At 41.2% G+C, this 72089-nt stretch overlaps 1 protein-coding gene and 1 pseudogene across 1 annotated transcript; one reads left to right on the top strand and one right to left on the bottom strand.

Moving 5' to 3' along the window:
• Positions 1-39693: 39693 nt before the first annotated feature.
• On the top strand, positions 39694-71799 carry LOC148357482 (short transient receptor potential channel 4-like). Its single transcript, XM_088345180.1, is given in 11 exon segments — positions 39694-39796; positions 41012-41400; positions 43316-43834; positions 48647-48983; positions 52337-52476; positions 56020-56333; positions 59140-59335; positions 63193-63387; positions 68247-68288; positions 71294-71383; positions 71458-71799. Coding segments are annotated over 10 exon segments (2553 nt in total). The 5' UTR covers positions 39694-39796; positions 41012-41022.
• LOC148357483 (U2 spliceosomal RNA) lies at positions 49467-49635 on the bottom strand (annotated as a pseudogene).
• Positions 71800-72089: the final 290 nt, after the last annotated feature.

The following is a 72089-nucleotide window of genomic DNA, read 5'->3' as shown; positions in this document are numbered from 1 at the left end:
CAAAGAGTTATTGCTTATTTCAGATTAATGCTACTCTATTTGTTATTTCTAGTTGCCAATAATGGAGTAGAATTCTTATGCTACTGTTTGTGTCCTATTCTAACAAAAGGGGAATATGTGGTATTGTGTAATACACTCCCCTTCCTGCGGTGTCGCTGTATACTAATGTGCAGCCTTGAACTTGTGTTTGATCTCCCGATGAAGAGTGGAGTAAACAGTCTATGAGTCGAATGGTCCGTGTCTGTCTTACAATCTATTACAATCCTACTACATACACAACAATCACTCTCCTCAGATCACCCAAAACCTTGCTTCCTTGATTCACTCTGTGCAATACCTCGCACTCCATTCTACCGACTGCAGTCACATCACAACCCAAGTACCTAAAGCTTTCAACTTCTTCCAGCACCTGTCCATGCAAAAGTAGCAAATACATTATTCGAAAAGTAGCAAAGACATTATTTGAATGATCATCTCAAATACAGTACACATTGCGGTGCCCATAAGATCCTAAATAAGAAATGTGTTTTTGTTTGGAGTTCAAGCTGCACCATGCATGCACAAAAGTGTTCATTGTAGTTCTGTTTACAGGTGTAAAAGCGATTTTTTTCAAAGCAATCATTTTTTTTTAGATTTTGTTCAGTCTGTCTTCACTAGGTTACTAAAATACCAAATGCTATTCTTGCTAGTACAAACACTCGGACTCTCCTGTATCTTTAAAGACTCAATTAGGCAGAAAGTTTGGATTGAGTTAAGACTAAAAAAACGTGTCCCAAATATTCAGCAAATTCCTATGGTAGTCGTCACCTCTTTAGATGGTCAGGTGATAGATGGGGTCATCAGGTGAATCTATCAGTGCCAGTGGTGTTTACTCTCTAAGCATGACATGAAAAGCATCTAAATGGGCTCGTAGGTTCCACTTGCTGGTTGAGGTCAAATTCTACACCGTGCCAGAGGGGACGAAGCTAAACAAGGCCTGCGCCGAGTGTTTATCAACGCCGGCAGCTGCAAATGTTGCTTTGCCCTCTTTGCCCGCATAACTAAGCTAAAAGAACCTATTTTTAAATATGCTCCTAGGTCAGACATGGAGAACTTCGGGGCCATGCACAGCATCCAGCCGGCTGAACAAAAATAGTAAAATGGATGTTAGAATGTACAATTATTATTTATCATTTTTCTGTAATGACAACGATTCCCTGATGGAGGGCACACTTTAGGCACATTAGACTTTTTTAGAAGAACTGTAATCTCTCGCTGTGTCGCAGTTTTCGGTACTTCGCAGATTTCCCTTATGCATTGTGTTGTTCTGCATTCTGATTCTCTTAACAGTCACCCCGCTCTCAAGTCTCAATCCGTCTAAAATTTCACGTCAAGTCATGTGTATTCGTATGGTCCTTACTTCATGACAGACCTACATTATGTGCATGCAAAGTATTTTAAATTTAGAGTATTTAGAAGGCATTTCGTCAACAAAACACTCCAGAAATTGGCATTTTCATGATGCCATGATGCAAACCAAAGCGGACAGATTTTTCAAAACACCATCATGATTGTGCTTGCAAATCCTGCCAATGCGCTATTTTTTAATTTCCTTTAGCCCCCTCATTTTAACCCACGTGCTTAAACACCAAAGTGAATACGAAACCTTTGGCAGTGAATTTCTATAGCGCGTATTTTTCAAGAGTTGCGTCCCAAAAAGGACAGAGGAAATCAAAACCTGCGAAGTAGAAACCTCTATTTATGTACTCATCAAATATTATAATTTCACTTTGACAATCAAAGAATGAATCACGTTTTCAGCTTCAAGCATTTTTTAACAAATAAAGGTAATGTTCTGTGTAAAAAAAAACTTATAATTTCTGTCCTGTCAAATTTTAAAAATAATGTTTCTGCTATATTTTTCGATTGATTCGGGACAATGTCCACTTTTTGACCTGAGATGCTATTTTGTTGTCATCATGTCGACATTATTGGAAAACAAAAATGTGGTGTAAAAATACTTTTACCTTCCTTTAGCATCTTGACAACTCCAACTTTGTTGGATAGAAAGCACCTTCCTCTGTAGACATCAACACCAATGTATTCATCTTCAGCGCAAACAGCGCTGGGAGAGGAGGAGTGCGTGCCACGTATCTATAGCTCCACCCAAAGTTTGTCGATGGCTTTTCAAGTCAAGTCAAGTTAAGTCACATTTATTTGTATAGCCCTTAATCACAAAAATGTCTCAAAGGACTGCGCAGAATTACAATTACACCATCGCCTGATCTTAAACCAACAAGCTGGCAAGGAAAAACAAGAAACCTCAGCGTGAGGAAAAAAAGAAACCTTGAGAAGGGGCCTCACAAGTGTTAATCCCTGTTCCAAGATGTCCAGGTTGAAATAGATTTAGCATTGAGTAACAGTACAAAAACATAGTGAACATCAATAAAAGAGAACAATAGGTAACATGTTGAAATTTGTCAGGAAAGTGCATGACTGCAACGACGCGTCAAGCCTGTAAAATAGTCTAAAAAGTCCATAACAGCAATTACACAGCTTCCCATATCTGCCGGTTGGTTGATGCAGGCATTGACATGCTTCAGGTCCAGACTCTGGTCCACTGACTCATCTCAAACCGTCCTCCCTCATATCACCACCAGACAGGCAGTTGAAAAAAGACAGGAAAAGAAAAATATGAGATGGGCCTCAATCATAAGCTATTCAATAGAAGTGTGTCTTAAGTCTAGGTTTAAAAGCTTCCACTGAGGTTGCATATCTTATCCTCTGAGGCAGAGCATCCAACAGCACGGGGGCCCGGATGGAGAACGCTCTCGAGCCTGCAAACTTCTTCTTGGCTCTCGGAGTCACAAGTAGACCGGCATTTTTAGAGCGGAGTCTCCGTGCAGGAACATAGGTGGAAACCAAATCTGAGTGATAAAACATTTGATGCAAACATTTGTATGTCAGTAAGAGAATCTTAAAGTCAAATCTTAAGTGGACTGGGAGCCAATGTAAGTTGGCCAATACAGGAGTAATATGCTCAAACCTTTTTGTCTTATTTAAGAGTCTCGCTGTCGCATTATGAACCAGCTGCAGACTTTTGATGCTATACATCGGGAGACCAGAAAACAATAAATTACAGTAATTAAGCCGAGAAGTAATTAACGCAAGAATTAGAACCTCTGCATCTGATTGGGACAGCATCGAACGAATTCTCGCAATATTACCAAGGTAGAAGAAAGCTATTCTAGTAATGTTTTTCACTTGTAACTGAAACGACAGATTAGGATCAAATATAACACCTACATTTTTTACCAAGTCACTATGAGTGATATATATTTAGGTTCAGGGCAGTGATTGAAAACAACTCACGACAATGAGCTGGACCAACAATCAACATTTCAGTTTGTTCTGGGTTAAGGTGCAAAAAATTAAGTGACAGCTGTCTTTGAATCTCAGTAAGACAGGCCTTCAGATTTCTACAACTTAACTCTTCAGTTGTCTCCAGTAGCAGACACAGTTGAGTTGTCACGACCGGAACAAGCGGTAGACCCAAATGCATACCGTTTCACACAATGCTTTATTAAGTCGGGCAGCCGGGAGAACGGAGCGTGGTCGGAGATCGGAATAAGTCGGGTAGCCGAGGAGACAGTATCAAAAGCAGCACTGAGATCCAACAGCAGTAACAGTGAGGAGGCACCGGAATCTATTGCTAAAGGATGATCATTGGTTACTTTAGCTAGGGCTGTCTCAGTACAGTGATTTGTTCTAAATGCTGACTGAACAGTTTCAAAGAGATTATTTTCCAACCTAAAGCCATTTAGCTGCTGTGCAACAACCTTTTCAAGTAATTTTGCAAAAAAATGGCAGATTTGACACTGGCCTATAATTCCCTAGGCTTTCCGGGTCAAGGTTAGGTCGCTTAAGCGTGGGTTTAATGACAGCAGACTTGAAGGCTACCGGAAAAATACCAGAGGATAGTGATATATTAATAATATTTAAAACTGAAGGTCCTAAGATCCTAAACAGATCTTTCGCCAGTAAAGGCAGAAATGGATCAAGCAGGCAAGTAGTTTGATTGGCCTTACTGACCATCTGTCTAAGACTTTCAAGGGACAAATCATTGAAACTGGACAACGTTTCTGAACGGCCACCGACACGGTCCTGACCCAAAACCTCCGTATCTTTAAAGTCGGACGAGGTTGCAGAGCATTCAATTAAAATTTTTCTTCCGGATGAGTTGAATCTTTTTAATAAAAAATACCACATAGTCATTAGGTGTGACTAAGCGAGTGAGTTGTCTGTCCCCGTTAGGGTGGTCCTTATTTTTCGACTTTTAAAATTTCATGCTCTGACCCCTTGAATATGTTCCAATATATACAAAACGTAATTAGGCAAAGTTTCATCAAAATCAAAGGATATTTAGAGGTCGCTCAAGGCCTCTGAAATTTTGGTATGAAAAATAAGGATTTTTGGCACATTATATCAGACCTAGTGTACAAAGTTACTGGCACAATAAATAATTGTTCAATAATAAAACTGCATAAATACATGTCAACGAAATACTTATCTGACCACACCAGTAAATAATTTTGACTGTCTTTCGGATTTCAAGGAGAACAATTGTCACAAAATGGATTGGGATTATTGTGGCATTCGTTTTGACTGACTTTCTATTATCGATTAGTATCACAGTGCCTTAGTGGTTTCAGATATTCACCACATCGAGTTCTGATTGTCAAACGTGTCACAAAAATCAAGATGGCTTCATCGAAGAGATCAAAAAAATATCTTCTGCCTCATGAAGAGGATATAACAGGGTGTAAACTACCTTTGATTCAACAAGTTTTGGGTTATTTTTTGTATCAACACATCGAATGCAAAGAGACTATCAGAGTTGCAGCAACAGCCACTGTAGAGAAATTGACATCTTTCTGGCTCAGAGCACGGATTCCTGTACGTCACACACAAGACATGGTGAAAAAAGTTGAGAAACTATTTGCTGAGTGGCAGGGACTGAAAAAGAATTGAACTCGTGAAACAGAGACACAGAGAAAAAAGGAGAATGCGTTCAAAGCCAACTTCAACAACCTGTTTGATGTGGCACATGCTGAAGCCTTGACTCTAATTAAGATGGAGGAAGACCGCGAGTTTCTTTTGGCACAGAGAGAAGATGGACGACGTGGCTCGATGACATCGGTAGACAAGGTCCTTGAGAAAAAAGAAAAAGCCACACAGAAGAGTCAATATAAAGAGGAAACCAGAAAGCGTAGATCCGATCAAGAAATTGAGGCGATGAGTCAATCAGTGACATTGGAGGGCAGCAGTGAAACTTCAGATGAGGAGGAGTCTGGCAACTTTTCTCCAGACAGCGTTGCCTGCAGTAGCTCAACTTCCGATACCAACCAATCTAAAAGAGGCAGAAAGCAAATCATCTCCCCAGAGCTGTCGTCTAGTCTGGATCGAACCGGTATTTCCGATAGGAAAGCAATGCTTCTTGTCAGTGAGAGAGCAAAGAGTTTGGGACATGATCTCTCAGAATTCTCTTTAAATCGAAGCTCAATTCGGCGACAGCGGCATGAACACAGAAAAACACAGGCCACAGCTATTAAGCATGCCTTTGATCCAAAAGCTCAACTGGTTGTTCACTGGGATGGTAAACTTCTTCGTGATTTGACTGGCTCCGAGAAGGTAGATCGGCTACCAGTTTTAGTGTCTGGACCTGGAATTTCACAACTCTTGGCTGTACCGAAACTTGGATCTGGCACGGGACAGGAACAGGCTCGTGCTGTGACAGACACCTTAAATCAGTGGGGTATATCTGATCAGGTGAAGGGTATGTGCTTTGACACAACCAGTTCCAACACCGGTCGCCAATCCGGAGCTTGCGTGCTTTTGGAGCAGATGCTTGGCCGTGACCTGACGCACTTGGGATGCCGTCACCATGTCATGGAGCTTATTGCAGGTTGTGCATTTTGGACGTGCATGGGATCGTCTTCTAGTCCAGAAATCCAAATCTTCAAGCGATTTAAAACGCAATGGAGCTTCATCAACTCCAGTGACTTTCAGAATGCAAACAGTGATGAGTACACCAGACAGAACATCGCAAATGTTAGAGACAGCCTCAACGGTTTCATTTCTGAAACCCTTCAAGCGAACCAACCAAGAGACGACTACCGGGAGTTGCTCGAGCTTGTCCTTGTCTATCTCGGAGGCATACCTGAGCGAGAAGTGAAGTTTATGGCACCAGGGGCGATGCATCAGGCGAGATGGATGGCCAAGGTCATATATTCATTCAAGGTGTGGATGTTTCGACACCAGTTCCGACTGACTGCCGTGAGGAAAAAGGTCTTCGTGACGTGTGTCTTTTCTATGCTAGGATATATGTTAAGGCTTGGTTCCTGTGTCCTGTGGCAGCCAGTGCTCCTCGCCATGATCTCGCTTTTCTAAAGGACCTGGTGAACTATGGGAACATCAACAAAGCCATCTCTCAAGCGACAAGCAAAAAGTTTGCAACTCATCTCTGGTATCTTTCTGAAGTCCTTGTTGGCTTGTCCCTTTTTGATCCCGACGTATCGCATGAAACGAAAACTGACATCTCGAGTGCCATGAAGTCAACCCCAGGAGCGGAAGAACCAGAAGTTAAAGGCCAGGTGGATCTGAAGTGCGTCAATGACAAGAAACTCGCAGATTTTGCAACCACTAATACCATCAAGCTGCTGCAGCTTCTCGAGATCTCCACCAGCTTCTTGGATGCAGAACCGACCACATGGAATGGCCGCATTGATTATAGAGAGGCATGTGACAAGGTGAAAGCATTGTCTGTCATCAATGACCACGCAGAGCGAGGCGTCGCACTGATTCAAAACTTCAATGGTCGTCTCACCCACAATGAAGAACAATTACAGTACCTGTTACTGGTGGTTGCAGAACATCGCAAAAGGTTCCCGAATACTCAAAAACAGACCATCGTGAAACAGAAATGAACACTTTGTGAACATACACAACATTTGATGATAGGCTATGTTACAATGATAAACTTAATGATTCGTTGAGGTAATTGCTGAACTGAGAGCAAACGCATTGTTTTTCCAAAGACAATCGGCCTGTTTTATGTGAACTCTGAACTGGTGATTTGGAAATTATTATTCGACTATTACTCGGTAGACTGTTTGGTGTTGGCTTGGTTCTATTTTCACTTATCATATTGTTTTTGTACTGTATGCACATCAAACTGTAAGATTTGTTTTCACACTGTTTTGCATAATGCACATGATCTGTGTTGGTGAAGTTGCAAATTTAGTTCATTTTATTGACGCCCAAATTTGGATGTTATTTGGAAATGCCGATCACGCACAGTGAATGAAACCTCGAAAGGGTGGTGGCTGTTGAGGTCAAAATAAATACAATAATGTTATATTTACTTGTAACTTTTCTTGTGTTACAATTATAAGATTTCCGTTTTTTCTCGAAAATTGCCAAAATTTTACCATTTTGGGAAATTTCAAAGTCGTTGAGCTACCTCTAAATATTATCCAAATTGTTCAAAATTGCACACAGTGTGTTTTTATCGATATAAGAACATATGCGGGGGGTCAGAGCCCAATATTTCCCCCCACCACCACCCTAGTCCCCGTGTGCCCTGCGATTGGCCGGCAACCAGTTCAGGGTGTCCCCTGCCCACTTCCCGATGATTGCTGGGATGGGCTCCAGCACCCCCGCGACCCTACTGAGGATAAGGGGTGCAGTTGATGAGATGAGATGAGACCAAAAGCCATTAGCAGAATAAGTAGAACTATATGGGTTAAGTTGCTGTCCAGAAAGTTTCGCCATTGTGTCGAACTAAAATTTCGGATTATTTTTATGTACATGTTCATCATAAATTGTCTCAGCAATTAACGTAGATTATTAAATATTCTTCCATATAAAGATTTATTTGGAGATTTACAGCCAAAACAGGGTCTATCAGTGTGACACAGCAACTGTAAACTGTAGTTAAAATTGTCTCCTATAATTATATAATAAGTGAAGCCTTTCAGCACACAGTAACGTCTTGCCTTCGCACGAGTTACCATTGGGTCCGTGTGTAACAATGTAGATAGATAGATAGATAGATAGATAGATAGATACTTTATTCATCCCCTAAGGGAAATTCACATTTCCAGCAGCATCCCTGAGCTGAGAACAGTACAATAATAAAGCCAAAAGAATACAATATACAAATACCCAGTGTGACGTGCAAATGCCCACTGTAGCGTGTTATATAGAGTAACTAAATAGTGCTACACAGAATACATATTGCAGTAAGATTCGGTAATATCCAATGTAGGTGGTGTGGTTTAATGTGGGCCTTTACTCTGCCGGGTGGAGTTAAAGAGCCTCATGGCATGAGGAAGAAAAGATCTCTTCAGTCTGTCCGTAGTACAAGACAGTGACAGCAGTCTGTCGCTGAAACTGCTCTTCTGTCTGGAGATAATGCTGTGTAGTGGATGCGATGGATTGTCCATGATTGACCTCAGCTTTTTCAGTGCTCGTCTCTCAGCTACTGTTGTTAGGCTGTCCAGCTCTTTGCCCACAACAGAGCTCGCTTTCCTAGCCAGTTTATTGAGACGAGAGGCATCCTTCTTCTTGACGCTGCCTCCCCAACACGCTGCCGCATAGAAGAGGGCGCTTGCCACTACTGTCTCATAGAATATTTTCAGGAGCTTTTTGCAGATGTTGAAGGAGGCCAGCCTTCTGAGGAAGTAAAGTCGGCTTTGCCCTTTCCTACATAGAGCTTCTGTGTTGGCAGTCCAGTCCAGTTTGTTGTCCAGCTGCACACCCAGGTATTTGTAGGTCTGGACAAATTCTACACATTCTCCCTTGATGGTTACAGGAACCGGGTGAGTTCTGGTTCTCCTGAAGTCCACCACCATCTCTCTGGTCTTGGTGGTGTTTAGGTGCAGGTGGTTTGCGTCGCTCCATCGGACAAAGTCCTGAATCAATTTCCTGTACTCCTCCTCCTGCCCGTTTCTGATACATCCCACGATCGCAGTGTCGTCGGCAAACTTTTGCACATGGCAGGACTCAGAGTTGTACTTAAAGTCCGATGTATATAGAGTGAATAGGAACAGAGAGAGAACGGTCCCCTGCGAAGATCCTGTGCTGCTACATGTTTGCGTTAGTCCTTTTATATCTGTGATCCATATGTACTCATGAAAAGAGCCATATATGGCTCGCAAGGACTAGGTTCCTGACCCCAGGTCTAGACGCTAGAATAGGCAATACCAACTGATGACGACCAAAACAGACAAACAAAAAAGGTATTGCTCTAAGTATTTTTCTTACCCTGCGCTAAAGAAGTAATGTGAACTTATGCTAAATCACTGCCCAATTTGAGAATTTAAATACAGGGCGCGTGCACCTTTTTCATCGCCAAATCCAAGCACTTTATAAGGACTTTCCAAAGCCAATTGCCCAAATACTCCAGTCCAGTTAAAAGAAGAAAAAAGATGCGATGTGAATCATGTATTTTGCAGGGCCATAAATGTCTGTGATTCACTTCAGTTGCAGCAAGCTCTTTCCATTACAGTTTACCACTGGCTAACACTACCTTAATTTGCTTCATGGCGCATAAGATATATCCATCATTGATACACAAATTATAGAGCCCTGTTTAGGTACACCTGTCCCGTAGGGGGCGATGACCCTTCATAGGACAACTCCTTACAATCTAATGCCAGCTAGAGTTAAGAAGAAATGCAATGGCAAACGAAAGCCACCAGAGAGCAATGTTGCCGTAATTTATTAAGCAGACTTTTTAGGACACATGGCAATTTCAAGGATTAAAAGAACTTCACCCAAAATTCAAGCACGCTAGGATTTCATCCGTACAAACCCTGTAAATATGAGTAAAGTGAGGCTGGATACTTTTTAAATTGTTTTCCCCGGGCGATGTTCCTTAATTTATTTCTCTTAATTTCCTTCGCAAAAAAAGTTGTAAAAATTGTTAAGGACATCTAGGGATTCGTTGACATAAGAACTTGATATATCAGAATCAATATATAGGCACAGAAAAATAATGTACAACAGAGCTATTCCTCATTCATTTTTTAGAGCTGCTCAACTCCTCTTTGGTCATTCCCTCGGTGGCGCCCCCCGACGTCATGATGAAGGCAATTTCAGTTCATCAACTCTGTGTCAGGTGCAATTCTTTTCCGCCGCTTCATGCCCGAAACAATGGAACCGTGGACTCGGAGCTCGGTCCGAACCCAGGCAATTTGCTGCAGCCGGGCGGATCAGCCTCTGCCAATTTTCATTCATCTCGGGATGGCGCCCTACTCAACAGGCAGCGCAACCCAGTCAGATTTCATCATATTATTTACCTTGTCGGGGTGCTTCGATTCTCATAGCTACAAACGCACCGTCATATCTGTTCCATTAAGGATGGCAGAAGCAATCATACGGCAATGGCAAACAGGTCAAATGAGTTCTGTTTACATCAGATACATAATAAATTGGCAGCCGACCTGGAAATATGAGTCAAAAATTATACAGGAATACAGATGAATATCTGTGTTTACAGCTGAAATATGACCTAAATTTAGAATTACATTTGATTGAAAAACATTGGATTTTAATTAATAAAAAGAAAAAAAAACATTCAATAAAATCAACTTGGAAAATAGGAACATACAATTGCATACAGTATATACCCTCTCGCTTTGTTTTCGTTGCTATTATCATTTTACTTCTCTCTTTAGCATCACTGCAATTCTTGGGGATCAAAGCTTAGTTTACAAGAGATACAGAAGGGTTTGATAAAAGAATACAGCATTCTTGGAGTGAGTTTAGCCAAAAGCATACAGGCATCTTCATGATCCAAACCAATAGAAAGCCAACATCTGATATTATGTCGGCCAATAGCAGACAGGCATCTTAGACATACCTTGTCATACACACAAACACTCCAATGTTCTAATTTTGTATGTTGGAGAAGCTGTGGTAAAGAGGGCCCGTAAAAACTTTGTGTTCTACATCCTTGTGTAAAAATATTGTTAGCAAGGGACGCTGTAATGCGGGGGTCTACGTTATGTCATGGAAAAATCTTTACATTTTGTTTTACAAAGAACTTTTGTACTGTCAAATTATGATTCAAAAAATATCCACTTTTCAGCATAACATGTGGATTTTATGGGAAACAGAATTTACCTTACGGTTCTGTCTTACGGAAAACTGTCACGGTTGCCATGGCGCCCAATTGGTCCCCGCCGTGTGGCGCCAGGTTCTGTAACAGACCAGGACAGGAAACAGGAATGAGAACCCAATCGCATAACGTTACTAACAGTTTATTGGGGAGAGGAGGAATGCGCGCACATTCGATCCGGAGATCGATGGTCATGGAAGTAGATTTAAATCAGAAAGAGGGAATGGTCAAAATCAAACAGATCGGGCCAAAAATAAAACAGGATCAAAACACAGGCAAAAACGGAGAATCACTTGGCATATCACCACAGAGTCTGGCAGGAGTTTCACAGACGCTCTAACACCAGGCAACTCACAATACAGTGTTTAAGTAGTCCGGCAGCAATCTGTCAACGCCTTTCAGCTGGTGTCAATGGGCGGAGCCAATCGGGCGCCGTGGCAACCATGACAGAACCTGTCGCCACACGGCGGGGACCAATTGGGCGCCATGGCAACCGTGACAAAAACATGTATTTTTCCATTGTCAAACATTTTTGAATAAGCGCAAGGGAGCTACTAGGGACCGCCAAAGACCAACATGTGGCTCCAGAGCAAGTTTAGTGGATGAGAAGTCCAACTTTGTTGGCGATAAAAAAGCAATTTCTTCTGTTATTCTATCAGAATGTAGAACACAATGCACAATGAAAATCTACAAGGTTGAGAAACTACAATAAGTAAACAGCAAGATAGCAAGGGATTACAGAATACCATCAAGCTATGTTTCAGTTTTTAATCATATTCTTGCTTCACTGTTTAGCAATTCTGCAAGTTTTGCGTCTCATATCTTAAAAAAAAAAGAGATTCTGAACTGTAGAAAAGCGAGAGAAAGGCAACGTGGGGGACAGAGTTTATATCATAGCATATTGGCATCCTTTTGACGCAAACCAATAGAAGAGCAGTATCTTATATGACGTAGGCCAATAGCACAGGCATCTTATAGACGTAACTTCGCCAAGCTTGAATTTTATAAGTTTTTCTGCACGCGAAATAATTTGTTGATGATGTCGCATGATGGGGAAAATGCTGTAATGAGGGACCGAAAAAACTTACTTCTATCTATTTACACTGGTCATATCCCTTGAGAGGGGTGACCGACAGCAAAGACAAACACATACACAAAAACAAAGTAAAATAAAAAAGGGAAAAGTAAAAAAGTTTTATTGGACCATGGCCAACCCAAATGCCCAAACACCCAAACAGGTCAAGCACCTCGGCACACAAGTTGGTCATGCTTTCGTCCCTCCAGATGAAACGGGACACAAGAAAGCGGCCATGTCACTCGGGTAAGGGTGACACAACACACTCTATTGTTCAACAGCAGGGCCTGAGAGCTTTCACTGGTTTACCCCTTCCGCATCATACAGGTGCCCTGCCCATAGCTAGGACACATCTGAACATCCCACTATCCAACACATCCAACACCTTCCACTCATTCCTATCACCAACAAGAGCTCTAACTTCCACTATATTTAGACCTCTTTCCTGCAGTGCACTCATAACACCATCCATCCACGTCAATCGCGGCCTTCCTCCATTTACTTCTGCTCTGTAGATCCTCTTCAACATTCGCTTCTCATCCATCCTCTCCATGTGTCCAAACCAACCGAATACTTTCTTATCCACACGCTTGCTCAGTTCCACTACTCTCCAGTTCCGTCTCTCACAATTTCATTTCTCAATCCTTCCAATCTTGTCACTCCTAACATACTCCTTAAACACTTAATTTCAAAAACATTTCATTTCCCTCTCAAATCTGCGTTCAGGCTCCAAGTCTCAGCACCATACAACACAGTTGGCACAATCACACTCTTATACAGTCCCCTCTTAACATCCATACTCAAACTCTTGTTGCTCATCACTCTCCTCAGAGCACCTAAAACTTTGCTTCCTTGATTCACTCCGTGCAATACCTTGCTCTCCATTACCCCAATTGCAGCCTCATCACTGCCCAAGTACTGAAAGCTTTCAACTTGAATGAATGAATGAAAACGCCATTTCGAACATTTTGAACATTAAAATAAAAACAGAACAAAATAATAACTCAACAACAAAATAATGTTACATAATATGTTTGAAAGGGGGTAATAAGAAGCAGATGCTTATTTTCCCTACCGCTTCATCTTCCCTATTAAATACACCAGTGATAATAACAACAATAGTAATAATATTAATAATAACAGTTGTGATATAACAATAGCAACAATAACAACAAATTTAACCATAGTTATAGACGCACTATTTCCAATCTCTCGTATCAAGTCAAGTCAAGTCAAGTCATTTTTATTTGTATAGCCCTAAATCACAAAGAGTCTCAAAGGGCAACTCATACCTCATTTTCTTCATCTCTGTATTCCGCCAGTAATGTTTTTTTGTATTTAAATTTGAACAAGTGAATAGTTGGACATTGTTTAAACTCGTCTTGTAAATTGTTCCAAAGTTTGACTCCACACACAGCCACACACTTACTTTTCCTGGTTGTTCTCACCATTGGGATTATGAATTTACTACAGCCCCCATTTTTACTTCTAAATCTTGATTTGCCTTGCGATTACCAAAGAATATGACTTTGGTTTTATTTAAATTTAAAGATAATTTATTTATATCCATCCATACTTTTAGGTTAATTAATTCACGATTAATGCAGGTTACCAAATCAACATAGATATCATTTGAATAGAAAATGTTAGTGTCGTCTGCAAATATGACTATTTTTAATAGTTTTGAAACATTAAAAATATCGTTAATATATAAATTAAATAACTTTGAACCCAGGATAGAACCCTTTGGTACTCCACAACAGATGTCCAAGTATTCAGATGACAACTCTCCCATTTTTATATTTGGCTTCCTCCCTGTCAAATAACTTTTATTCTATTGCAAAGCCATGCCCCTGATGCTATATCTTTCCATTTTTTTTAATAGTATATTATAATTAATGGTATCTAATGCTTTTTTTAAGTCAATAAATACCCCAACTGCTCTTTTTTTATGCTATGGGTTATTTCTTCTACTGCATCAATAATAGCCATTGTTGCTGATCTGTTTGCTCTAAAACCATATTGACTTTCATTAATCAATTTGTGTTATCTACAAATTGTTCTACTCTATTATTGTAAAGTTTCTCTAATATTTTAGAGAACTGAGGAAGCAGAGATACCGGTCTATAGTTTGTAAAAATGTGTTTGTTTCCATTTTTGTATATTGGTATAACTTCTGCTATTTTCATTTGATTTGGAAAATTGCCTGTTAGAAATGATGATTACATATGTAGGTCAATGGTTTCACGATGCTATTTATAATTTGCTTAACTAGTACCATATCGATGTCAAAACAATCCATAGACGTTTTGTTTTTACAGTTGTTAACCACGTCTAAGATTTCTGATTCCGTAACCCCAGATAAAAACATGGTCTTGGAGTTCATTTTTATCAGTGACTCAAATTGCTTACTACTGCACTCTGGGATATTTGCAGCTAGCTCTGGTCCAACATTTACAAAATAACTATTGAAATTCTCCACAACTTGATTTAAATTATAATTTTCACTGTTGTTATCAATAAAATAGTTTGGATATGCATTACGTACATTCTTTCCTTTTATTATACTATTTAATATATCCCAAATACCTTTAATATTACTTTTGTTATTGTGTAAGAAATTGGTATAGTTTAATTTCTTGCTCGCTCTTATTATTCCTGTCAATTTGTTTTTTTCCGTTTTATATCGGGATTCGGCTTCCTCAGTTCTTAGTTTAATAAATTTTCTATATAAGGTGTTTTTTTTCTCACAAGCATTATATAAACCATTAGTTATCCATGGATACTTTACAGATTTATTCTTAATATTAGTTTGTCTCATTGGACAGTTTTTGTTATACTTGTTTGTGAATATTTCTAAAAATATGTCAAACGCCTCATCTCATCTCATTAGCCGTACCGCTTATCCTCATTAGGGTCGCGGGGGGGGGGCTGGAGCCCATCCCAGCCATCTCAGGGCAGTGGGCAGGGGACACCCTGAACTGGTTGCCAGCCAATTGCAGGGCACACGGGGACAGACAACTCACTTGCTCATTCACACCTAGGGACCTAGGGACAATTTGGACCGGCCAATTCACCTGAAATGTATGTTTTTGGAATCTGGGAGGAAACCGGAGTGCCCGGAGGAAACCCACGCAAGCACGGAGAGAACATACAATCAATGTTAGCGCTTGTGCGGCACAGTTCATGTCATGGAAACCTGTCGTGGGTTCAAATCCAGCTCCAGACTTCCTGTGCGGAGTTTGTATGTTCTCCCCGTGCTTGCGTGGGTTTCCTCCGGGCACTCCGGTTTCCTCCCACAATCCAAAAACATGCATTTCAGGTGAATTGGCCGGTCCAAATTGTCACTAGGTGTGAATGAGCGAATGAGTTGTCTGTCCCTGTGTGCCCTACGATTGGCTGGCAACCAGTTCAGGGTGTCCCCTGCCCACTGCCCGGAGATGGCTGGAATGGGCTCCAGCCCCGACCCTAATGAGGATAAGCGGTACGGCTGATGAGATGATGAGATGTCAAACGCACGATCCACATCATCTGTACTATATATAGCATTCTAGTTATGATTAACTAAGTCCTCATAGAGTGATATAATAGTCTCTTCAGTTGTAACTCGTTTGTAAACATATTTCATTGTTGATTCTTGTCTAGTAACCTTTTCATCATACACTGTAAATACTGGTAGGTGATCAGAAATGTCACAAACCAGTAATCTGCTGACATGTGTAAATTCAATATTATTTGTAACTATATTGTCAATGAGTCTTGCACTGTGTGAAGTAATTCTACTAAGCCTTAATATAGTTAGGTACAAACTCATTCAGTACATTATAATAATATAGTCATCAATGTTTTTATGTTTGTTTGGATTCATTAGATCTATATTGAAATCTCCACAGATGAATAGAGTTTTGTTGCCGATTGTTGAATATGTTTTTTCAGCCCAGTTTGTGAAGGTTTCAACATTTGAGCCCGGTGATCTATGTACACAACTGACTATAATATTTCTCAGTTTTTCATTTACAATTTCTATTGTAAGACATTCAAGTAAATCATCGATGACAAATTACATGTTTTGTATTATCTTAGATTTAAATCCTCCTCCTATTTTGTTTGTTCTATTTACATAGTTCAAATTATAGTCATTTAATTCAAAATCAACTCCCTTTTCCTCATTGAACCACGTTTCAGAAACTGCAATCTCACTAAACGTGTTCTCAAAGTGCTGTAAGCATTCTGTGACGTCTTCAAAATTTGTGTACATGCTTCTACTGTTGAAGTGAATTGTTGAGAATTTTCTTTCAGATTTAACAAAAGTATTATAATCATTTCCAGTACAATATTTGCAATTGTCCGAAATAGTTGATAGAAATTTGTGGTCAGGATCGAATTTATCTGATTTTGAGTTTGAGAGTCAGTGTGATCAATAATGCTCAGTTCCGGTAGATCATGGCCTAATATATTATCATAGATTTTTTTTTATTGTGATCTGTAATAAAAGTGACCATGTTGTCCGTCCAGGATGCCATTGTATCATTTGAATCCATCATTGTCTGAGATTGTCCAGTGTCATTATATATATTTACCGCTCCATCCAGGTCTTCAGGTAAATCTGTCCAGCTCCTGCATTTCTCGAATCCAAAGGATTTTTGCTTCTTCTGGAGTGCAGTTTAACTTGATTTATACCTTGTATCTTTTTTGTTTTCAGATGGCGCCACACGGGCGGGGCCAATTGGGCACCATGGCAACTGTGACATTTTCAAAAAAGTCAGCAGTGCAAATCAAGATCAAACATTTATCCAATTTGAAATTTATAATGTATTTGAGAGCTTGCAATTCACTAAGAGCATTATCATTGTGCTAGTTAAAATGGTAAAACAGTATTGATCCGATTCGAGTACTTGCCCAGTATCGATAAATCAATGTTTGCATCGATCCACCCACCCTTAACAAATAACTACTGCTCTACAAATTAGACTCCGCTTTTCTTTACTTGAAGTGACAGTCTGTGATATTTCATGCCTCCTAGTGGTACAAAAAAGGCTTTCAGTAAAACAAAAAAACAAAAAAAAAACACATTGCTTTGAATACTAGGCAAAAATACATAAACTATCATAACAATGGAAACTCTTATAAAACATCAAAGGTGGAGAAATTTGTATTTCTTTTACATAGTGGATTTTTGTCTGGGATCTTGCTGCTATGCCGTGCTTTGTCGCACTGGTTTTCATTTGCATTAGACATCACTGTCCTCTTGCGGTCAAATATTACTCAATGGGGCTTAAAGTTTAAATAATGATTAAAATCACCAACGTTATGAGCAAGATGTCTTACTTTATTGGATATAACTTTTTTTTTTTTTAGCAATGCAATCTTAACCAGCTTCATCTTCCCTTAGGGCCCGGTCACACAGCCTTTCACGGGCGTATCGAGGCTGAATCGCGGCCAGAAATTTCTGCCCGTGAACCAGACGCTGTTGGACGCTTTGAGATCGCGATACAGACGAGATACAGCCGTGCTTTACACGCGGCAAGAAATTCACACGCGGTTGGCCGCGCAAAAAAGTTTTGCGCTGCTCAAAACTTTAGACCACGGGTAACCGCGGGCGGCACACGTGGCACACAGGAGTTAAAGACGCGGTACGAACGTACTGGGACGTGCTAGGACGTGCTACGGCCGCGGCCAAGACGTGGTTACACGCGGGTAGGACGCGAAATTTTAGCGGGTAATCGCGGGTGGAGCACGGTCATAGCACGTTTGTTCTGCGCCTGTATCGCGGTGTTATCACGTGAATTAGCGTGTGTAACGCGTGTGACGGTCAAACGCCTTTCTCCGCGTATATACAGCGCGATTTGCCGAGCACGCGTCAGTTGTGCTCGAGACGTCAAGGGGTGAACAAGATAATAAAATAAAAATGAAAAACTATTACAATAATAACATATTAGAATAGAATAGAATAGAATATACCTTTATTGTCATTGTTACAAATGGGCTAACATATTGTGACAACGAAATTGGGCATGACACTCCAGTTTTACACATTCATAGTGAGGTATGAGCAAGAAGATAAAGGAACAGAGAAGATAATGTTATAAGACAAGGGGGATAAGGCTATAGTTATAATTTACATGGTATTTACACAAGAAATGTCGGCATGTGGGATGTTACATACAGGGTTGTCGTGATAACGTTGGTATCGTAACGGTTGTGCAATATTGCATTTGGTGCAAAGTCATCATAGTGCAAAAATAGTCAGCATATGCATTGGTGCAAACATAGACATCATAGTGCAGAAACAGAAAATGGTCAGACATTGTGCAATTTGAGCATTAAACTTCTTCGGTGCCATAGCTTGAAATCTTGATCTACACGGGACTGTGTCTTGAGCGGTTATGATTTCTACAGCCCGGCTCGGCAGCTTTTATACCCGTGGTCCACACGCAGAAAGGACGTGGAACTGACGCGATGAGGAAGCGGAACAGTCGCCGGCGTCTGTTTTGCGGGCATACCACGGATAAACAGCGGGTTAGCCAATTTTGCGCATTTTCTACCGCGGGCAACCACGGGCAAAAAAAAATCGCAACATTTTACCCGCGATACAGACGCAAACGGCTGTGTGACCGGGCCCTTAAGGGACAATGTGTAATATTTTGTGCCTCTTAGTGGTACAAAAAACTTCAATTCAGTAATAACATAAATTAAAAAAAAAAGAATGCTTTAACCATTAGGCAAAATACATGAACTTTCAAACCAACCAGCTCAGTGGTTTAATTTTTGTATTTTTTATTTTTTTTAAGTGAAACTAAGTCTTCGTGCATGAATAAACCATTCCAACGGTCAAACTGAATTTCTGTTTTGGTAAAACTCCCTATATCTAAACAAGCACATTTGGTTATGTTTTAAACATTCTTGTGACAAATTGTGTTTCCCGCATAAAATCAAAACTATTGTTTTTTTTTATTTTTTTTATGTCAAAATGTTGTCATGCAGAGGCGATTTTAGCTTCAGAGCTTTGGGGTTGCTGAGCACCCAGAGTGTCTGGTTGAATTTGTTTTTTTTATTACACTTAAACGTACGTAGTGCAATAGTTGACCACTAGAGGCACTGCTTTGTCTAATGCAAACAAAAAAAAACAGTGGCAATTGAACACAGCAGAGCAGCAAGATGGTATACAAACAAGTATGAAATCCGCGATGTAAACAAAATAGAAATCCCTCGACCCATGAATATTTCTAAAAATTGGTATGATACTTTATGTATTTTTGATTAATTTGTAATCCCTTTTTATTGAATGTAGGTTTTTTGTACCTTCAGGTGGCACTAAATATTACACACTATCCCTTTTAAGTAATTGGGATCATTCAACCCTGTTAAGGATTTTCACTTCCCATTTGTGAACATCTCATTAGACTTTGTGGTCGCAGAAACACTATTGCTACGTCATGCCTAGTTTTTACTAATTAATTTCTAATAGAGTACACACACATACACCTTGCTGACCGAACACATAGCCAATACACATACAGCAATTAAGCTATGTTTATCACTGTTGCATTCCATTCAATGCAGCTGTAAGGGGGACTGATATCTGTTGATGTTAACAAAGTCATGGTATTAGTTGTTCAACATAACCACTGTAAACATACTCGTACCGTAATACACCAGAGCTTCCACAGACTTCACTGCTATACCGCAAGTGACACTAGCTGAGCGAAAGAGGGGTGGGGAGAAAGGCGAGAGCTAGGAATCAAATGGAGCTTACCATTTCAAGGCAGAGAATGTTGCCTTTTTCACATAGTTTTTTTTTCATTCGACCTCTAAAAAAATCTTATTTAGCGTTTTTCATCATATTTAAGCCAATTTTGTCCTTTATTAAGGAAAATAGACTTTTAAAAATGCTCTTATTTTTTAGGTGCTTGGGTTGAATTAGGGGTGCCTGAGCATCCCCAGAAACGAGATGTTACGCCCATGTTGTCATGTATGATAAATGTGATGTCAGGGTAGAAAGATATTTAGCCTGAGTTAAATGTAGCTAGAAAAAATAAATATAAAACATCCATGTTGCATCAAGAAGTCTAAATGTAGTGGAAGCTAGTGCTCTTGTTAGTGATAGGAATGAGTGAAGAGGTGTGGTGAAAGGATAGTGGGATGTTTGGACGCGTTGTAAGGGATGGGCTGGGCACCTGTATGATGCGGGTAAACCAGTGAAAGCTGTCGGGCCCTGGTGATGAACAGAAGAGTGTGTTGTGTCACCCTGACCAGAGTGACATGGTCGCTTTCTTGTGTCTTGTTTCATCCGGAGGGACGAAAACATGACAAACTTGAGTGCCGAGGTGCTTAACTTCTTTGGGTGTTTGGGCATTTGGCTTGGCCATGGTCAATTTTTTTGGGTGTTTTTTGCTACTTTTTCCTTTTTTCTTTTCTTTGTTTTTGTATATGTGTTTGTCTTGCTGTCGGTCACCCCTCTTGAGGGATATGACCAAGGTAGATAGTAGATAGATGTTGCATCAACATGCCAGTCAAGCGGCTAGGAGGCCTGGCAGTGCTAATTAGCTCATATCCAGCTAACGATGTTTGAATTTCTGCTTATTGCCTCATCAAGGCTCTTGTAGAACAACCTAGAGGGCTTGCACAACTGCACCTTGAGTCCGCTTTTGGTGCATGCGTTTGATCCAAATACAAAGTACAGTTTTACAGTTAACCCCAGGGACACAAGATGAGTGCGTTCTTAGGTCGGGATCGTGAATTTGCTGTACAGCAGGGAATATAAATCTATATCTATAATTAGCTAATAGGGCTGCACTCTTTTGGAAAAAAAACAAATTGTGATTTTTTTTCAGACATAAATTGTTATTTCGATGTGATTTTCGATTTTAAAAGAAAAGTACATTTTTTTCCCGGAGAGCACATAAACATAGAGACGTGCAAACGTAACTTGAGATGACATACTTAGAGACTGAGAGTATACGACTGTAACAAAATATAAATTATAGATGTACAAACAAAAAACAGAATTGCAGTTGAATTAATGGTCTTAATTGTCATTATACAAAAGTACAACAAAATTGGAGGGCTATTCCTTTCAGTGTAAGAAAACAAATAAGAGAGCGTCTGTCAAGTGATCCCGAAACGGATTGCACAATTTAACAGATGTAAATGCTTAGTGCCTTTTTTGATCTCATCAAAGTCAAGCGTATTTTTCCTTCTATTTTATGTTTCTAGTCACATCAAAGCTACTGAATCTGCCAAATATATCACTTACTCTAAAATGATGAGTTTCTTATGTTAAACAAGACAAATACAATTCCCCAAAAATTAAGAGAGTGAATTCTGAAGAGCAAATTCGGAATACAATGGTCCCTGTAAAATATCCCCTTCAGGTAATTGTAAAAAACTATGGTAAAATCTGCATACAATATAAATATTTTCCCCTTTATTATTTTATTTTGGATTAAAATAAAATTTAAATGATTCTACCCAGTTTATATTGACATTATTCCAACTTCCTCCATCTATTTATAATTAGTAATTATGGATAATTTGTCACAGAGGATGAATTTAACATTATAATTTAAAAAAAATTCCTCATATTTGTAAACATTTTGTCATTAGCATGACCCTAATGCAGGGTTGGGTAGGGTTACTTTAACTTGATTACTTTCAATTACTTTTGGATTACTCCAATACCAAATATGCTAATAAAAGACAAAAGAAACTAAATATGAATAAAATTATGACTCACCACACGTGGCAAGCTTTCTCTCCTGGCTTTGATCTCTTTGATCTCCGGCAAAACTAACAAAAATGCGACAGAAACAAAATGAAAATAAATCCAAACAGCTTGCCAACATGATTTTTGCCGTTCCATGTATTCCGTTACTCCCTAAGCCTGCACAAAATCTAGTTATTTTATTCATATTTAGTTTCTTTTGTCTTTTACTAGCATATTTGGTATTGGAGTAATCCAAAAGTAATTGAAAGTAATCAAGTTAAAGTAACCCTACCCAACCCTGCCCTAATGTCACCTTAAGTCCAGACGCAAAGCTTTTAATGTCTTTTATGTCCCAGTTTTGATGTAACGGACTGTAACGTGTAGTTTTCCAAGGTCCATGCCAGGAACTTTCGTATCTGTCTGTAACTCATTTGTACACAAGAAGGTTAGTTGCATGTAAAGATGTGCCTCATTGTCCATGTGATCACCACCTAAGAATCCATTGATTGAATGTTGCTTACCCCATCACTGGAATCTTTCGGCCAGGTCGTAAAATGTGTCCATTTAAAACATTACTTAATTGTCTTGTCATTTTTTCATTGACTGTGCCCCCATCACAGCGAGTTGATTTTGTTTACATGTGCCGCCTTTTAATAGTTTCAGCTATCTTTTACAGAGAGACCATTCTCTTTCAAGAATGCTTCCTTGTAATTTTAGGCACAAATGAAAAATAAATGAAATGAAATGATCTGCATTTATGTAGCGCTTTTCAAATCAATGAAGACTTCCCAAAACACTTTACAATGTGCTTCACACTTACCCATTCACACGACAATAGCGGCCGTGCAGCCATGCAAGGCGCCAACCTGTTATTGGGGGCATTAGCGATTCAGTGTCTTGCCCAAGGACACTTCGACATACAGCACGGAGGAGCCGGGAACCTTGATCCTTGATCCCAAGACGAGCGCTCTACCTCCTGAGCTAATGCCGCCCCGGCATTAGTCAACTACAAACTACTTAATTACCGAGGCTTTTCTAAGAGCCCAAAATTTTGCGCTAAATAAATGATCCCCTTGGTAAGAGTTCATTAAGCTTCATCAATGTTATTCTAATTTCCTCTCCAGCCAAAACTTTTTGTGTTATGATAATTTTGAATTTCGTCTTTCCTTTGAAAATGCTCTCTCCATAAACTAGGCTAATCAATCTTATCTTTAAGCAAGACATAAACCAAACATTTGTCAATTGTTTAGCGCTTACTCATGAAATTACAGTAGGATGTTCTCCACGGTGTGATGTCATTACACACGCATCGCTTTTTTTTTCGATGGCTGCAGTGTTGTGTTGAATGGAGCCATGTTCTTGTTCGCGCGTGTTGAGAAGACTGCACACACTAATTGCCTTGACAGTAAGTTCCTCCTGTATCTATTGACTTATGTTTACATAATATATCGAGCAAATGTCCAATCACAGAAATTTAACAAAATTATATTTAAAAGAGCACAAAATTTGGAATTTTGTTATAAAAAATAATAAACTAAAAAACATATTTAAGAAACTCCTCCTATACTATTCAATCTGTCTCCGATTTATATTAATGCGTTAAAAGAATCATTTATGCGCACACAAAGAGAGACCTGCACACAGACAAGACAGCACATACACACACAAACGAACTCAGGCCTCAAACAAGCATACAAGCTTTCTCCAATCATTCACTTAAAAGCATATTTTTTTAGAATTTTCAGGAAAATGTCGCAAATCCACTTAACTGTCCTCCCTGCATCTCCGTTTTTGATTTGATCGATTTTCTTTGATTTCTTTTATTTGATTAAAAGATATTGGTTTAATTTCAATCAACAACATCCGAACTATATTTTAGCAGGAATGCACGGCGCATTTTCGTCAAAATTCTCTGCATAGCTCCCAAACCTGTCAAAGACACTATAATCCCTCTGTCCAATGCACATGCGTCCGAACGTGTTTAGGTAAGAGCTCTTTTCCTCTTCAAAAAGACTAATATTTGACCGGTTTTACTGATCTCTGATCCGGGGGCATCAAAGGTGGAGATTCAATTCTCGAACGCCCGAAAGAGTACTCCAGCAAACCTATTCAGGCAAGGCGCCCCAACCAAATGGAACACCTTTTCTAAATAAGATCACTTTTGCACAAAACCCCAACTGTTCTCTCCAGCCAGAAATATTTAGTGAGCCAATTAAATGCACATAATAATAGAAAACACTTACCTTGACTTAATTAGAGCCAAAAGAAAGTAATTGTAGAGGATAATTAATTCTCAACTATTTAAAATTTGGGCCTGTATTTCCTCGGCTGTCCATCTTGGCTGTTCTCCGATGCAGACGTCAAAGATGCAAACCAAATGAAGGCAAATGGACAATTCCGGTGTTTCGTCGCGTGTTCTTTTCCTGGACCAGACCGAGTATTCGGACTTTGAAAAATAATGCTTGAGAGAAGCAATGCAGTTGAGGACATTTATTACAAAGTTTCAAAAAAAATATAAAAAATCCATCCTTCCATCCAGCCATCCATTGTCTTCCGCTTATCCTGGGTCTTGTCGCGGGGGCAGCAGCATTAACAGGGAAGCCTGGACGTCCCTATCCCACCTCCTCCAGCTCATCCGACGGTATCCCAAGGCATTCCCAGGCCAGCCTAGGGACAAAGTCTCTCCAGCGTGTCCTGGATCGGTGGGACATGCCCGGAACACCTCCCAAAGGGAGGCGTCCAGGAGGCATCCTTATCAGATGCCCGAGCCACCTCAACTGGCTCCTCTCAATGCAGAGGAGTTGTGGCTCTACACAGAATCCCGCCCGGATGACTGAGCTTCTCACCTCATCTCTAAAGGAGAACCCAGACACGCTGCGGAGGAAACTCATTTCAGTCACGTGTATCCGGGATCGGATTCTTTCATTCATAACCCACAGTTCATGACCATAGGTGAGGGTAGGAAAGTAGATCGACCGGTACATCGAGAGCTTTGCCTTTCAGCTCAGTTCCCTCTTCACCACGACAGACCAGTACAGGGTCCAAATGACAGCAGATGCTGCACCGACCCGTCTGTCGATCTCCCGTCCCATCCTACCCTCACTCTTGAACAAGACCCCAAGATACTTGAACTCCTCCACTTGGGGCAAGATCTCATCCCCAACCCGGAGAGAGCATGCCACCCTTTTCTGGCCTTGGTCTCGGACTTAGAGATGCTGATCCTCATCCCACTTTACACTTGGTTGCTAATCGCTCCAGTGAGAGCTGAAGATTACAGCCTGAGGAAGCCAACAGCACTACATCATCTGCAAAAAACAGTGATGCAATGATATGGCCCCCCAAACCGGACTCCATTCCCACCAAGGCTGCGCGTAGAAATTCTGTCAATAAAAGTTATGAACAGAATCGATGACAAAGGGCAGCCCCGGCGGAGTCCAACCTTCACCGGGAACGAATCCGACTTGCTGCCGGCAATGCGGACGAGACTCTGGCACAGGGCATACAGGGACCGCACAGCCCGGATGCGGTACCCCATACTCCAGAAGCCCCCACCACAAGGTGCCACCAGGAACACGGTTGAATGCCTTCTCCAAGTCTACAAAACACATGTAGACCGGATAGGCAAACTCTCATGCACCCTCAAAGACCCTGCAGTGTATAGAGCTGGTCCAGTGTTGCACGGCCAGTATGAAAACTACACTGCTCCTCCTAAATCCGAGATTCGACCTCCTGGCGGACCCTCCTCTCCAGTAGCCCTGAATAGACCTTAACAGGGAGGCTGAGAAGTGTGATTCCCCTGTAGTTGGAACACACTCTCCCTTCTTAAAGAGGGGAAACCACCCCGGTCTGCCAGTCCAGAGGCACTGTCCCCCGATGTCCATACGATGTTGCAGAGGCGTGTCAACCATGACATGGCCACAACATCCAGAGCCTTAATGAACAACGGGCAGATCTCATTGAACACTGGGGCCCTGCCACCGAGGAGCTTTTTGACCACCTCAGTGACTTCAACCCCAGAGATACAAGAGCCCAACTCAGAGTCCTCCGGCTTTGGTTCTCCAGAGGAAGACGTATTGGTGGGATTGAGGAGGTCTTCGAAGTACTCTACCTACCGATTCACAATGTCCCGCATCTAGGTTAGCAGCGCCCCATCGCCACTATGCACAGTTTAGATGGCACAACGCTTCCCCCCCTAAGAAACCGAATGGTAGACCAGAATTTTCTCGAAACCATTTGGAAGTCGCCTTCCATGGCCTTGCCAAACTCCTCCCAAACTATTGTCCAATTGATGGGAAGCGCGTCTCCCACTCAGAAAGGCATTGGAATTTGCTGGTAATCAGCTTTTCTTTGCGCTCCTCTGACCACACTCAGAGTCCTATTTAATTGATACATTTATTTTCATTTTAATGAGCTTGTAGAGCTACGGGCTCTCGCATTCGTTTTGGTTCGACGTTATGCACCCAGTTGCTTGACTGAGAGCTTAGAACAGCCCATCAAAAGTCGTGCACGCACGTCTTGCAAACTTTGCCTCGCCTTTATTGGCTGGTACCATTAAAACCTGCTTCTGATTGGCAGGCGCTGTTAAACCACAAAATGTGACAATTCTTGTTCGCCAAACACTTCATCACTCAAATAACAAACTGGAACTATGAATCCTAGAAAAAAACGCAGTTATTTGCATTTACACTATGGCACTGCGTTGCATCGCTATATCAAATTTATTTCGGTTAATCCTGCAGCCCTATTAATGTATTAATGTATTCTGAACCCCAAATACCGGAGATAAAATCATTAAAATCGGTAGTCAAGTCAAGTCAACTCAAGTCATGTTTATTTGGTTAGCCCTTAATCACAAAGAGTATCATTAAAAATATAAATACATATAAAGAAAAAATAGCTACTTGTTCATGTAATTTTCCTTATTATTTAAATCGATATTGTTTTTTTTTTTCATGAACGGACTGTTTAACCAATAGGAGGAGCTAAATACAATGTCCCTTTGATGATAGTCCTGATCTCAATTAGTTACAGCCATGTAATTTAGCGAAGGTAGCGATGTGTGTGCCTTCTTTGTATTTTGTTGATCACCACAAGCTTCACCTCCATGCTTATCATTTTTTTTTGCTTCTACCTTTATTCTACCTTTAGCATCACTGTAAGTGTTACTCATAGCTAAACAAGTTCAAGTTTGTCACACAAGATTCAAAGCCAAATGAAGAGAGAGGATTGTGTGATGAAGTCCAGCCAATAGCATAATGGCATCTTCACAACGCTGTGATGTGAACCAATAGCAGATAACCAAAAGCAAGGAACGACTTGCGTATTATGTATAAGTTTTTGGCCACGCAAAGTAATTTGTTTTTGATGTTGTAAAGTGGGGAAAATGCCCTAAAAAGGGACCTAAACAAATTCATATTCCACACCACAGAGTGAAAACGCCGTATGGCGGAGTCATCATTGAAACCAAGCTTTCATTTCTGCTAGTTCGGTGTTAAAATGTCATTTCTGTTTGTGTGCCAGAGTCGGGGAAAAAAGGTTAGTGATCGTAAATTGATGTTTTACAGGATCCCAGCGGACACTCCTGATCAAATAAAAAGAAGAGAGTTGTGGTATGCATTAAGCAATAAGATTGGACCAAGGCACTCATCGAAAATACTCGGGTTTGCAGTGTACACTTCATTTTAGGTCAAAGAAATTAAACGTTAATGATTGTTGCTCATAAAAAATACTTAGGTTAACAGTGCACACTTCATTTTAGGTAAAATAAATCAAAAGTTTATGATTGTTGCTATTCTAATGACCCTCTTTCATGCATCACACAAGGTTGCACAGTCACTCGGTTTATTGCCTGCATTCAGTAAACAAAAGAATACAAAAGTCAGGGCATCTGTTCACAACTGCAATTATCTTCAGCTCGATACAAATTGGCTGACACTACGGCCAGCAGACAACATGCGAGCACATTAATAGTGAAACTTCAATAATAACAATGAACATAACTTTCCCACGTACCTGCATTCAGTAAACAAAACAATACAAAAGTCAGGGCATCTGTTCACGACTGCAATTATCTAAAACATTAAAGATACAAAAAAACGGGTCATCACTCAACGGGCCGCACCTCGTGGCGTGTTTGCATCAAAACATGTTGCATCATCGTTTCAAGCTGTATTACTTTACTTTTTATTTAGAGCTTTTTTTAATATACATCATTTAGCACAACTTATATATCTTCATATACAAAAAAAAATTGTGAAAGCAGCTCATATATCTAGCAAAATATGCATTTTTTATTCAACTGATATTGGGCACATCTTACCTTCAGCGCGATACAAATTGGCTGAAGCTACGGCAAGCGCTGAAGCCCATAAAGTGCCAAACGAAACAGACAGTCGCAGACGCCCATGACTTAACAATTGAATGAGGTACCGGAATATTAACAGTAATACAACAAAAACACAGATTTTGTGAGAATTCAAAAAACATTCAAAACAATCAAATTTCAACTCTGTTACACCCACCCCCACTAAATTCCCGACAAAATCTCACACTTGGTTATAAAATCAAAATCACTATATAACAGTAGTCATTGGGTCACACATATTAGGACCGACCTGAGAAGTATCCCTTAAGGATGCAGTGGACAGAGAAAATTCTCTGAAAGAGCCACCGGCTATGGAATGCCTTACACATTCTACATTCACCCAAGACATATATAAGACATAAATGAGCACAAAACATTTTCTCCCAAACCAAGTTATTTCAGAAGAATTGTAAAGGGAAAAAAAATGTCATGCCCCAAGAGCTCGAACTACTGTGTTACACATAGTCTAAATATTAAACTGTAGGTGTCTGGTGACATCTTGTCCAGCCATAGTGTGAAGAAGCCTGTTGACTGGTCGCATAACATGACCCAGCTGTGTACTGGGTGTGGTGCAGACTCTGGTTGATCAGTGTGGCCAACGTCACCTCCAGAGACAGCAGCCACTACAGATTGAACATGGTCACTAAGAGTCGAAATGTCATCCCTAACAGCAGTGTCGCGAGTGTGAGTGGTTAAGGAATGACCAGAGTGATCAGAACTTTCAGAGTTCAGCCCATGCGTCCAGACGCAGGTAGGAGATCTGTGTAGTTGTCAGGGCCTGAGATGCTTACAAGACTCTGCGCATCATCTGCCGCACACCCAGACAGGTTTAGCTGAGCAGGCACTCGAACATGAGCTTCTTCGGAGAAAGTGGGACTGGTCACCGAAGAACAAACAGAGGCAGATGAATGTGCAGAAGACAAAGACAAATCAGACTGGAGAGAGGGCTGGACTTGAACTGGTAGAAAGTTAACTAACATCAGCAGGTTACGATGAACAACCTTCTCATTCCCTGTGATGGTGTCTTGAATTTTGTATGTGTGTGTTTGAGGGTTCATCTCAATCACAGTGTAGATAGTAGACTCCCACCTATCAGCCAATTTTCGCCTGCCCCTCTCATTTTTGTTCGCCACAAGTACTCTATCTCTAACTCCAATTGACGGCCCTTTTGCTGCCCTGTTTTAGAGTCGAGTCTGTCTGCCCTGTTCATTTTTTGCATGTTCCTGAGCAATTGACATAGCCTCCCTCAGGTCTTCAGACAGTTTTGCGACATATCGGCCGTAGGTGGTAATGTCAGGGTCAGACAAAATGTTCCTGAACAGAGTGTCGACTGGGAGGTGAGGAACTCTCCCAAGCATCAAGTAAAATGGTGCATATCCAGTAGTTTCATGAGCAGTGCAATTGTACATGAATGTGAGTGTTTGTAAACGTCTTGGCCAGTCCTGCTTTGATTCAGGGGGCAGAGCTCTGATCATATTGCCCAAAGTACGATTAAAACGCTCAACACTTCCATTTCCCATCGGATGGTACGGGGTAGTATGTGACTTACGCACCCCAGATAATTGTAGAAGTTCAGGGACCAAATTGCTCTCAAAGCTTGGGCCTTGATCACTGTGGATCCTCTCAGGAAAGCCATAAACACAAAAATACCTTTCCCGTAGAACTTTAGCTACTTGCCTGGCTGACTGGTCTCTACAGGCAAAAGCTTGGGCCAATCTGGTGAAATGGTCAGTTATCAATAATACGTCAACAGATTTGTTGTGTGAATCTTCAGCTGACCAGAAATCAATACAAACAAGTTGCAATGGGCGGGAAGTGGCAATACTTTCAAGAGGGGCCCTCCCTGCAGGCTCAGTGACTTTGCTGACTATGCTGACATTGACGAACATGCATCAAGTCAAGTCAAGTCAAGTCATTTTTATTTGTATAGCCCTAAATCACGAAGAGTCTCAAAGGGCTTCACAGATTGTTACACTATATTACACAAACTATTTTCAACCGACAAGAGGAGTAGGTTATTCGTATGCAATGGAGTAGAAGTGAGTTTTAAGTTTAGATTTAAACATTTCCACTGAGGTTGCAGATCGAATCTCAGGGGGAAGAGCATTCCACAGCACCGGTGCCCGGATGGAGAACGCTCTCGAACCAGCAGAAGACTTCTTTGCTCTCGGGATCATCAGAAGACCAGCACTCTCAGATCGTAGGCTTCGGACCGGGACATAGTGGCAGATCAGATCTGAAAGATAAGAGGGAGAAAGTCCATGTATGATTTTGTACAATACTAAGAGAACTTTGAAGTCACATCTTTGGCTAACTGGGAGCCAATGCAGGTTAGCCATAATCGGTGTTATGTGATCGTACTTTTTTGTCCTAGTTAAAAGCCTCGCTGCGGCATTTTGTACTAGCTGAAGAGACTTGATTCTGGACTTCGGGAGACCGGAGAGTAGTGCATTGCAGTAATCGAGACGGGAGGTAACAAATGCATGAATTATTGTTTCCGCATCAGACTGAGACAGTATTGAACGGATTTTAGCAATGTTGCGAAGATGGAAGAAGGCAGTTCTAGTAATTTGCTTTACACATCTCTGTCCATATGCAACTAAAATAATCTCTGTCTGGCAATGCTCAGGGTTCTTGACTGGCCCTGATGGCCCGCACTGTTGTGTACCCCTTTTAAAACTTCAGCCTTCAGGCAATCAGGGACCACTAACTGATTGCGTTTTGCATTTGAAATCTGATTACAGGATACTCTGTACAAAACATCATCACTCAGGACAAACTTTTCCCAGTGCTTCAGGAGACCCAGGACTTGACCTGTCTCGTGTGCCCTTTCACGTCTAGACGGTCTCCGAGACCGTTCGACATAAAACCGAAGTCGAGACAAAACTCTGTCCCTGGACTGAGCCTCCCGCAGGTCATCCATAGAGAAGGCAGGCAGACTGGGTAGTGTATCTGGAATAAGGTGGGGAAGGTGACTTCTCAGTTGAGCTGCACAAGTTCTCGCACCGGAGGCCCTTTCAGTGTGTGACTGAAAACAGCAGCAACTTCTTGACTGGATACAGTCTGGGCCGACACGAGTAATGACTGGGCATTTGTGGCTACAAAATGGACAGCTTCTCTGCCATAACAGGCTGATCTGTAGAGTCTCTGAGAGTCTGTTGGACGGCTGTATCATACAAAACCGCAGCTTCCGCGGTGAGATCATGAAGGGGTTCACTGACTAGTCTGTGGCCAACATTCTGACAAAAAGGGACACGGCTGAGAGCGTCAGCAACCGTGTTTTTGGGACCAGGCACATATTTGATTTCAAAATTGTAACTGGCCAGCTTTAACACCCATCTTTGCTCACAACAGTCCAATTTGGGTTTAGTCATAATGTGTGTTAGTGATTATTGTCAGTCAAGATGGTAAACTCATGGCCTTTCAACCAATGCTAAACTTCTCACACACAGCCCACTTCAGTGCAAGAAATTCCAAACGGTGAGCTGGGTAGTTCTTCTGTGACCGGGTCAAAGACTTGCTAGCGAACGCAATTGACCTAGCCACTGTGTCACCTTCACGTACCTGGGACAAAACGGCACCAAGGCCATCCAGTGAGGCGTCAGTCGACAGCAAAAATGGACGACTAAAGTCTGGATGAGCCAAAACAACAGAATGGATAAGAGCTTTTTTGAGGTCTGTAAATACCTGGTCGTGGTCAGCAGTCCAGTCACCTGATTTCAGTTTGCGGCCCACTACAGTGCACTTGGGCTTTCTGCCTTTTTTCTGTTTCTGGCCAGCCAGCAGAGAAAACAATGGCTTTGCGAGTGTTGAATGCCCCGGAATGAAGTGTTGATAAAAATTTAACATGCCCAAGAAAGACCGTACACGTTTCTCTGAAGGTGTCGCTCTATCCGACTCCATCAAGTCCGCCACTGTCATTTTGCTTATACTTTCAACTTTTTGTGGATCGGTTAACACTCCATGTTCATCAATAATGTGGCCCAGGAATTTTACAGATTTCCTTAAAAAGTGACATTTCCTGGGGGCCAGTTTCAGATTGTGGGCACGGAGTCTGCTGAACACCAGTTCAAGACGCCTGAGTGCAGAACTTTCATCAGGGGCATGTAACCAAAATGTCGTCCAAGTAGCATAGCAGACTTAAATAGTTTTGGTCCCCGAAAATAGAAGTCATCATCCTCATGAAACTCCCTGGGCTATTACAGAGCCCCTGTGGCAACCTGTTGTACTCATAAAGCCCCATAGGCGTAGTGAACGCTGAGGACTTCCTATCATCTTCGTGTAAAGGCATGTTGTAAAACCCAGACGTCAAGTCCATTGTGCTGTAGAAGGAGTTGCCACCAAGTGCTGCTCAGCAATCAGCCTGATGTGGCAGAGGATGAGCGTCTTTCAGAGTCCTCTTGTTCAACCAACTAAAGGCAGTGCACACACGCATATCACCATTCTTCTTCCAGATGAGAACTAAAGGTGAAGCATATTCACTTGTCGACTTTCGAATGATCTCTTTCTCTTCCATTTCATTCAAGACTTGGCGTAATTTTTGATACTGACTCGGTGGCACACGTCTGAAAGGGAGTCTGAACGGCTTTTGGTCAACCAGATGGATTCTGTGAACAAAGTCCTTTGCCTTTCCGCAATCAAGTTGATTTACGCGAGAAGATATCTTGGTAGCGAATGATCAGCTCTGACAACTTGTCTTTACACTCAGACGATGCATCACAACAGCCAACATCCAGTTTACCCAGGCCAATAGACTGTAGCTTCTTCTCAGCATTACTTACATCAGAGCAGACAGGGGGCAATTGCACAACGGAAGTACTCTGATGGCCCCCGACCAGGTCTAGATCCTCCAAGGCAACACAAGGCACCAAGTCAGCCAGCTTTGCATTGCGTCTCAAAAACAGCAGATATTCTGTGACATTCATGACCTTCAGTGGAACCCATCCATCTGCCCACAGAGGTGTGATGAGTCTGGCGACCATTAGACCCTTGGGGGCAGATCGTGCCGACGTAGGTTCTGTCATCGCTGCGCTCCCAGGAGATACTTGTGCAGTTTTTGACAGCTTCCCCCACAAGAGGTACTCACAGCCAGGCTCAAGGCATGTGGCTGAATTGCAGAGCACTGTGTCTATCTTCTCATGCATTTCACCACCACTCCATCTATGCAAGCCAGCTAGCATTGAAAGAAATTGCTCTGTTTCAGCATTAGTGGATGATGGAGCAGAGATTGCTGTCCAGTACGTACTAAACTTCTTTGACTCATGCAATATGTTTCTGATAACATTAGTCCCAATGATTAGGTCATCAGGTTGTCCCTCAACAACAATTGTTGGCACAATCATTTTACAGTTAGTGATTTCCATATGGATGTTGAAAGCTGACTTTGGGAACACTCGTCGACCCCCAACACCAATGAGTGTCACGTTGGTGGAAAATTCGTCTTTTGTACGTACTGCTCCAACAGAGAGCAGCTTACGCAGAGCAGTCTCACTCACTGTGCAGGCCATGGAGCCACTATCCGACATCCCCCCCAAAGTCATACTGCTCCCCACTCTAACTTGTACATAAAACAAACTATCGCTGCCCCCTACAGTATGTGTGTTTTGATAAACAATATTAGGCAACTGAGATTGTGTAAACGTTTCAGAATTAAAAACTGAATTGAAATTGAGATCGAGTGGGTGGGAGAACTCATTTTGACCTGCACGGCCTCCCTCTGAATACAGGCCAGCTAGTTTCCCGAAACTGAACTGAGTTGGGGAGGAACTTTGTCGGGGCAATGCTGCTCAGAGTGACCAGGGGCTAGGCACTTGAAACACAGATTCTTCAATTTGCAATGATATAGGGTGGAGTGATCAGTGCCACCACACACCTTACATGGAGGGGAGTTGAAAGGACTTGGGCGCCTCTGAATACGCTCAGGATTGCGTGGCTCCACTCTAGCCAAAACTCTCTCTAGCATGCTCATCATTCGACCAAGGACATCACCGTCATCTTTCTGAGCAGGCTGTGGGACATGCTGTGGTGGGACATGCTGTGATGGGACACGGACAGGCGGTGAGACATGCTGTGGGCGCTGGGCATGTTGTCAAACACACGAAAAATCTGTACATGGATCGGGGTTAACATGGTGAGGACAAGTAGTCAACTGGATTTTCCTTTGACGTGGGTAGCGTGGTGTAAAAATCTTGCAACGGGAGAGTTGATGAGGACTGACTAAAGTATCGCATTAGAATGTCATAAATGATATCTGGGTCCTGCCTCACATCAAGTGCCTCATCACTTCTGAGAGCTACTCTGACAACGCCTCTTGCCCTCCCTAAAAGCCTGCTTAGTATTTCATCTGCTTTTTCAGCTGTTGTATAAGACTGTTTCCGAAGCTGGGCTTTAGTCATGGTGATCCATTCTTGAATTGAACACTTGTCAGAACCATTTCCCCTAAAAGTCACAATTTCACGTTCAGTCTTGACATGGACAATTTAGTAGTATGTAATGTAGTGTTTTCCTGTGTTGTGTTATGTGGTCTAGGGTCGTCTTTAGTCATAACAGTCGCTACTTTGTCAGTCATTGGTGCGTCATGTGCATGTGCGCGATCAATGAAACCAGAAGAGAGCAGACTAGCTAATACTGAGTTGCCTATCTGCTCTCCAATTCGGCCTACCATGTCAGTCAGGTGTTGCAGGGCAATGTTATCACTCATTGGGGTTGAAGTCTGTGCACTCTCCCTCAAGAACTGTTCACTTGGAGACCAACTTGGGCTCATACAACGAAACCCTGTCACTCCCATCACTAACATGTTCTTGGAGACCACCTACACCTTCACTTCCATACCCACTAGTAAGTGTGTTGGCATTCAAACCATTAAAATGGACACCCCTGCCCCTGCCAATAGAAAAAGCCCTTAAAATCATCATTCTGACTACTATATCCTTCAGCCATTATACTTTCAGTATTACAAAGAATAGGAAATAAAACAGGAAAAAAATAAAAAACGGAAATTAACTAATAATTTACGTATTGATAGCAAATGCACAGTGGCACCAATACATGAAACGAAATCAAAGCGCCAATGCAGTGCAACAGTACCCTCTAGTGGACACAAGAGGAATATGCAGCAACGCCGGGGATCTGCTAAAGACGTTAATGATTGTTGCTCATAAAAAATACTTAGTTTAGCAGTGCACACTTAATTTTAGGTAAAACAAATCAAAAGTTTATGATTGTTGCTATAGAGTTAATATTACTTATTATATCTGCAAAGTATCTTTTCATTTTCTTAGTTTTAGTTCACTGTTAACTTATCAAGAGATGCTTCTCCTAGATGAAAGCAATAAATACATGCAAATTTAAAACATAAATAATAAATGTGAAACAAATTACTTGGATTTTGTGACCAGCAATTGTTGGAAATGTGTGCCTGTTTTTATTTTCAGCCTAGCATTGTTTACAAGGTTACCATTGGCATTTGGGCTACATGCTAACAGTTAGCTGAAGCTAAGAAAATAGCAAGATACTTTGCCAATATAAGTAATATGGGCTTGAAATCAACAATCATGAAAGTTCGTCACGGTTACCTGATATTAATTTTACGATACAAACCCGAGTAGTTTGAATTTGTTGCTCAGTCCAATCTTTTCGCTTTAATGCATGTACCACAACTTCTTCAATTGATCATGGGTGTCTGCTGGGATCCTGTAAAACTTCAATGTAAAACTTATTCGATTCAGACACACAAACACACAACACGACGACAGCTAGCAGCTTTCTCTTCCTTTGTCTTCCGACTAGTGCAAGTTTTGTTTCACCTCCAGGCTAAAACCCGTCCGCCAGATAAGTTACAAACAAATGAAAGGGTCTATGTTCTGGTGGTCTACTGTTCCTTATTTGTTGAAATGGGGATTTGTCGATTTTCTTACGAGGAGAAAAACCTAACTCCGTTCGCTAAGGATGAGATGAATGTCAAATGATGTTGCTACAAACAACCTTAGTTGCCCTCAAGCATGCTGTACTAAGCCTCAATAATTGTAACCCATAAAACTCATGAGTGGGTAAAGTTAAAAGCCGTAAACAGCAAGCAAAATTTAAAAAGGCGGAATTGTGAACATCTGCACCATTAACCATTTTGTTGGCACACTTGTCTGCACAGCCCAAAAAGAAAGTGACCCATTTCTTAGAGACCAACGACACTTCTTATTTCTCGAAAAATAGAAAAGGTCCCAAGTTTCCAGACAATCATGGAGATACTGGTCTGTCCAAAAGAATGGTGTTGTCTGCCCTCAAGTGGACGGGACAGTTCTTGCCTCAATAGAAGCTAAAATCTGTCCCCCAAAAAGAATAACAAATAACAATGAATAATTTGAAGCTCTGCTTATTGTTTGACTTTCATGTGAGCTTCATGGCATCAGTTGGGCTGCCAGGTTGTGTGTTTTAATAGGCCCGGCCAAATGGGGATATGTAAAACATTGGGATATACTATCAATTTTCCTGTTCTGTTCTTTTTGTTTTACAACCATATATTTATTTCATTTTTTAAAAAACGAAACAATACCTAAAAAGTAAAATTCAAACAAGGTTTTACTGACAAAACAAGACAAAAAATAATGCAATAAAAACATTTTTACTTTAATGCATTATTTTTTGTATTCTGTTTTTCTGCTGTTTTTTTTTTTTTTTCGTTTTTTTTTCTCCTGATTTCACTTGAATTAGGATCATTCAACTCGGTTTAGGAGTGTCATTTCCCATTAGTGAACATCACACTATACTTTGTGGTTAGATAGATGGATCGATCGATAGATAGATAGATAGATAGATAGATAGATAGATAGATAGATAGATAGATAGATAGATAGATAGATAGATAGATAGATAGATAGATAGATAGATAGATAGATAGATAGATAGATAGATAGATAGATAGATAGATAGATAGATAGATAGATAGATAGATAGATAGATAGATAGATAGATAGATAGATAGATAGATAGATAGATAGATAGATAGATAGATAGATAGATAGATAGATACTTTATTCATCCCGTAGGGAAATTCACAACACGTTCTATGTTCATAACAACTAGCAACACGATTACTAAGCCATGGCCGATCTGTACTCATTTATTTATAATATAACGCACACATACACATACAGTTATATGCAAAGGTTTGGGCACCCCTGATTATTTTCAAGATTTTCCTTTATAAATCATTGGTTGTTCGGATCAGCAATTTCAGTTAAATCTATCATATAGCAGACAAAGACAATAATATCTGAGAAGTGAAATGAAGTTTTTAGGATTTACAGAAAGTGTGCAATAATTACTTGAACAAAAGTAGGCAGGTGCATACATTTGGGCACCCTTGTTGTTTTATTGATATGAATAACTTTAGCACCAATTATTGGAACACAAAATTTGTTTGGTAACCCTTGACCTACATACACAAATGAAGCCAATCACGAGAAAGGGTATTTAAGGGGGCCAGTTGCAAGTTGTTCTCCTCTTTGCATCTTCTCTGAAGAAAGGCAACATGGGAGCCTCAAAACAACTGTCAAATAACCTGAAAACAATCATGGTTTAGGGGAAGGATACAAAAAGCTAGCTCAGGGATTTCAGCTGTTAGTTTCCACTATGAGGAACATAGTGTGTAAACGGAAGAACAAAGGCACAGTTCTCGTTAAGCCCGGAGTGGCAGGCCAAGAAAAACTTCAGATATGCAGAGGGAAAGGATGGTGAGAACAGTCAAACTCAACCCACAGACCAGCTCCAAAGACCTACAACATGATCTTGCAGATGGTTTCACTAAGCATCATTCAACTATTCAGCGCACTTTGCACAAGGAGATGCTGTACGGGACAGTAATGTGGCAGAAGCCTTTTCTGCGCACATGCCGCAAACAGTCGCTTGAGGTATGCTAAAGCACATTTGGACAAGCCAGCTTCATTTTGGAAAAAGGTGCTGTGGAATGATGAAACTAAAATTGAGTTATTTGGACATAACAAGGGGCGGTATGCATGGTGGAAGAAGAACACAGCATTCCAAGACAAACACTTGCTACTCACAGTGAAATTTGGTGGTGGTTCCATCATGCTGTGGGGCTGTGTGGCCAAGTGGCAATCCTGTTAAAGTTGAAGGTTGTATGGATTCCAGTCAGTATCATCAGATTCTTACGAACAATGTACTAAAATTAGTGACAACGCTGAAGTTGCGCCAGGGCTGGATACTTCAAAAAGACAACTACCCCAAACACTGCTCAGATTCTACTGAGGCATTTATGCAGAGGAACATTTATGCAGAGGAACAAGTACAATGTTCTGGAATGGCCATCTCAGTCCCCAGACCTGAATATTATTAAAAATCTGTGGTGTGATTTAAAGCTAATTCCATGTTCGGAAACCATCCAACCTGAGTGAAGTTGAGATGTTTTGTCAAGAAAAATAGTCAAAAATACCTTCAACCAAAAAGCAGACCCTCATAGGAAGCTATAGAAAGCGTTTAGAGGCTATTTTTTCCTGCAAAAGGAAAATCTACTAAATATTGATGGCATTTTTCTGTTGGGGTGTCCAAATTTATGCACCTGCCTACTACTTTTGTTTAAGCAATTATTGCAAACTTTCTGTAACTCCTATGAACTTCATTTCACTTCTCAGATATCACTGTGTTTGTCTGCTATTTGATATATTTAACTAAAATTGCTGATCCGAACAACCAATGATTTATAATGAAAATCTTAAAAATGATCAGGGGTGCCCGAACTTTTGCATACGACAATATAGAAGTCAATTTCCATACCTAGCTCTTTCTGTTCTTACACCATTATCTCCTCTCCCTTTTCCTAAATCCCCTCTTTCCCACTAACAACCACATGCAAACATTTTTTAGTCATTAAAAATATGAATTGTCATTTAAATAAGTAATAAATAAAAACATAGAAAAATAATCTACCTCTGCGTTTTGAAACATACGCGGTTTTATTACCAAGAAGATAATAATTCGGTATCATTAAAATCAGTATCAATTCATAACTTATTTTTGATAGTACATGGTTCATAGATAGTCCATCAAAATGTGATCATAATGAGTGCTACAAGAAATGGACTTCAAGGCAGTGGACGCTGCGTTGTTCACTTTTTTTTACTTTAAAAAAAAAATAGCCCTCATATTCAAGCATATACTTTATAAATGAAAGGAGAGTTTTAAAAATGCCATAATATTTTGGGGTGCTTGGGTTGAATACAGAGGTGCTTGAGCACTCCCAAAAACGGGCTGGTTACGCACATGAATTGAGTAGAAGAGGGAAGTCGCAGCTCTACAGGATGTGTGCAGTAAGTGAGGGTGGGGCGCTCGTTCACGCTGATTATTTTGACATGTCATTGAGTTAGTGCACAAGACATCTTATCAACGAAAAAAGGATACAAGGACATCATCTTATTTGCTCTTTTTCTATTTATACTTGAAATTTTTTTTGGTCCATCAAGAGACGTGGAAAAGGTAAAGCCATTTGTTGTACCTTAGAACATATTATATTTTAACAACAAAATACCAGCTCTTTAAGTATATCACAAGATTGGTTCTTGTAAACTAAAAGCTGCATGTTTAACACTTTTTTGTTGATTATAAAGGAAACTGCAATGTAGGTGGCTATTGGATCTGACATATTAATACCTTCAAGAATTAAATATTGTAAATAACATTGGACATTCTTGTAGTGGTGAAAGTCTGCATGTTTTTTCACAACAAATAAAGTTTATGGGGTTATTTTGAGCAACATTACCTCTCTTCACAAATAACATTTGGAAATTTGGGATTTCCTCCGAGCCCCCCCTCGAATCAATTTAATTGGTTAGGGTTGTTTTGGAACCCATATTTTTTTGACAACTAACAACTCAATTCATGAGGTGGTTTGGAGCACAGTAAGCAAGGAAAGAAATACCAAATCAGTCAATTTTTGGAACCCACCTATCCATCCATCCATCCATCCATCCATTATCTCTACCACTTCAGTAGGTTGTTGGGGTGCTGGAGTCTATCCCAGCTATCTTCGGGCAGTGGGCAGGGTATACCCTATATATATATATATATATATATATATATATATATATATATATATATATATATATATATATATATATATATATATATATATATAGTTCTTTGTGCTAACAAAACAGGTTGGACGTTTTTATTTTAAGGCTTCCTTTCCTGTTCTCTGGGCAAAATGTCTTCTCTCCTTATTTTGAGAGTTAATTTTAATTTCTTTTTTATTTTAAATAAAGTTTAATTATCAGATTTAGTTTACCCTATACTACCTCATGAGCATATGCTTAGTAAATAAAAGGAATGAAAAAATAGCAATCCGCTGCCCCCTACTGATCTGTATGAATGCTTCCGTTCCTCATCTGATGACTGCAAGAAATCAAACGTACTGAACAATGGCATGCTTTTTTTGCAAAGATAAAGTTGGTCGATATCTTGCGGCACACTAGACAAGGTCTCACGCTACACTAGTGTGCCCTAGCACACTGGTTGAAAAACACTGCCCTAGGTTAAACGTTCCCATCTTTATAGGGCCTCGCGCTCCCATCAGGGGCCCTTTCCCAGTATTTAATCACCACTGATAGTGCTGAAAAATGTCCTGCTTTCCTTTCTCTTTCGTATTAAGCATTGTACAGTAAATACCTTGCATTTTAATTTCCTTCGCATTAGGCGTGGACACAATGTCGCAACTGTACTACAAGAAGACAGAGAGTTGTTGCCAGGGGGACCGCATCGGCCTTCGCATCGTGCGTGCCGAGTCGGAACTTTCGGTGGCGGAGCGGGCTTACCTCGGCGCAGTAGGCAAAGGGGACTATGGCACGGTAAAGGAAGCTCTGGAGAAGGCCGAGATTTACTTTGACATCAACATGGATTGCGTGGACTCGCTAGGCCGCACGGCACTCCTCATCGCCATCGAGAATGAAAACTTGGAGATGGTGGAGCTGCTCCTCAGCTACAACGTCCACGTGGGAGACGCTCTCCTGCATGCCATCCGGAAGGAGGTTGTGGGCGCCGTCGAGCTCCTGCTCAACCACAAGAGGCCCAGCGGCGAGAAACCGGTATGTAGCACCAGTATGAAAGCCCAAAATGAGGAATTTGTAAAGCTGGCTTGTCCCGGTGGTACTATAAGCATTTAACGACAACTTACCACACACAGCTGAGCCCCAGTTGTGATGGCGGTGTCCCATCATTCAGGCATCTTCCATTATTTTCCACTATTTCCTTCTCTAGCCACTTATCTTGGTCAAGTCAAGTCATGTTTGTTTGTATAGCCCTTAATCGCAAGAAGTCACAAAGGGCTGCACAGACCACAGACTATTACAGACTACAGACTATTATTACACCATCCCCTGATCCAAACCAACATGAGGGCAAGGAAAAACTCAAAAATTTAGCATAGGAAAAATGATAGTCCCTATTGCTATTGTTAGGTGGGTGATTATTTCTTTGCAGCAACATTTTGGTGACATGATTTTTGAAAGACAAAAAAATTCTATGTTTCGTGTTTTTACGAGGTTATTACAACACTTAAACACATGGCATAAGGCTTGCCGCTAATCATTATTGTTTTTTGGCAACATTTTTTGTGTCATTATTTTAGAGAAAAAAAAAGAACAAATCCTTTGTAATGATTTTATTACAATATGTTTGACACTTAGATATACATAGCTGTCAAGCTCAGGGATGGATAGAATTATTACTTGGTTTCCTTTTTTTTAAACAGTCTTCCTGTATGTTTTCCATCCTGCCTTTTCCTAATGAATCTTTTCCTCACAAATATTTTTTCAAATTGTTCTTTAACACATGCATCTATACTTTATAAAGTTAATATTATTATTATGATATTAATTATACAGAAAATTATTATCATCATTATTACTCCCCGACCTAATTTCCCCTTTTGTTAGGATTCACCCTGTTAGGTCAATCAACCTTACAGAAATGATTTTTTTTTAGCTAATCAAGCTGTAACTCTTTAGCTAAACAATTTTAGCTAGCTAACTTTCAACATATTAAGAAAAGTTTAAAAACTAAATCAAATGGTGCGGTCTGTTTCTTTTTCTAGCCATCTATTTCAGACACATGGCAGCCGGCTCGGGCTCGTCGCTATCGTTATTGTTATGTCATCATCTACCACAAGAAGTCCAGCAGGAAAAAAACAGTATGTAGAAGTAAGCCTCTAATGGAAGCTCACCATCCAGAGCCAAACTTTGCCAAGTCCCAACATTCTGCCATCTTTAAACATGTTTGCCAAACGTTTGCCTTTCTAGCCTCCAATGTTAGCCACTTGGCTGCAGACTTTGGCTTTCTCCTAGCCGCTTTTGTTATTGCTAGCCGTTCCTGCTTTATTCTTCAATGTCACTCCCCATTGATGGTGGAACTTTCCCAAGTCTTGAGATTCTGGCGTCTTGGAATTTTTTCTCCAGTGTTTTCTTTTCTAGCCACTCATGTTATCCATTAGGCAATGGCTAACTGCTAGCTGCTATTGTTAGTGTTAGCTGCTCCATGTAAATACATTTCATGGTTTTCCCTCTCTAGCCTTTCTGCCTATAATGAATAGTTGACTATAGCTGAAAGCGGGGGGCTGAACAAGTTTGTATCATGTGTGGCGGCTCATTTTTTTCCGTGCTTTCTTCCCAAATAGAACAGCACCTATTCTAACTCGCCTAAAAGTAAATGCATGGTTGTAGCTCCGATCCATTATCCTCAGTAGACTATTGCTGAGAGCAGCGACTGCGAAAGCAAATTTGTGTCACGAGTAATATCTTTTGTTACGTTCTAAAATGAAGCACCTGTTATCCCTGGTTGACTATTGCTGTAAGCATGTTAAAAATGGGGGTTAAGAAAATGTATGTGTATCGCAGAGGGTCCTGGTCCTCAGTAATTGAGATAAACAAGAGATTATAGTATATTTTCTATCATGTGAATCTCTTCCCTGTCACTCACCTAGTCCTACTTGTGTTTTTCCGATAGCTTCCCCCCATCTTGCTGGACAAGCGGTTTTCGGACTTCACCCCAGACATCACCCCCATCATCCTGGCGGCCCACACCAACAACTATGAGATTGTCAAACTTCTGGTGCAACGAGGCGTCTCCATCCCGCAACCCCACGCAGTCCTTTGTGACTGCCTGGAGTGCGTTTCCAGCCTGGACGTGGATGGCCTTCGCCATTCTCACTCGCGCCTCAACGTTTACAAAGCCCTGGCTAGCCCTTCCCTTATTGCCCTTTCCAGCCAGGATCCCTTCCTCACAGCCTTCCAGCTCAGCTGGGAGCTCGAAGAGCTCAGCACGGTGGAGAACGAGTTCAAAGCACAGTATGAGGAGCTCTCCCGGACCTGCAAACGTTTTGCTAAGGACCTCCTGGATCAGACCAGAAGCTCCAAGGAACTGGAGATAATCCTCAACTACAGGGACGACATAAACCCGCTGCTGGATGACAACAACAACGATCTGGCAAGGGTCAAGTTGGCCATCAAATACTGCCAGAAAGAGGTAAGAAACATTGCATGTTTTCTCTACAACTTATAATGGCCTTGGTATTATAACCTTATGGGCCATTTATTTTTTATGTGCAGTTTCAGGCTTCTGGTTTCTGTCATCTTCAACTTTTTTCCACTGTTTTCTATTCTAGACACTCATGTTAATCCGTTGGCTGCAAGTTCTAGCTTGCCATTAAGCCGCTATTGTTAGCTGATTTGTATATAAATATTTGTATTTCTAATTCTGATTTAATCTTGTATTATTTGACTTTGACTTTTTCAGTAGCTTATTTCACTGTCTACTAAAGCTAGCACTGCCCAAGTCTAGCTATTGGCTCTTTTCAGCCACCCTGGGTGTATCAAATTTGCTGATTATTATTTTTTTTGTCCCTGGCGGGGACTCACACCAGCTTACATGTTTTGTCGCATGCTAAAATTCACACAAAAAATCTGGAAGTAGGCTTCCAAATTTTGTTAAGTGGAGTCTTCTGGAGTTTTGTCTCTTTCCAATTCTCATGCTTCAGTTCCATTTTAACCAACAATGACCTTGAGTGGTAAATTACTATACATTGTCACGTTAATATACTTTTGGAGTTCTGCAAAAACAGATACATTTATAGTCCTACAGATGAAATATTGTCTGATTTGATTGTCTTTAAGATTTGATTAATCATGCTGCAGAAAAAGAAACAAGAGATGAAACTGTCACTCAAAATCCAAGAACTGAATTGCAAACTTGGCATACTAGTGACAAGAAGCGTGTCAAGATGAGCCACAAATGGCTCTAAATGGTTCAAGGGACCCAAGGGGCGGTTGGAGCTGTTCCATGATTGCAGGGGTGGTTGCTAATGTGATGCATTAGCACTCTGCTTAGTTCCAATGCAATCTGATTACAAAGCGATGATGACAAGGGCATGGCCCACACAATATAATATATATTTTTTGCAAAAATGTGTCCTACTTAAAAAGAGTCATAAAAAAGGATGCCATCCAGAAAAACATGACACAAGAAACATAAGCTATATTTAATATAAAACTTTATCTTATTCATTTTCCTAATTTTTTTCTGTTTCCAAATTCATATTTTAAATATTTTATTGAATAGATGAATACAAGTATAATATAATAAGACAACTACAAGAAAAACATTTAATAACGAGCACATTATTACCATTAAAATAAGTTCTAGATTTATTTTGAGACATTTTTCTGATTCTAATTTATATTTAAAATATTGTGTTCTAAAAATAAATTACAAGAAAAATGTTACTTAAAATGAGCACATTATAACGAGTAAAATAAGTTACTAACGTTTTAAAAATAAGTTGGGATCTCTACCTACGAACATCTCTTCATACGAAAGTTTTTGGTTCCGAAATACCTACACGGGAAAATATAGCCTCTAGTCACGCAGATTGCCTCTAGTTCCGAAGTCAAAAATATTGTACAATACGCGCTGCTATTTGCCGCTCCCAGAGTTTCTGAACGTAAAGAAATTGGCTATGGCTTCAAATCTGTCTGGCAACCAGTGTGCATGCGTACTTCCTGCATGCTCATCATGTCACCGTCACAGTTCAGAGCTCACAGACGATAGGGAGGAGGGTTTCCGGCAAGTCGCGGCTATAACATTTTAGAAAAATTTGATGACGTCTCGGAATTTGAGGAAAGGGATCACCTGGAAAAATCGCTCATTATAATTCCTGCCTCGTGCGTTTCCAACAGATTGTAAAAAAACAGCAAAAGCAGACGCCATTGGATCATTTTTTTCAATAAACGCGAGGCAAAAAAGTGAATGGATATTGTTATCGTTCCTTTTATTGTTTATTGTTTTTATTGACATTATGTGGCACTTGTTTTATGTTTATTGTGTGGTAATCTAATTTTACATTGTTTTTCTTTCATGTTCTGATGCTATTATATAAGTATAATATAATATGAAAAATGATAGTAAACAGTTAGCAATTACTAGAGAAATAAATGTACAAAAATACAGCAAATAATACTCGAATTAGCGAAATTATTACTAGCAAAATTGTTATTATATATTAGGAAAATGCTTGAAATAAGAATGTAAGCTATTGTCTCATATGGAACATGCTATAGAATTTTAGATTTAAAAATCCGTAAAACTTTTAAAAAAATGTTTTTGGTGTCAAATACAAAAAATATATTCATTTTAACCAGATAAAGGTAATTTACAATCTATACATTTTACTATTCCAATAAATTATGACAAATAATACCTTGAAAATTTCACGGTTTCTTATTTTTCTAGTGTAAAACAAGGTTTATTTGTCAACAACAGTACTTGAGAGAATGGAAGTAAGCATCCTATTTTTAGGGGTGAGCACCCCCAAATTCAACCCAAGCACCCCCAAAAATGTTAGCATTTTTAAATCTTCCTTTTCCTTAATAAAGGACAGGATCTGCTTAAATATGATGAAAAGCATTATATTATGAAAAAAAGATAAACAAAACAAAAATGTGAGCAACTCAGCGTCTGAAATACTTCACTGCTTTGACATGGTTCAGTCTATTTGATCCCCAGCACTACTCTTACCCCCGCCCTCGCTCCTTTTTCGCTCGGCTGGTGTCACCTGCGGCATAGCGGCAGCGTATGTGGAAGCTCCAGCCAGACACTCAGGGTGCTTAACAACCCCAAAGGTTGGAATCTAAAATCATCCCTGAGTAAGGAAATGAAATCCTCCTGGTTTGGACTGCAGCTCACTTTTGACAACACCAAGAAATCCACAACACCTAACTTTTTATAGCTTTTCAAATGTGTTTTTTCCCATTTGAGCGAGGTGGTTAAAGATGATCTGCAGAACATTACTAGCACTTAGCGCTCGGCCAATGAATGTTTTCCTGCCACCCGAGTTTGTTGCATGAAAAAGCCCCAGATCTTTTTAATGGTTCGGTAATGAAAGTTGGCCTCTCCCAAGTGAAGATTTATAAAAGATTATTTGTGGGATATGACCAAGGTAGATATGAGGGATATGAAGGTAGATGGATAGATTTGTGGAAAAGGATGAGCTCATCAGCCAGCACATTTTGGTGTCGTCAATCCATTCGGCATAACAAGGTTAAAGTGAAATAAAGGAAAAAAATATGTCTTGCAGATGTTTTGATCGTGTCTTTGAGAGCAGATTTGACAACTTTTCAGAAACCAGGGATCATAAATTGTTTTTGAATGGAAAAAGGGGAGTAAATTCACACAAGAGAGTTTGACATGTATCCGTATAAAATCTCATCTCATCTCATTAGCCACACCGCTTATCCTCAGTAGGGTCACGGGGGTTCTGGAGCCCATCCCAGCAATCATCGGGCAGTGCGCAGGGGACACCCTGAACTGGTTGCCAGCCAATCGCAGGGCACACAGGGACAGAACACTCACTCGCTCATTCACACCTAGGGACAATTTGGACCGGCCAATTCACCTGAAATGCATGTCTTTGGAATGTGGGAGGAAACCGGAGTGCCCGGAGGAAACCCACGCAAGCACGGGGAGAACATACAAACTCTGTCTGGAGCTGGATTTGAACCCACGCAGGAGGTTCCCATGACTTGAACTGTGCCGCACATGCGCTAGTGCCATAACATATAAATGTGTTTTCAGAAGCATTTTTCAAAGCATTGTGGAGTGCCAAAAAGCTATTAACGCTTCTGCGTTGCTGTTCAGTATGTATCATGAATCATGACTCTGAATGATATAAGTATGATAAAACACCACTAGATGGCAGAAGGGACTTTGATCAGCTTTGTGTCAACATACATTGTGCCGAGTTTTGCTTCCTGTGTCCATCGTATGAGAAAAGCCAAGATATACAGTATGTACAGACAGTTTAATGATTCAAAATTTCATTATTTTTATTGTTGGGGAAAAGAGGTGTGACATTTCCTGCATGTTCACGATCACCATGACAACCCAAATCATGCGATTACGTCACAGAAAAATGAGATGCTGAAAAAGCCTAGAAAGTAAATGCATATATTTAGTATTCTTCCAATAAGAAAACTATAAATAAAAATAAAAATTAATAAAATCATTTTGCAAGCACTGCGACTGGCTGGCAACCAGTTCAGCGGGTCCCCTGCCCACTCCCCGAAGTTGGCTGGGATGGGCTCCAGCACCACCGTGACCCTACTGAGGATAACCGGTGGATGGATTTTGCAAGCAAAGGGTCCTTGAATTCTTGGAAAGCATCATTTAGATATTGTAGATATACAAATTATGTATTAAAAAAGCACCAACGTGAAATACATCCTTTCACTACGTATTTTCAAGAAACAGAAATGTTCAATGGTTCTTTACCATATTTTTTCTCCAAATGAAAGAGAGGGGTTCAAGCTTTCATTTGATGTGTCCAACGCTTATATAGCTACAGAGCAAATTTTTGTAAACCTTCAAAAATGAGACAAAATGTCAAAAATTGGCTGTCACTGGCATTTTTTATATGAGAGAAACTTCTGGCATTGAATGAGTTAAAAACAGTAGGATTTATACAATCGTCTCAATTTTTACAAATGACACTTATTTATAAATGAAAAAATGAAATGTATCAGTTTTTAACTATTTTTCTGCTACTGAGTTTAAAGTGTATATATAGTGCAGTAGCTCAGGAGGTAGAGTGGTCGGATTGTCACCTAAGAATAAATATGTTCGCCTTGCATGGCTGTCTCTGCTATCGGTGTGTGTGTGTGTATATGAATGGGTAACGTGTGAAGTGCATTGTAAAACGCTTCGGAGGTCCTCAGTGACCGGTTAAAGCGCTATATAAATGCAGTCTATTTACCATTTCTTACCTTTTTTTCCCCTTGTGTTTAGTTTGTGGCCCAGCCCAACTGCCAGCAACTTTTGGCGTCTCGCTGGTATGATGAGATCCCGGGTTGGCGCCGGCGTCATTGGGCGGTCAAACTTCTGACCTGCATTCTTATCGGGCTCCTGTTCCCTGTCTTGTCTGTCTTCTACCTGGTGGCCCCCAAGAGCCGTTATGGCTTCTTTATCCGCAAACCTTTTATAAAGTTCATCTGCCACGCTGCTTCCTACCTCACTTTCTTGTTCCTGCTCTTCCTGGCCTCGCAGCACATCGAAGCTCCTCAGAGAGACTTTCAGGGACCGGCCCCAACTGTAGTCGAGTGGATGATTTTACCATGGATCATAGGTAAATATGGTAGAACCCCAAGATTTTGCATCAAGTGAAAATGACGTATAGCCTCATTATTCGTGCTAAAAATGACGCCTTTTAGCATAGGGCCCGGTCACACAGCCGTTTGCGGCTGAATCACGGCCAGAAATTTCTGCCTGTGAGGCGGACGCTATTGGACGCTTTGAGATCGCCATACAGACGAGATACAGCAGTGCTTAACACGCGGTCGGAAATTCGCGCGCGGGTGGCAGCGCGGAAAAGTTTTGCGCTGCTCAATTCTTTAGAGCGCGGGTACACAGCCTTTCACGGGCGTATCGAGGGGGGTGGGGGGGGGGTTGGGGGGGGGCGTTAAGGGTTATTGTTCTATCTTCGTTATTCATTATCCATTATTCGTTATCGGTCAGTTCATAATACGCTACAAAGCCTAGGAGCCGGGACACTTACTCTCAGCCAAAAGGCCAAGCTAAGGTCCTAGCCCTAAAGCCTTGCTGCGATCATTGCGAATGCACCGTTCCCGGAGGTACTGCAATACCGGGCCGATGCGTGGAGTGGACAGAGCAAGCTCTTATTCCATCTCCGGAATGCAAAAATCAAAGATCATGGCAAGGCCAAGCTATGTTGAGTCCTAACCACAAGGTGACTCTGACCAACCACGGCCAGAAATTTTTGGCCGTGAAGCAGACGCTGTTGGGCGCTGTCGGACGCTTTGAGACCGCCATATAGACGAGATACAGCAGTGCTTTACTCGCGGTCGAAAATTCACACGCGGTTGGCCGCGCGAAAAAGTTTTGAGCTGCTCAAAACTTTGAGCACGTGTTAACCGCGGGCGGCACACGAGGTAATGACGCGGAAATGACGCGGAACGACGTGCTCTGGCCGCGGCCAGGGCGTGGTTACACATGGGTAGGACGGGAAATTTCAGCGGGTAATCGTGGGTGGAGCATGGTAATAGCATGTTCTGCGCCTGTATCGCGGTGTTATAAGGTGAAATTAGCGTGTTACGCGTGTGACGGTCAAACTCCTTTCTCCGCGTATATACAGCGCGTTTTGCCGAGCACACGTCAGTTGTGCTCGAGACATCAAGGGGTGAACATGGATCTCCGTCACCGTAGTGACCTCGTCTTAATCCATTTTTATTTCTTGACATTTCTTTTCATTTCACAACAAGATAATAAAATCAAAATAAAAACTATTACAATAATAACATATTGGCTTCTTCGGTGCCATAGCTTGAAATCTTGATCTTCACGGGACTGTGTCTTGAGCAGTTATGATTTCTACAGCCCGGTGTTATGCCGAGAAATTCATCCCTGCCGAGATTTGCATCCCCTCGCTACTACAACCACTTTTACCTCGTTTTATCTCACTTTTATATCACTTTTAGGGAATGTAATGGCGAACATATAACCAAAACCACTTCGTCTTGCATTTGTTGGGAATGTAATACAACTTGAACCATTCTGTCTTTGTTTTTGTTGTGAACGTAATCGAACGGTAATGCACACCGTATATAAAATCCCCCACCCTCGCGTGAACGCGCATTCTGCTGCGCTTCAAACAAAAGCGATCGTATTCTATATAAAACGCTTATTATAACAATAAAGCGAGCTAATTATAACAATTGGGAGATCCTAGTCTATATAACGCGTTTGTTTAAACAATAAAGTGCGATCGTATTCTACAAAATGCGTTTGTTAACGCGGATGAAAAAGTCACCAACGTCAATGCAGCAGAATGCGCGTTCACGCGAGCGGGGGTGGGTGGGGCGCTTGCGTAGGAGTCTGATTTGGGCACAACACCGGCTCGGGAGCTTTTATACCCGTGGTCCACACGAGAAAATGACGCGGAAATGACGCGATGGGGAAGCGGAACAGTCGCCGGCGTCTGTTTTGCGAGCATACCACCGATGAACAGCGGGTTGGCCCATTTTGCGCATTTTCCATCGCGGGCAACCACGGGCAAAAGAAACCCGCAAAATTTTAGCCATGATTCAGCCGCAAACGGCTGTGTGACCGGCCCCTTAGTCAAAAACCTTAGTTTTTAGCTTAGAAGATGACTCTATTTTTTTTTAAAGATATTACTTGTTTGAATATTAAAGATTACGCCTTTACTCAATAACTCATACAATTAGTTTTTAGTGCAGAAAGTGATGGTAATATTTTGAAAGATGTTGCTAATTATTAGTGTGTAAATTGACACTTTTTAGCATAGCCAAAGACGTTAATTTTCAGCATAGAAGATGACATCGACTTTTGAAATACACACCAAATTTTTTGGTACAGTAGAGAAGAATATGAATCCACAGGGGGAGGAGACAGCAGATTCATATTAAAACTCGTTTCAAATCCTCCACTTGCGATAATTGTCTTGCCCTAAAAATATTTCCTTGATTTAATTACTTTCTTATTCTTAAAAGGACAGTGGGTATTATTTGACCACTAGGTGTTGCTGCACCCAGTGCAAACAAAAAAAAAGTGGTACAAAATACAAAAAGAATAGGAACTATGAAGAATCAAAGTGACCAAACGACACCATGTTTCATTCAGTTTTCTACCTAGCTTTTTACAAGGTATTTGTTTTGTTTCCTTCTTAGCAGACTATCATGTCAGCTCCCTCTAGGGTGAGCCTCAAATAAATACAAATGTCTTTACTTACGAGGAATTTAAAAACATGTTAAAGGGATAGTTTGTGGATTTCTGCTTATTATTCAAATCAATATTGATTTTAAATGAAAATATTGTCTTTATTTATTTTTTTCCATATTGAACACAATTATTACCCAAGACCTATTGAGCCCTTTCCGTGTTTGTAAACAAGCGTGATGCAGGCAAGCTGCGCGTGCATTGTTGAAGCAAAACGGCAGAATTCATGTCAGTTAATAGCAGCTAATTGACCCAAAAAGATCTTAGATCATAGAAAGCAACAGCTAAAAATAACACAAAGTATTTGCTAGCAGCAAGATGGTGTTTTTTTTAAGTCTTTAAAGTCAACAACAACAAAATATATTATTTTGATCAACGCAGGATCCCTTCCAGAAGGTAATGGAAAAATTGAGAGCTTGGCCTCAAAAGTGAAATGAAATTAAGTGAAATGATCTGCATTTATATAGCGCTTTTCAAGTCAAGACTTCCCAAAGCGCTTTACAGTGTGCTTCACATTTCCCAATAGCAGCCGTGCAGCCATATAAGGCGCTAACCAGCTTATTGGGGGCATTAGGGGTTCAGTGTCTTGCCCAAGGACACTTCAACATGTAACACGGAGGAGCCGGGATTCGAACTGCGATCTCTTGAAGTGTATAAAAAGTGCTTTAATTTGGCTATTAAAAAGGTGTACATACCCTGTTTTACAATTCCACTTGTGTTTTGAAGGTTTTATCTGGACTGAGATTAAGCAGATGTGGGATAGCGGTTTCCAGGACTACATGGACGACTGGTGGAACATCATGGACTTCATCATGAACGCTTTATATCTAGCCACCATTTCCTTGAAGATTGTTGCCTATGCGAAGGTAGCACATAATTAAGTCGACGATAATAAGCACATACTGTATGAGTCACGTAATATGTTCAAAATAATGTGGTTAGCTCTTAGTCTGGCCTCCACCTATAGTTTTTATAAACAGTTTTTTTAGGAAAATGTCTGGAACATTGTACTTGAACAAAGAAAAAGTACAGACCCTTTTATACCCTAAGTGTCGTGTGACGTCAGTCGAAGCTGAAAGCAAAACAATACACCACGCTGGTCAACACACTGAACAAACCAAGCTTTTGTTTCTGCTAGTGTTAAAATGTCGTCATGTTGTGTGTGCCAAAATCGGAGAAAAAACTTTAGTTATTGTGAATTGAAATCTTGCAAGATCCCAGCAGACACTCCAGATCAAAGGAAAACAGGAGACGTAAAGTTAAATACGTGAAAGCAATTGGACCCAGGCACTCATCAAAAATGCCCCAGTTTCAGCACAAACTTATTGTCAGGTAAAATAAAATAAAGGTGTATGATTGTTGCTTTTGAGTCCACATTACTTATTATAACAGCAAAGTATCGTTTTATTATCTTAGCTACAACCATTTGTTAGTTTGTAGTCTAATCAAGAGATGCTTTTCCTAAAAAAAAAAATCAATAAATACATGAATAATGGACAGATATTGCAACAGTCAGACGTTTAATCTCTCTTATCTCATATGAAGTGTGCACTGCAAACCCAAGCATTTTTGATGAGTGTTTTGGTCCAATCTTTTCACTCAACTCTTTCCTTTTTCTTTGAACAGGAGTTCCTGCTGAGACCCTGTAAAACTTCAATTTATGATCACTTATGTTTTTTCTCTGATTCTGGCACACAAACGCACATGATGACAGCTAGAAGCATTGACAGTTTTTCTTTTCATCTGTCTGACCTGCACAAGTATTTTTTTCCGCCTCCAGGATAGGTCCCACCCAATGCTCCCTCTAATTTTCCACGGGTCTGAGCGTTCACACAAAGTCGGTGAGCAACGCTTGAAACAACAGTGAGCCACAGCAATCCCAAGTGTGGCAACTACTCCATTATCAAACTTGTCCAAAACTTGACATCAAGTTACATTTTGCTGAGTTTCCGGCAATGCAAAATTATTTTTCACTTTTGAATGAATTTACTAATGTACTATTGCAAAGGTTGCAGGGCATAATACTAACATTTTGGGGGGCTTATTTAGTCGGTTGCACAATACAGAACTGTACCTAATTAACATTTTTTTGTGGAAGTTCAATGTTGGCAACAAGATTGACTTGTTATAATTGAAAGTTATTTAATGCAACACAAACTTTGTCTTCTTTTTCCCTGTTTTTTTCTACTTTTTTAAATTCCTTTAAAAAAAAAATCTTATTGTGTTTATTTTTTCCCTGCTGTTACTTTTTTTCTTGCTTTTTTGTTCTCTATTTTCTTTTTCTTTTTATTTGATTCTTTTTCTTTTTTTCTGGCTTTTTTTTGCCCTTTTTTCTGGATTTTTCCTGCTCTTTTTTTCTCTTTCTCTCTCCTTTTGTTTCTTTTTTTCCCAGCTTTTCACTACTTTTTCATTTTGGTATTTTTTTCATTTTTTGTTCTATTGCCCCCCACCCCACCCCACCCCTTCCTTTAAGTCATTTTGTGCATAATTTTAGATCATATTTGGTCGTGTAGGGATTAAAGAAGCAAAAACAACCTCAAGAGCCATTTGGGACCCGAAAGAGACGGTTCTTTTTAGTGAGCCGAGCTGAAGAAGCCAGTTCTCGAAAAACTCTACTAACTTTACTCAACTTCGCTCTACTTTGACCTTGACATCCAAATACCGCATTTAGAACACAACATCAGGGGAACCCTTGTATTTTTACCTTCATGCACTGTAACTTTAACTTAATTCGCTTCTTAATTAGCAATTTCGAGCCCTGATTTTTGTGAGCTGGCTAGATTTTCTTGTGCACGGAAAAGCTCTGGGCAGTGTGCAATTACGCACACACGCAGCTTAAAGGGAACATTGACTCCCACCCACTGGGTATGTCACAATGTTTACAATCAAATAAAACAGTCTATAAACTCATTTGAGTTTAGCTTCAACGGACAATTATAATATAATACTGTGATAATGCTCAAGCTGACAAAACCAAAGGTTGCATTATTGCTCACAAATGTCTTTGAATAAGAAATCTACAATTATTCTAACATTATTTTTCAATTACTATAGCTAACATTTCTTGCTGTGAAAACTTATAGCTTAGTTAATTGCTGCTAATAATACCATGTTAGCTTTTGGAGCAAAAAACTGACGCTAGTCTCTTGCATTTTCCGTTTTACTAAGATGCTAGTTAACGATGTAGATGAACACTGCTCGTTTTCAGTGTGGAAGATGAGGCTAATTTTTAAAAACTGCTAGTTTTAATTGTTGAATATGACGTTGTTGTTTTTTTAAGCATGGACAAGTGTAAATGTGTAAAAGAAGCAGTTCATGTTTAAAAGAAAGTGCTAGTTTTTAGCATTAAAGATGACAACATTACTTTTTGGTCTAAGAAAAAACCGTTTGTTTACAGCATAGTTTATGCTAATTTTTAAAACATATGGCTAGTCTTTAGCATCAAAACAACACATTTGCTTTTTTAGCATTGACAAAGATGTCAATTTTTGAAAGATGTTGCTTGTTTATTATTAAAGGGACACCTTTTCTTCAAGCATAGAAAAAGACTTTCATTTTCAGCATTGAAGATGTCCCTATTTAAAAAAAGAATTGCTTGTTTTTAGAATTAAAAATCACACCATTTAGCATTGGCAAAGATGTTAGTTTTCAGCATAGAAATTGACATTTTTTTTTAAATGCAACTTTATTTGTGCTAAAAATGAAAATATTTTTAGCATAGGAAAATGCCTTAATTTTTAACTTATAAGATGACACTATTTTTTAGATATGCTGCTAGTTTCAATGTTAAAGATCACGCCACTACTCAATATAATAAACAAATACAAGTATTTAGTGCAAAAAGTGATGCTAATATTTTGAAAGATGTTGCTAAATTAATTATTATTTTTTTACCATAGCCAAACACGTTAATTTTCAGGATAGAATATGACGTTGATTTTCAAAATACATAGCTATTTTTTGGTGTTAAAAATTACAGAATTTGGCAAAGATAAAAAAGGTTGTTCGGCATAGAAGTTGATGTTAATTTTTGAAAAACATTGTGAGTTAAAAGAACAAAGATATTTTAACTGACAATGGCCGCTACTGGTATGTGAGTGTGTGTGTGAATGGGTGAGTATAAAGCACATTGTAAAGCTCTTTGGGAGGTCTTCATTGACTTGAAAAGCGCTTTATAAATGCAGACCATTTACCATTTCAAGATGACTCCGTTACCCATCAGCATACACAAAGGCGTCAGTTTTTAGCGTACAAAAAGATGCTCTTTTTACAAGTGGTAAAGGACACACAGTTGCAAAATATCGAACAAATAAAAATACAGAAATTAATATTTGAATATTTTTCTGGAATATACCATTTATTTTTAACTTTTCCCATTCCATTTCTTTCTCAAAACTGCACGTTTGCAGTACAGCGGACAAAAGTCCCGCGGCAACTGGGAAACATGGCACCCGACTCTGATTGCCGAGGCTCTGTTCGCCATCGCGAACGTCTTTAGCTCACTTCGACTCATCTGCTTGTTCACCGCCAACTCGCACTTGGGCCCTCTTCAGATCTCGCTAGGACGGATGCTGCTCGACATCCTAAAGTTCCTTTTCATCTACTGCCTGGTTCTGTTAGCATTCGCCAGCGGCCTCCACCAGTTATACTACCACTACGCTACCGACGTGGGTGCTAGCTGTAAGGGCATCCGTTGCATGCAGCAAAACAACGCCTTCTCCACGTAAGTTCAATAACTGTCAAATACTAGATTAAATTAATTATTTGTTCAAATGATGAGACACAAGGTTAATACTTCTATTACGCCCGCCATCCCTCACATGGGACACCAAATCACAAGAACTGATACAAAACCAATGACGGTAGACCTCGGCATGCAGCAGAACAACACCTTCTCCACGTAGGTTCACATATATATATATATATATATATCCGAGCCCATATATATACATATATATATATATATATATATATATATATATATATATATATATATATATATATATATACAGTATATATATAAATCTGAAATAAGCCAATTCCGAACACTTTCTCTATTAAGTGTTGAATGTGAGATCTTCTTCTCAGACCTCGCACAAAGGCTGACTACGTACTTAATTATATCGACATATCAATCCAGAGGGGTGGCATCCCAGGGGCCTCTGGATGTGTGGAGCACACAAGCATCATCAGCCAGTTGACCCCCGAGGCCAAGGAAAGCAAAGGAGACTTAACAGTCGTCTGGCTAGACTTGGCCATTGCATACAGGTCAATTCCCTATGATCTCATCAACACTGCTATGGAGCATTACCATATTCCACAGCACATAAGGGTAATGATCACCTCCTACTTCAGAGGATTCAAGTTTCGGTTCCAAACCACCCAGTTTACCACCCTGTGGCAAGACTTGGAGACGGGGATCATCACGGGTTGCACCATCTCTCCAATCCTGCTTTTTATGGGCATGAATGTACTCATCACTGCCGCAACCAGAGGGCCAACGACGAGGTCTGGCATACGTAAACCTCTGTTGGGATGCTTCATGGACACCCTTACCATTACAGCAGTAACCCATGTGCAAGCAAGATGGATCCTGAAGGCACTTGACGAGGTAGCAACCTGGGATTGGATTAAATACAAGTCTAGAAAGTCAAGAAGCATGGTGATCATTAGTGGGAAGGTCACAAGCAGATTCCAATTTCGAGTCCAGGGAGAAAACATACCATCAGATAACTCCAAAAAATGCCTTTGAAAGTGATACGATTCATTTCTGATAGAGATGGTCAGTGTTCTCAGGACAGTAGAGCAGGCTGATGAGTGGCTGCAAAGGTCTGAGCGATCAGTCCTACCCGGCAAGTTCAAGACTTGGTTGTTCCAGTACGCTCTCCTACCAAGACTTCTGTGGCTGCTAACGATCTATGAAATTTGTATGACGGCGGTCGAAGGAATTGAGATGAGGGCAAATAAACATCTCTGCAGGTGACTTGGGATCCCACCAAGATTCACATTATTAGGGCTTTACATCAGTTCGGGGCAGCTGCAGTTTCCCCTGTTTTCAGTAGATGAAGAGTTCAAGGTGGCCAAGTGTAGGGCTGTCATGATGCTCAAAGGTTCCAGCGACGAGATGGTTAGGAGCGCGGACGTGGTTACAAGATCTGGGCGTAAATAGGCAGCAGACAGCCAAGCACATCAGGCAGAAGGCAGGCTGAGGTTGAAAAATGTCATCGGAAATGCATGCACAGTGCGTCAGGGACTAGGGTCTACCCATTTCTAGCAATGATCAAAAGTTGATCCAAGGCAGAGGAGAGACATGGTGCAGGCCGAGGTCCACCAATTGGAGGAGGAGGGCAGGTGGTCCATGGCTGTGGAGCTTGGAGTCGAAGGAGCCTGGATGAAGTGGGACCTTCCAAAGCGAAGGATCACCTCGCCAGAACTCCAGAGGTTGGAACTGTTCCGGATCTCTCTCTTGCTCCGGTCAGTGTATGACACCCTTCCAACACAAACCAACCTGTACAGGTGGGGGTTGAGGGAGGACCCACAGTGCAGGCTATGTGGTGGGAGAGGGACACTGGCGCATATTCTGGCAGGATGCCAGACTGCTCTTAGCCAGGGCAGATACCAGGGCTGGCACCATGACAAGGTCCTCGGTGCAGTGTCTTACATCTTGGAGCAGGAAAGACTGAAGAAGCATCAACCTCAACCCAGTCCTAAACATTCCATCAAGTTCATCAGGGAAGGGGAGAAACCAGCATCCTCCAAGAAGACCAGGAAGAGCCTCCTGCAAACAGGACCAGCGTTGCAGATGAGGGTTGACCTGGGAAGGAAATTACACTTTCCCCAGGTAGTCCAAACTTTCTTGAGGCCAGACATCGTGATTTGGCCAGTAGAGGCTCGAAAAATCATCCTCATTGAGCTAACTGTACCGTGGGAAGAAGGATGCAGCGAAGCCCATGAAAGAAAAAAGGCCAAATATCAAGAACTGGTCCGACTGTGCAGGGACAAGGGATGGCAGACCTGGCTATTCCCAGTGGAGGTCGGGTGCAGGGGCTTCCCAGCACAGTCTGTATGGAACACATTAACAGCTCTGGGAATAAGTGGACGGGAGAAGAAGGCAGCTGCCCATAGGATGGAGGAAGCCGCAGAGAGGGCCTCTTGCTGGCTCTGGAGTAGGAGGGAGGAGTTTAGCTGGGGACCAGGAGAAGATGGGCAGTGACTGGCCATCACTGCCGGCCCGCCAACTTGAGGGCGTTGTGGTTTAGGGTAAAAAACCCCAGTGACAGTTGGACACCACTTCATGACATCTTCTCCTGGTTGAAGGCTACAGTCACTGTTTGAGCGACTGCAAAGTTAGCATTGATTAGAAGAAGAGTTTTGTTTGTGTTTTTTTTTTAAATTGTGTAGTAAATCGTGGAAATAAACCGATGATTTTTCTTGATTGTGTTGATGATTCTTTAAGGTTTTCATGTTTAGCTGCCATGCCAAGCTGCAATGATACTACACCACCATGCACAATTTCTGTCTGTTTTTAGTCTGTTCGAGACGCTACAGTCGTTGTTCTGGTCCATTTTTGGCCTCATTTCCCTCTATGTGACGCGAGTGAAACCGGATCACGAATTCACCGAGTTTGTGGGTACAACCATGTTTGGGACGTACAACATCATCTCCTTGGTTGTTCTTCTCAACATGCTGATCGCTATGATGAACAACTCCTATCAACATATCGCCGTGAGTTACATTAAGAACATGGTTGGGTGGCAATGGAATAAGTATTTGCACCATTCCTCATTCCTTTTTTTCCCATATTTATCACTCACAAAGCATTTACATCCTCAAATTATTTTAATATCACAAAGAGACAATGCTAGGAAATATATTATGGATTTTTGAAATGTTGGTTTTAATTCATCAAGGCAGAAAAAAATCAAAACCTATCTGGCCTCATGTGAAAAAGTAATTGTCCCGCGAATAGCGAGTTTGTCACAAATAACATAAATCGAACATGTACGATAATTTATTTCTTTCACAACACTGGAGAAAATTTTGGTTCCCTCTTGTTTGAAAAAATGGTTTCAAAACTCAATTTTTGAAGCTTTTATCTCATAAGTTCACACCATAGCATCTCAATTGGATTCAAATCCAGACCTTAATTTAACCATGAACCATTGAACCTTCTTTTTTTGTTTGTTGTTCAACCATTCAGAAAGGGACTTGGTGTGTTTTGGTTTGTTGCTCTGCTGAATGATCCAGAAGTGCTTGAGTTTTAGGACACCAGATGTTGTCCTTCAGGATCTTCTGGTAAACACCAGAATTAATTATTCCGTTAACCACAGCAAGTTGTCCTGGTCCTGTTACAGCAAAGAAACTCTTAACCAGGGGTGGCGAACAAGATTGACACAAAGTGCTGAAATTTTTAACTATTAGAGTCAAATAGCCACACCACATACTGACTTGCCATGACAGACAGACACACACAAACACACACAATTAGAAACATTATTTCCCATAACACACTCCTCTCCTTACAATACAACAAGTATTGTTCTTGTGTTGATTTCAAGGAAAGTGTTACCCCCAATTCACACAAAAAAAACTAAACATGAAACAAGGCAAAGACCCACGGTATATAGAAAATAAGATGAAGCAAAGAGCCGCATTCTTATAGGCCAAGAGCCGCATGCGGCTCTAGAGCTGCGTGTTCGCCACCCCTGCTCTAGACCAACACACTGCCACCACCATGGTTCACTGTTGGCATCATGGCCTTTTTGTCAAATGCTGTGCCGTTTCTAAGCCAGGTATACTGTGCTGCGCGCCTTCCAAAAAGTTTAATTTGTGTCTCCCCAGTCCACAGAATGTTTCTTTTAAAAGTCTTGAGGATAATCAAGTGGATTTTTGGAAGTATTAGACGACTCTTTGTGTTCTTTTTTAAATCAGTTGCCTTTGGTTGGGAATCATCCCTGCAATGCAATTTTAGGCCAGTTTCTTTCTTGTATTTGAGTTATGAACACTGACTTTAACTGAGGCCAATTAGGCCTGCAGTTCCTTACATGTTTTCCAGGTTCTCTCGTAAACTCCTAGAAGAGCATTCATCACACTTTTGGACTAATCTTAGTTGGCTGACTCTTGGGAAGTCTGCAATTACTTTTAAGCATAGGGCAGATAGGTTTTGCATATTTTATGCCTTAATAAATGAAATCAAAATTGCAAAACTGCATTTTGTATTAATTTGGGTTGTCTCTGTGTGATATAAAAATTAGTTTGTAAATGATAAATATAAAAAAAACAGACATCAAAAAGGGGGCAAATGCTTTTTCACGGCACTGTAGTTAAAAATGAGTATAACTTTGCAGTATTGGTTGTTTGGTTGGATCCCTTAACCACTAGGGTCCTAGGGGCACCATTTCATGTGGTGTGTCTTCTGCAAGTACAGCCGAAAGGCACCCATCCCTCTCCAGGCCAATTTCATTGAAAACTTTACATAATGCGCCGATAGATAAATTGTGTCTGAAACTAGAGAGACAGTGAGGTATCAGGTTGGCAAACAACGCATCCGTCGCGCTGATTGTATGGCCACCTTAGAAAGCCAATTCTTTTCTATTTTATTTTGACGTCCACCTTTTCCACCACTGCATGATTGTCAGAGTCTGTTGCGTGTAAAAGTTATTTTATTTTTGTCTGTATTTTGTTTCTTCAATTGGGTGGGATTACTTTAGGAGGTAGAGCGCTCATCTTGGGATCAAGATGTTGCAGGTTTGATTCCCGGCTCTTCCGTGTTATATGTCAAGTGTGAGACACTGAATCCCTAATGCCCATGATAGCAAGTCGCCTTGCATGGCTGACGTTACTATCTGTTTGTTAGTGCTTAAAAGGGAAAAGTGTGAGGGACATAGTAAAGCGCTTTGGGAGGTTTTCATTGACTTGAAAAGCGCCATGTAAATGCAGACCATTTCATTCATGTAGCAGTAATTTTGTTGAATTGGCGCAATACTGCAGTTTCATGAGGCTGCAAACGTGTGTGCGTATTTAGCACTGGGCAGCGCAGTTGCAAGCCAGTGATGCATTCAATGTCATGTAGTAAATTTTAGCGTTCGTAGACAGTTTTCATGGCTAAATTCTACCACTTTTCAAGTACTTTCAAAGTACCCCCCCCCCACCTTAAAGGAAGAAATCCTGCGCCGATCAAAAGAGCGTTCATTTGTTGTTGTTAACTTTGATGACTAAGATAAAGTCGCTATTTTGCTGCTAGCACATACTTTGTGTATTTTTGAGAGGTTCCTATCAATCATATTCTGTCAATGGGCTGCTGCAAACTTATATGAATTCTGCCATTCTGCTTCAACAATGCATGCACAGCTTTACTATGTCACACTTTTTTGCAAACACAAAAAGAGCTCTACAAATCCACCAATCCCTTGCAAAACGTATACAATTACAAATTACAAAATAATGTTTAATTATTATTAGGATATTATTCATAAAAAAATCAGAGGAGGTGGATTTCTAAATAGAGCTGTCCTCTTGGGTTCGACCAGTTATGGGTGGTAACGCTTCACATGACAACAATCTCAATCTTTTCTTAATGTAAACTAAATCAAAGCGTACCTGGTCTTCCACGTGAGAGAGAAACACTTGTTTTTGCTGAATAAATTATACTACGTGGTTAAAATTTGAGCAGAATTTTTTGAAGGACAAGCAACTACCTGACCTTCCTTCAATTATTTTTGGAGGTTACATTGTTCGTTTATCTTAAACACTTTTAATTTGATTTGTATTTAGTTTATTTTATCTTTCCTTAGAATCCATGGTAATAAAGTAATCCAAAAGTAAATGAAAGTTATCCAGTTACATGACTTTAACATTATTCTATCTATCTACCTACTTTTGTTCAAGTAATTATTGCACACTTTCTGTAAATCCTAAAAACTTCATTTCACTTCTCAGATATTATTGTCTTTGTCTGCTATATGATAGATTTAACTGAAATTGCTGATCCGAACAACCAATGATTTATAAAGGAAAATCTTGAAAATAATCAGGGGTGCCCAAACCTTTGCATATAACTGTATGTGTATGTGTGCGTTATATTATAAATAAATGAGTACAGATCGGCCATGGCTTAGTAATCATGTTGCTAGTTGTTATGAACATAGAACGTGTTGTGAATTTCCCTACGGGATGAATAAAGTATCTATCTATCTATCTATCTATCTATCTATCTATCTGTCTGTCTGTCTGTCTGTGTCTGTCTGTCTGTCTGTCTGTCTGTCTGTCTGCCTGCCTGCCTGCCTGCCTGCCTGCCTGCCTGCCTGCCTGCCTACGTCATATCCCTCAAGAGGGGTGACCGACAGCAAGACAAACACATGACAAATAAAGAAAATAAAAAGGGAAAAAAATAGCAAAAACACACCCCAAAAAATTTGGACCATGATTTATAGGGTCACTTTAATATTATAGCATATGAATGACGTTACATTTTTCAACAGGTAATTAGTCACTATTTCAGATTATATTTTTAAAGTAGCCCCTCCCAATCCTGATCATAAGATTATCTTGTTTATTCCTTACTAACTTCATTTTCTTTCCAGGATCATGCAGACATTGAATGGAAATTTGCCAGAACAAAGTTATGGATTAGTTACTTTGAGGAAGGTGGGACGTTACCATCCCCATTCAACATCATTCCAACTCCAAAGTCGCTATATTATCTGACGAGATGGTTTCAAGCGCAGGTTTTACGGAGACCCAGTTTAAAAAGACTGGAAACTTTTGAAAGTTTAGGGGTAAGTTAATTTAAAAATGTTGTTCAAGACTGCTTGTAAAATTATCATTGTTTCAAGTACAGTAATCCCACGCTGTATCGTAGTTTACTTATTGTGCATTGTGTTCTGTATTCCTATTGGCTAAACAGCAATATGCTTTCTATTGCCAACAAACTTCGACCTCTCCACCGGCTAACCTTGTGCTGGAGTCACATGCGAGACTTTGGCACTCCCTGGTGCTTTTTCAAAAATGATTGAAATGGAAAAATACATGGTTTTTGTAGAACAGATCCGGAAAGTGAATTAATTTTCCTTAACTTCCACATGATGGCGGTAAAATATCACGTAAAGTAGTAGTAAATTGTTTTTTAAAATTGTATTTTGGCAGTACAGAAGTCACTTGCAAAACAAAAAAAACATGCACAGTACTTTTATTCGTTGAACTAAAACATAAGTCTGTATATTGGGTTTGTTTTTTAGTTGTAAATACATGTTTATACTTTGCGGGGCGGCGCAGTGGTTAGCGCGTGTGCAGCACAGTCCGAAGGTCTTGGGAACATCCTGTGTGGGTTCAAATCCAGCTACCGGACTTCCTGTGCGGAGTTTGTATGATCTCCCCGTGCTTGCGTGGGTTTCCTCCGGGCACTCCGGTTTCCTCCCACATTCCAAAGACATGCATTTCAGGTGTCCAAATTGTGAATGAGCGAGTGAGTTGTCTGTCCCTGTGTGCCCTGCGATTGGCTGGCAACCAGTTCACGGTGTCCCCTGCCCACTGCCCAATGATTGCTGGAATGGGCTCCAGCACCCCCGCGACCCTACTGAGGATAAGCTGTGCAGCTAATGAGATGAGACCTTGCGGGGTTTGACTGTTTTTGGAATGCGAAAAACAAGGGTTTACTGTAGTATTTTTTTATCCTGTTGAATAATTATTTGCTCATTTTAATGATAGATTTCTCATTCAACTAATAATTGTTATAAAGATCCATCCATCCATCCATTGTCTTCCGCTTATCCGAGGTCGGGTCGCGGGGGCAGCAGCGTTAAAAGGGAAGCCCAGACGTCCCTATCCACAGCCACCTCCTCCAGCTCATCCGACGGGACCCCGTGGCGTTCCCAAGCCAGCCGAGAGACATTGTCTCTCCAACGTGTCCTGGGCCGCCCCCGGGGCCTCCTGCCGGTGGGACTTGCCCGGAACACCTCCCGAGGGAGGCGTCCAGGAGGCATCCTTATCAGATGCCCGAGCCATCTCAGCTGGCTCCTCTCAACGCGGAGAAGCAGTGGCTCTACACCGAGTCCCTCCCGGATGACTGAGCTTCTCACCTTATCTCTAAGGGAGAACCCAGCCACCCTGCGGAGGAAACTCATTTCGGCCACTTGTACCCGGGATCGTGTTCTTTCGGTCATGACCCGAAGTTCATGACCATAGGAGAGGGTAGGAACATAGATCGACCGGTAGATCGAGAGCTTTGCCCCTCGGCTCAGCTCCCTCTTCACCACGACGGATCGGTACAGGGTTTGAATGACGGCAGACGCTGCACAGACCCGTTTGTCGATCTCCCGTTCCATCCTACCCTCACTCGTGAACAAGACCCCAAGATATTTGAACTCGTCCACTTGGGGCAAGATCTCATCCGCAACCCGGAGGGAGCATACCACCCTTTTCCGACTGAGAACCATGGCCTCGGACTTGGAGGTGCTGATCCTCATCCCGGCTGTTTCACACTCGGCTGCGAATCGCTCCAGCGAGAGCTGAAGATCACGGCCTGAGGAAGCCAACAGCACCACGTCATCTGCAAAAAGCAGTGACGCAATGCTGAGGCCCCCAAACCGGGCTCCATCCCCGCCAAGGCTGCGTCTAGAAATTCTGGCCATAAAAGTTATGAACAGAATCGGTGACAAAGGGCAGCCCTGGCGGAGCCCAACCCTCACCGGGAACAAATCCCACTTACTGCCGGCAGTGCGGACAAGACTCTGGCACCGGGCATACAGGGACCGCATAGCCCGGATAAGAATGTGCGGTACCCCATACTCCCGAAGCACCCCCCACAGGGCCTCCCGAGGAACACGGTCGAATGCCTTCTCCAAGTCCACAAAACACATGTAGACCGGACAGGCAAACTCCCATGCACCCTCAAAGACCCTGCAGAGTGTGAAGAGCTGGTCCAGTGTTCCACGGCCAGGACGAAAACCACACTGTTCCTCCTGAATCCGAGGTTCGACTTCCTGGCGGACCCTCCTCTCCAGTACCCCTGAATAGACCTTACCAGGGAGGCTGAGAAGTGTGATTCCCCTGTAGTTGGAGCACACTCTCCGGTCCCCCTTCTTAAAGACGGGAACCACCACCCCAGTCTGCCAGTCCAGAGGCACTGTCCCCGATGTCCACGTGATGTTGCAGAGGCGCGTCAACCATGACACGCCCACAACATCCAGAGACTTAATGAAGTCCGGGCGGATCTCATCAACCCCTGGGGCCCTGCCACCGAGGAGTTTTTTGACCACCTCGGTGATTTCAACCCCAGTGATACGAGAGCCCAACCCAGAGTCCTCCGGCTATGCTTCCCCAGAGGAAGTTGTGCCGGTGGGATTGAGGAGGTTTTCGAAGTACTCCACCCACCGATTCACAACGTCCCGGGTCGAGGTCAGCAGCGCCCCATCGACACTATACACAATGTCGATGGCACCCCGCTTCCCCCCCTAAGACGCCGGATGGTGGACCAGAATTTCCTCGAAGCCGTTCCGAAGTCGGCTTCCATGGCCTCGCCAAGCTCCTCCCATGCCCGAGTTTTTGCCTCGGCAACCGCCGAAGCCGCATTCCGCTTGGCCAGCCGATACCCGCCAGCTGCTTCCAGAGTCCCACAGGCCAGGAAGGCCCGATAAGACTCCTTCTTCAGCTTGACGGCATCCCTCACAGCCGGTGACCACCAACGGGTCTGAGGGTTGCCGCCGCGGCAGGCACCAACCACCTTACGGCCACAGCTCCGATCAGCCGCCTCGACAATGGAGGTGCGGAACATGGTCCACTCGGACTCAATGTCCCCCGCCTCCCTCGGGACACGGGCAAAGTTCTGCCGGAGGTGTGAATTGAAACTTTTTCTGACAGGAGATTCTGCCAGCCGTTCCCAACAGACCCTCACAACACGCTTGGGTCTGCCGGGTCGGGCCGGCATCTTCCCCCACCATCGAAGCCAACTCACCACCAGGTGGTGATCAGTTGACAGCTCCGCCCCTCTCTTCACCCGAGTGTCCAGAACATGCGGCCGCAGGTCCGACGAAACGACGACAAAGTCGATCATCGAACTACGGCCTAGGGTGTCCTGGTGCCAAGTGCACATATGGACACCCCTTATGTCTGAACATGGTGTTCATATGGACAAACCATGACGAGCACAGAAGTCCAATAACAAAACACCACTCGGGTCCAGGTCAGGGGGGCCGTTCTTCCCAATCACGCCCCTCCAGGTCTCACTGTCATTGCCTACGTGAGCGTTGAAGTCTCCCAGCAGTACGAGGGAGTCCCCAGGGGGCGCGCTCTCAAGCACACCCTCTAAGGACTCCAAGAAGGGTGGGTACTCCGAACTGCTATTTGGTGCATAAGCACAAACAACAGTCAGGACCTGTCCCCCCACCCAAAGGCGGAGGGAGGCTACCCTCTCGTCTACTGGGGTGAACCCCAACGTACAGGCGCCTCTCACCACAGGCAACTCCAGAGTGGAAGAGAGTCCAACCCCTCTCGAGAGGACCGGTACCAGAGCCCAAGCCGTGCGTAGAGGTGAGTCCGACTATATCTAGTCGGAATTTTTCAACCTCACGCACCAACTCGGGCTCCTTCCCTGCCAGAGAGGTAACGTTCCATGTCCCAAAAGCCAGTTTCTGTAGCCGGGGATCGTCGCTCCTAGGACCCCTCCCTTGGCCGCTACCCAGCTCTCTGCGCACCCGACCCCTTTGGCCCCTCCTACAGGTGGTGAGCCCATGGGAAGAGGGTCCCACGTCGTCCCTTCGGGCTTTGCCCGGCCGGCCCCCGTGGGTAAGGGTCCGGCCACCAGGCGCTCGCCAGCGGACCCCACCTCCAGGCCTGGCTCCGGAAGGGGGCCCCGGTAACCCGCGTCCGGGCGAGGGAAATCGAGGACCAAAGTTTTGTTATCATAAGGGTTCTTCTGATCTGCGTTTTGTCTGGCCCCTCACCTAGGACCTGTTTGCCATGGGTGACCCTACCAGGGGGCTTAAAGCCCCCGACAACATAGCTCCTAGGATCATTGGGACACATAAACTCCTTCACCACGATAAGGTAGCAGATCAAGGAGGAGTGTTATAAAGATGAATTAAAACAAAAGTCAAATGAAAGTTGTTTACTTGATGTAAAGAAGTTAAGAAGAACAGAATGAACTAAAATGGTAGATCATCTTGTTCCTTAGATTTTAAGTATTTTTACTCATTCTACTAACCTGTTTTTACGTAAATAGAAATTTGAAAAAAATAAAAACTCGTGAATATTGCCTACCATGTCACGTAATGTTGCTCCTTTTAATTATTACTTTATTGAAAAAGTTTGTTTAAAAGTAGACATGATTTAAAATGATCAAAATTACCTAATGGGGCAGATCAAGTTCTGTAGTTTGAATAATTATCTGCCACATCAAATAATTTTCATTTTACCATGGAAAAGAAAATTGATACGCTTTTTATGCAGTAATATGCTGCGAAAAATCCAGGGCATGAATTGTAATCCTTTTAACTACGACCAATCTTGTTTTACAACCGTTTGATTAATTTATACGGTATATAAGCAATATTTTGAGTAGCATTTTAAATATGTATGTGTGTATACATCTGTGTATTTTATATATATAAGATAAATCAAACACTTTTTTGTGCAATTTTAGAGACGAGCGGCAGACAATGTTAGACTAAATCATGAGTACCAGGTAAGTTCAAATTATTTTACTTAATGTTATCTACAGTATCATTATATTTTCAAATTCAAACGCCAACATTCTAAGTTTGGTCAAAAATATAACCCAATTTGGGTTAAGAATGGACTAATATTATTTATAATCAAACATTTTCACATAAGATATTTTTATATTGTGTACAAAAGGTGTGTCAAAATTATCCAAGTGTATTAATATGACCCAATTCGGACTATTTTGGACCTAAGGGTTATTTGGTGCACCTTGTGTTATTCCTAGGGGTTTCTCAAAATCTACATTTTTATTATTTAATATAAATAAAATTATATCATATCAAAGAGGTGTTTTTCACCCCAAAGAGTTTTTTTTTTTAAATGAACCAAGTGCATTTTATGTTTGGACTCCAGGGTTTTTCCAAGTGAAGTGTGTTCTTTTTAATTAGTTTGACAAGTCCTACGTGACATTACTGACAAAAAAAGAATTATATTGTATCCAAGAGGTACGTGGCAGCCAAAAGAACTGAGTTCTCGCAAATTGATCCATATTGTTGATGCTTGCAATTTATAACCTGATTAAGTCTATTTTTGGACCTGAGGTTTTTTTTTTGAAGAGTCTGTTCTTTTCAGGAGTATTTATGAAACCCATGTTATTTTCGATGACCAAGACTAGCTATTCTGTTCTATTCAAGAGGTACGTGGCATCCAAAAAAAACAGGTAATTTCAGATAGATCCCTGCACATCTTATGACCCAATACGGGCTGTGTTTGTACTTATTTTAAACACCTTGTGTTCATCAATGACTATTCTACTATTAAACATGTACATGACCGCTAAAACAACTCAGGGTTTCAATAAAGTCATCCATGTGCATCTTATTACCCGATTAAAACCAGCACTGTGTATTCGTCATTCTTGAACAAGTACTCACTCTGCCATTTTATTCTGTAGAACAAACTCCGATAAAAAACATTAAAGAAATGACATAGTTTTTCAAAAGTGCAACTCATTGACATTCAGAAACACTAAAAACAAATGAATAAAAAAATGAGTTGGTCAGTAAATGCTACTTTTATAGACCAAGCACAGGGAAAAATATGGAGTCACAACATTCTGAGGAAAAAAAATGTGGAATCATAAAAAAATAGACAAAAAAATACCAATCAATACATATCACTAGAATTTAGTTACACCAACTTTGGCTTTTATGACAACCTGTAGTCTCTGAGGCGTGGGCGTGATGAGTGACAAACAATTTTCTTCATCAGTCTGGTGTCAATTCTCTTTGATTGCAGTTGCCAGATCATCATTGTAGGTGGGAGCCTTGCTGTCAACAATGTTTTGCAGTTTTAACCACAGGTTTTCAATTCAAGTCACATTTATTTATATAGCCCTTAATTACAAAAATGTCTCAAAGGACTGCACAGCTTTACAATTACACGATCGCCTGATCTTAAACCAACATGCGGGGAAGAAAAAACTCAAAACCTCAGCGTGAGGAAAAGAGAAACCTTGACAAGGGGCCTCACAAGTTGTAATCCTCCTAGTTGATTGCAGGGAATGCCCTTGACTGGATGCAACCTTTGCCAAGGAATGCTTCCACAGTTTTTGCTCTTTGGCATGATGCATTGTCATCTTGGAAAATTAGTTCACCAGTCTCAAACATTATATCAATTGAAGGAATAAGAAAGCTATCCAAAATGTCAATATGAACTTGTACAGTTTTTGAAGATTTGACAAAAGCAATCTCCCCAGCACCTTTACCTCACATGCAGCCCAGTATCATTAATTAATGTGGGAATTTTGATGGTTTCTTTAGGTAGTCCTCTCTGTAAATCCCAAACAAAAGTTCCAGCATCATCACCTTGTCCAATGTAGATCCGTGACTCATCACTGAAGATTACCTTCGTCCAGTAATCCACAGTCCATGATTGCTTCTCTTTAGCCCATTGGAGTCTTGTTGTTTTCTGCTTAAGCGTCAATGATGGTTTCCTTTTAGCTTTGCTATGTGATTTTGCACAGTTCAGTCACATCCATTGACTCTAACTTCCTCCCCTTTCCTCCTCAATTGTCCTGTTGTGCATTTCATGTTTTCAAGACATATGGCCTTAAAGTTGTTTGTCTTGACGCCTACATGAGTTACTTGGCCTACCAGTATGCTTGACTGTAACAACCTTCCCACGCTGTTTGTTCTTTGTCCAAATCTTCAATACAGCTGACTGTGAACAGCTCACATCTTATGCAACCATACAAGTAGAGTTACCTTCTTCAAGAAGTTTGACGATCCTATTTTTGGTCTCAAGAGACATCTCTCTTTGTGGAACCATGTTTCTTGCCAATCCACTTAGTCCAGGAGCCCTCTAAGGTGTGATAACTTCATTGTCTTTAACTGCTGACTAACAAGCATACTTAATCTTAGACAGCTGCCTAATCAAGAAAAGGAAATTGACTGGGTGTGTCCTTATTTTCGACTCAAAATTCAATGATTAAAATTTTTTTCCCTCAGAATTGAGTGATTCGATCTTTATTTCCCGGCCCTTGTTCTATAAAAGTAACATTTGCAATTGCAATGTTCTTTCTTAATTTCTTTTAGTGTTTTGAATGCCAATATGTTGCACTTTGGAATGACCTTAGAATTGCTTCATGTTTGTGATCTGAGTTTTTTTCTACAGAATAAAATGTCCAATTGAGGGCTTGCCAAAGACCAGTGAGTCCATATATTTTGCTAGGGGTTGTATATTCTGTTCTAGAGGTAAATGTAAGCCAAAACAACTCAGAATTGTCTAAAAGTGTTTTAGATTGTGAACATAGGCCTGATTTGGAATATTTTTGGACCAAAGGGTTGTTCAGGGTTGTTTTTTTTTTTATGAAACGTATGCGGTTATAAATGAAAATAAGGACAATTCTAATGCATTCAAGTGGTACGTGGAAGCCAAAACAACTCTAGAGCTGTCTCAAATTGATCCAAGTACATTTTCCGACCCAATTTGGACTCTTTGGACTTAAGAGTGCATTCTTTTAAGGAGGTTTTACGAAACCTTGTCAAGCGCTACGTGGCGGCGATGATCCGAGACGCCAAAACCGAGGAAGGCTTGACCGAAGAAAACTTTAAGGTAAATTAAATTCACCAAAACCGTAGACCCTGCCCCCGACATCTTCTTATTAGACGTTTTTTCTTGGAACTCAGGAACTCAAGCAGGACATCTCCAGCTTCCGCTACGAAATTCTGGGAATGATGAAGAGTAAATCTCAAGGTCGAGGCTCAGGGAGAGTATCTAGCTCTCCCTTTGCCTACCCCGGAAACTCCTTCAAGTATTCCCCCAAATTTTGCCCGGATGAATCACCGCAAAGACTGGAAGTTTTTGATCTAAGCGCTGCCCGGAAGTGTACTGGAATCGACTCAGAAAACGTTAGAGGAGGACAAAAGAAGCAAACGAGTCCCAGAGTGATGATATAAGTTGCGCAGGAGGTGGAGAAAGAAGCCCAGGAGAAGGAGCATTAATGCAAATTACAAACTGCTGGGCATTAACAACCTTTTTTTCACTGCTTTCTTCTGTAGCCACTCATGTTGCCACTTAGCTGCAGGTTATGGATCGCTGTTTGCCGTTATTGTTATCTGCTCCATGTAAATAAAACTTGCGCGATCGTTCAGTCTTAGCCCTTATTCAGGCGTCTGGCTCTTGTCATCCTTGGCTTTTTTCCCACTTATTCCTTCCCCAGCTACTCATATTAGCCGTTTGTCTGAAAGAGATAAATTGCTGCTAGTCGCGTTGTTATTGTTAGCTGCTCCTGCTTCATCCTTCAGTATCACTCAACTTC

This window comes from Urocampus carinirostris, chromosome 10, assembly GCF_059441175.1.
Source record: "Urocampus carinirostris isolate Australia breed hairy pipefish chromosome 10, RoL_Ucar_1.0, whole genome shotgun sequence".
Taxonomy (NCBI): Eukaryota; Metazoa; Chordata; class Actinopteri; order Syngnathiformes; family Syngnathidae; genus Urocampus; species Urocampus carinirostris.
The sequence above is the reverse complement of the archived record's forward strand: the minus strand, read 5'-3'. Positions and strand labels throughout refer to the sequence as shown.